Genomic DNA, 72,089 nt, shown 5'->3' on the forward strand with positions numbered 1-72,089 from the left:
TGGGAGGACTGATGCTAAAGCTGAAACTCCAATACCTCGGCCACCTGATGCAAAGCATTGCCTCATTGGAAAAGACCCTGATGCTGATAATGACTGAAGGCGGGAGGAGAAGGGGACAACAGAGGATGAAATGGTTGGATGGCACCACCAACGCGATGGACATGATTTTGAATAAGCTCCGGGAGTTTGTGATGGACAGGGAAGCCTGGAGTACTGCAGTCCATGGGGTGGCAAAGAGTCGGACATGACTGAGCGACTGAACTGACTAACTGAACAAACATACAAAGAAGATTTAGCAGCAACTTGACATGATTTCTTTTAGACCAAAGAAAAGGAGGGAACACGTCCCAGCTCAATGTATGAGGCCAGTATTACCGTGAGACAATACGAGACAAGGTATCAGAAGAAAAGAAAAGATAAAGATAACTACCAACTAAATCCCACATGAAGAAGCAAACATTGTTAACAAAATATTAGCAATAGAAATCAGCAAGAGACAAAAATAATTGTATGCCGTGATCCAATGGGGTATAGAATGAGGGATAGAAGGCTATCTCGAATTTCAATCAATGTCATCCAGACTGTTGACAGACAAAAGAAGGAAAAGCAAACTGTCTTGTCAATTGATTCAGAAACTGCATTTAACAAAAGTAAACAACCATTTATAATATAAACTTCAGAAAACAAAGAAGAGTGGGAACCTCCCTCAACTCAAGAAAGAACACCTGCAAAAACTTACAGCAAACACCATACTCAATGGTGAAAGACTGGATGCTTTTCCCCAGAGATTAGGAAGCAGACCAATATGTCCATTCTCAGCACTGCTATTGACATTGTTTTAGACATTCTAGCCAGTAAATTAAGGGAGTAAAGTAAATAAAAGCTCTAAGGACTTCCCTGGTTGTCCAACCAGTGGATAAGACTCTGTGCTCCCAATGCAGAGGGTCTGGTTTTGATCACTGGTCGGGGAACTAGATTCCACATGCCACAACTAAGACTTCACATGCTGCAAGGAAAAGATGCTACAAGGAAGACTGAAGATCTCAGGTGCCACAACCGAAGTCCAACATCGCCAAATTAATAAATACAAATCAATGTTTTAACAAAAAGTGATAAAAGCTATATGGAGAGAAAAGGATGTTAAAATTGTACACCCATCAGGAGAAGACAGTCTGGCTGTGGTAGGCTGAATAATGCACTCCCTCCTGCCCCAATACTGCCCGCATCCTCTTATCTAGAACATGTTGAGTACTACTTTAAATGTCCAAGGGCAGTCTGCAAATGTGATCTAGTTATAATCTGCACACAGGAGATTAGATTGGATGAACAGGTAAATGAAATATCATTCCAAAGGTCCTTCTAAGAAAAATACAGATGGAGATAGAATCATCTTGAAGCCAGTGATGTCATGGAAGGTAAAGAGATTTTAACATACCTTGGGACTCCCCTGGTGGTCCAGTGGCTAGGACTCCACACTCCCAACATAGGGGACCCTGGTTCAATGCCTGGTCAGGGAACTAGATATCATATGACACAACTAAGAGCTTGAATGCTACGACTAAACATCAAACGTGCTTAAAAAAGAACTGGTCAAAAAAAATAAATATTAAAAAAATTTTTAATGCCACCTTGCAGCTTTCAAAGGTAGAGTAAGGAAACAATGAGTCAAAGGAAGAAAATAACATGTAGAAACAGGAAAGGCAAGGAAAAGTATTCTGACCTGGAGAATCCAGATGCACCACAGGGCTGTGGGTTCTTTTTACAATTCTGGCGTCCAGAACTGCAAGAGAACAAATTTGTTGTTTTAATCCACTCAGTTGGTGGTGATTTGTTACATCAATAGGAAATTTAATGAAATGGAATATGTGAAAGGCAAAAGGATTTACAGGAATTTCTAGTAAACGTATTAGGTGTCAGGATACAAGAAAAACATACAAAACACTACTGCAATTTTACACATTAGCGATATATCTGTAATTTTTGAGTACCTCTTTCCTTTTTTTTTTTTTTTAATATTTGTGTTGGGTATTAGCTGCAGCACAGACTCTCTAGTTGCAGCACTCGGGCTTAGTTACTCTGCATGTGAGATCATAGTTTCCTGACCAGAGATAGAACTTGTGTCCCCTGCATTGCAAGGTGGATTCTTAACCACTGGACCAAAGGAAGTCCTCTCTTTCCATTGTTAATTGACATAACCTCTCATATAGTTGTGATTATGGTAACTTTCTAATAGTTTCTCTTTTCAGTTCAGTTCAGTTGCTCAGTCACATCCGACACTTGGAGACCCCATGAACCGCAGCACTGGCCTCCGTGTCTATCACCAACTCCCGGAGTCCACCTAAACCCATGTCCATTGAGTTGGTGATGCCATCCAACCATCTCATCCTCTGTTGTCCCCTTGTCCTCCTGCCCTCAATCTTTCCCAGCATCAGGGTCTTTTGCAATAAGTCAGTTCTTCGCATCAGGTGGCCAAAGTATAGGAGTTTCAGATTCAGCATCAGGCAGTCCAATGAACACCCAGGACTAATCTCCTTTAGGATGGACTGGTTGGATCTCCTTGCAATCCAAGGGACTCTCAAGAGTCTTCTTCAACACCATAGTTCAAAAGCATCAATTCTTCAGCGCTCAGCTTTCTTTTTTTTTTAGCTTTCTTTACAGTCCAAGTCTCACATGCATACATGACCACTGGAAAAACCATAGCCTTGACTAGACAGACCTTTGTTGACAAAGTAATGTCTGCTTTTTAATATGCTGTCTAGGTTGGTCATAACCTTCCTGCCAAGGAGTAAGCATTTTTTAATTTCATGGCTGCAATCACAAGCTGCAGTGATTTTGGAGCCCAGAAAAATAAAGCCAGCCACTATTTCCAGTTTCCCCATGAAGTGATGGGACCGGATGCCATGATCTTCATTTTCTGAATGTTGAGCTTTAAGCCAACTTTTTCACTCTCCTCTTTCACTTTCATCAAGAGGCTTTTTAGTTCTTCTTCACTTTCTGCCATAAGGGTGGTGTCATCTGCATATCTGAGGTTATTGATATTTCTCCCAGCAATCTTGATTACAGCTTGTGCTTCCTCCAGCCCAGCATTTCTCATGATGTACTCTGCATATAAGGTAAATAAGCAGGGTGACAATATACAGCCTTGACGTACTCCTTTTCCTATTTGGAACCAGTCTGTTGTTCCATGTCCAGATCTCACTGTTGCTTCTTGACCTGCATACAGGTTTCTCAAGAGGCAGGCCAGGTGGTCTGGTATTCCCATCTCTTTTAGAATTTTCCACAGTTTATTGTGATCCACACAGTCAAAGGCTTTGGCATAGTCAATAAAGCAGAAATAGATGTTTTTCTATTTCTGCCTTCACAGGCTAAACACTTTTATCACTTACTGGATCTGAAAATGCCACACATCAGTGTACCACTAACTAAGAATTCAGCTTGTTTTTTGTGGCCTTTAACAAGCCTGACCGAGGGGAGCTACTCTTTGTCCAAGGTCGGGGCACCAGCTGAGAGGAGCTACCCCATGTCCAAGGTCAGGGGCGGTGGCTGAGAGGAGCTACCCCATGTCCAAGATCAAGGGCAGCAGTTGAGAAGAGCTATCCCACGTCCAAGGTCAGGGGTGGCAGCTGAGAGGAGCTACCCCATGTCCGAGGTCAGGGGCAGTGTCCGAACGAGCTACCCCACGTCCAAGGGAAGGAGCAGCGGTTGTGCCTTACTGGAGCAGCTGTGAAGAGATACCCCACGTCCAAGGTAAGAGAAACCCCAGTAAGATGGTAGGCACTAAGGGAGGGTTCAGAGGGCAGACAGACTGAAACCACAATCACAGACAACTAGCCAATGTTATCACACGGACCACAGCCTTGTTTAACTCAATGAAACTAAGCCATGCTCTGTGGGGCCACCCAAGACGGATGGGTCATGGTGGAGAGGTCTGACAGAATGTGGTCCCTGGAGAAGGGTATGGCAAACCACTTCAGTATTCTTGCCTTGTGAACCCCATGAATCGTATGAAAAGGCAAAAAGATAGGACACTGAAAGATGAACTCCCCAGGTTGGTAGGTGCCCAATATTCTACTGGAGATCAGTGGAGAAATAACTCCAGAAAGAATGAAGGGATGGAGCCAAAGAAAGAACAACACCCAGTTGTGGATGGGACTGTGATAGAGGCAAGGTTCAATGCTGTAAAGAGCAATATTGCATAGGAAGCTGGAATGTTAGGTTCATGAATCAAGGCAAATTGGAAGTGGTCAAACAAGAGATGGCAAGAGTGAACATCGACATTCAAGGAATCAGCAAACTAAGATGGACTGTAATGGGTTAATTTAACTCAGATGACCATTATATCTACTACTGTGGGCAGGAATCCCTTAGAAGAAATGGAGTAGCCATCATAGTCAACAAGAGTCCAAAATGCAGTACTTGGATGCTATCTCAAAAACGACAGAATGATCTCTGTTCGTTTCCAAGGCAAACCATTCAATATCATGGTAATCCAAGTCTATGCCCCAAGAGTAATGCTGAAGAAGCTGGAGTTGAACAGGTCTATGAAGACCTACAAGACCTTCTAGAACTAACACCCAAAAAAGATGTCCTTTTCATTTTAGGGGACTGGAATGCAAAAGTAGGAAGTCAAGAAACACCTGGAGTAAGAGGCAAACTTGGCCTTGGAGTACAGAATGAAGCAGGACAAAGGCTAATAGAGTTCTGCCAAGAGTTTCTCTTTTAGTCCTCCATTAAAATCATATGATTTCTAATAGAAAATAAATTATTGTTACTCCAAAGTGTTTCAACTCTTACTCATGTTTATCTTTTAAACCTCAGAAACCACAATCTTGTCCAATTATGTCAGTTCAGTTCAGTAGGTCAGTCGAGTCCAACTCTTTGCGACTCCATGAATTGCAGCACGCCAGGCCTCCCTGTCCATCACCAACTCCCGGAGTTCACTCAAACTCACGTCCATCGAGTCGGTGATGCCATCCAGCCATCTCATCCTCTGACATCCCCTTCTCCTCCTGCCCCCAGTCCCCCCCAGCATCAGAGTCTTTTCCTATGAGTCAATTCTTCGCATTATGTGGCCAAAGTACTGGAGTTTGAGCTTCAGCATCAGTCCTTCCAATGAACACCCAGGACTGATCTCCTTTAGGATGGACTGGTTGGATCTCCTTGCAGTCCGAAGGACTCTCAAGAGTCTTCTTCAACACAATTCAAAAGCATCAATTCTTCAGCACTCAGCTTTCTTTATAACACAACTCTCATATCCATACACGACTACTGGAAAAACCATAGCGCCTTAGCACACACACATGGTGCGTATAAAAGTTACATTTTCACTATTCTACAGACTAAACTATGCAACAGAATTATGTCTTAAAAAAACAGTCTAAATACATGAATGAAATGTTTATTTCTGTCTTTTTCTTCTGGGAGGCAGCCCAGTGGACACAGATATTTATTGGTTTGGCCAAACAGTTTTGTTCAGGTTTTTCTGTTAAGTTCTTCCAACAGATGTTTGTAAATACACTGAGGTCATCCTGACCAGCAGCATTTGACTTTTGTGGGCACAGAGCTGGTGGATGGCCCTACTCTCTCAGAATTACTATATGCAGACAGTCCACCTGCACTTGGTCTGCTGCCTCAGGTGCCACTGCAGGGACCCTCCCCGCAGCTGTTCCCCCAGAAATACAACTGGGACAAGGTGACTTGTCCCACGCTTTGTGCCTACCTGCACCTCGGCAGGAATTATTGTCGCCATGCCAACAAGAATTATCATAGCCATGCCAACAAGAATTATCATAGCCATGCCAACAAAATTATTGTAGCCATGCCAACAACCTGGGCCTCAGTGTAGCAACATGGTGATGAGATCTTTGAGGCGAGACAATGTGGATTCAAGCTCTCATTCAGTCACTTTCTGGGATGGGGTGATTTTTGTTCCATTCAAGTTCCTTCATCTGGGAAATGAGAAAGAACATCAGTACTTATTTTGGAGTTCAAATTCAAAAGGATAGCATGCATAAAGCATTACGACAAGGACTTTGCAATCTGTGATATAAAAGTGAATTTGAGTCCAATTTAACATCAGTTATCAAGGAAAGTATTTTCGGTTGGGAGCCAAGAACACATCTCAGTTTCTCTGCAAGATCTTCGGACTCTGAATGTGAACACAACACTGAGAAACGGCAGGATGACATGCAGGCATTTGGCACTGGAGACTAGTTTCCTGTCGCAAAATACAGTTGGAATCCATAGTCATTCCCTTCACTGTGTGCTTGTGCAACTCTACTCACTTGACCTTCAAGCACCTGATCACAGCCAACTCCCAAATTAAACATTTCATTTCACCATTTTGCCATTTCAGTTTTTTCATGGAAGTGAACCCCACCCCTAAAGAAACACAGCTTCTTCATGTTTATGCTTCACCTACCTTGTACACATCATGGCATTTATGAGTATATTCAGGTCACAAAAGTTTGAAAACAGCCCACTGATTCATATATACCTTGGTGCAAAGACGACAGACAGCTTCTGGGAGCATCTGTTATTTACCAGGTGGGATGCTGACCAACCCATCAATCAATGAATAAAGCCATAGAGATCTTTAACATTTACTTCTGAAGACCAGCGGGCCCTGATTCCAGCTCCACAGAAATGGGGAAAACAGAGACTTTACTCTTAACAGGTGCAGACGAAGCCTCACGCACCCTGAGACGAAGCTGAGATGAAGGGCAAAACACAATGGTTTGCTAGGATCCTGGATGGTGAGACCTGCCTGCTGGTCTTGAAGGATCTCTGAAGGGTGGGGGGTGGGCTGTGGCTCACTGTGGGGACACAGATCCTGAGGGCAGAACTATCAGAGAGCACTCATCTGTGTGAGGTCTCCATCTTGGCCCGACACTGGATCCACTCAGAACCTGTAGGCTATAGCAATGAGGCCGCTAAGGCCAAAGGATGAAAGGGCCAGGATGCAGCCCTAACTATCAGCAGACAGGCTGTCCAAAGGCTTCCTGTACACATGACTTTCGATGTAACTCTACCCACAAAAGGGTCAAGACCCAGTTCTGACCATCACTGTGAAGGCACAAGCCTCCAGACCAGCCTCACCCAGCAGGGTTGTTGGTCAGCTGCTCAACCGTGTCCAACTCTTTGTGACCCCTTGGACTGCAGCAAGGAAGGCTTCCCTGTCTTTCACCATCTCCTGGAGTTTGCTCAAACTCATATCCATTGAATCGGTGATGTCATCCAACCCTCTAGTCCTCTGTTGCCCCCTTTTCCTCCTGTCCTCAATCTTGCCCAGCATCAGGGTCTTTTCCAATGAGTTGGCTCTTCACGTCAGGGGGCAGACACCAAAAGCAAGAAAAGTAGAGTCCCACAGCTTGCAAACCGAGTCCACAAATACCTGTGGGACACCACCCTGTGATCAGATGTCCTCTGGCCCTTGGATCAGGATAAGGGTGCCTGGGATATCTCCTGCAGAGGGCCACTTCTCAAAGGTCAAGAAATGTAACTACGCTACCAGATAGATAAAAATACAAATAGTAATTTACACAAAACGAGGTGACAGAGCAATATGCTTCAGAGGGAGGAACAAGACGAAACCCCAGAAGAACTAAGTAACAGGGAGATAGACAATCTACTTGAAAGAGTTCAGAGTAATTGTAGTAAACATGATCAAAGAACTTGGGAGAAGAATGCACGACCTGAGACCTGAGAAGTATTTAACGAAGACTTAGGAAATATAACAACCAAACAAACAGAATGGAGGAATATAGTAAATGAAATAAAAAAAAAAAAACAAAAACAGAAACTAAAATAAATCAGAACAGGCTAAACGAGGCAGAAAACACATCAGTGAGCCAGAAGAAAGAATACTGAAAATCACCACTACTGAACAGAATAAAAAAGACTAAAAGGAGATTTTAAGAGACCTCTGGGACAATAAGCCACTAATATTTGCCCTGTAGGAGTCCCAGAAGAGGAGAGGAATGATCTTTGGAGGCGAAAACAACTGAAACCACACTAATCTGGGAAAGGAAACAGTCACCCAAGTCTAAGAAACACCAAGAGCCCATATCTAAATAAAAACTTCATCGTAAGGAGAAGCCAAAAATCTGTAACAGATACGTAATCAAAATACACATGAAAATACCCTCAACATTCTGAGACTGTCCACTGTGTCACGCTCCTTGGAGCCCATCCACTTACCAGGTTGAATTCTGCCCAATGCATGAATCATTCAATAAAGCTAATGAGGGACTTCTCCAATGGTTCAGTGGTTAAGAATCCACCTGTCAATGTAGAGCATCAGGTTCCATCCTGGGTCTGAGAAGATCCCACATGCCACAGGACAATTAACAGTGTGTGCTGCATCTACTGAGTCCATGCTTTAGAGTCTGTGAGCTGCAACTACTGAGCCCTCGCATCTAGAGGCTGTGCTCCCCAACAAGAAAAGCCAACACACACAGCAAACCTTGCATGCAGCAACGAAGACCCAGCACAGCCAAAAATAAAAATAAAGCAGATAAGACCTTTAAGTTTATTTGATGCAATTTTTGTACAGTAATGGAATTCAGTCTAAAATGCACTGCTGTGCTATTTGGATTAGTCATATGAATGTTCTGGCATAGAGTGTTGAGAGAGTAACTTTAGTTACAAATTATGACTATGTAACCCCCAAATTTTATGTTGTTTGATTCCATGGTGACAAGAAATTGTTCTAGATTATTTAAACCTGAGAGCCGAATGGTGCCTTCTTAGCTGCTGTTATAAGTACTGCAGTGAGAGAAAACTGTGTTGATGGAATAAACACCATTCATCCAGGGTTGTGACACAAGGGTTTCTATTTTATTCATGGAAACAGGAAACCTTGATACATTCAGAATGTAGTTCTTTGAATACAATAGTAGCAAATGGTAATGATAGCTGTTAAATGTGATTCATTCACATACACATAATATCCTGGTTCAGATCAAACTGATGCTCAAAATAATTGCTCTGTGTCAGGGGACGTTCAACTTTAAGGGATCCAATATGTTGCATTTTCTTCTTTAGTGTGCTGTTTCTCAAGGAGTCTCTATTCCTTACCAGTTCCTGGAAAATAGGAACGAGCAGAGCTGCACGCAGTTCTCAGGACTGAGGTCATGAGAAAGGGCACCTGCTTGGATTCCTTTCAGTGACTCCCTTCAGTGACCTTTTACTTAAAGGTAATTAATCAGTTATGCCCCTCTTCCTCAGTATATGGAATGCTTTCTGGCCCTTTGAAGATTGTTATTTGCTTGGCTTTGCTTTTGCTCAATTTTTTTTTTTTTTTTACTGCCTAAAGCTGCCTTGTATGAAGATACATAAACATGCGTTTCTGCAAATAAAGCACCCTTGTTTCGAGACGTGGGTCCCCTGCTTCCTTCTTCTCGTCCACTCCAGTCCCTGGGTCCCAGTCTACAAAGACTGTGACAAGTGGCGCCTGAACAGGGACCTGGTGAACGTCCTTGGCAAGCGGCTGGAGTCGACTGTTAGGACCTACGGAGGTCGGTAAGTGCGGGGTTATACGACAACAGCTGGAAAGCCCCACCACTTTTCTACTTTACTTCATCATTTATTTAAGGTTCAAGGACTTTCGGTTTTGCGTCAGTGGATAGAGGCTTGTCTCCGAACAGTGGTTAAATATAATCCCTGGTTCCCTGATGAAGGCAATTTCAATTTAGAAATTTGGAGCTGGGTTAAAGAAAATGTTGAACAAGCTGTAAGACGGGGAGAAAATATTCGAATAAATTTCTGGCCCTTGTGGGCCTTCATTTAAGCTGTGATCTTGCTATTTCAAGGCCATTCTAGCCCCCCTGATATTCGTCAACAAGCAGAATGCTCATTATACAAATATAAATTATATGATAAGACTCTACAGAAGGCCCAATTACAGCAACATAAAATGTTTCAAAACTTCCCCACCATCCCTGCTCCGTCTGTCCCAAGTGCTCCTCCCCTATCTCTTGTAATGGGCACAAAACCAAAGGTCCCCTCAATTAGAGGACAAAATTAATCTGATGATGATTATTCTGATGCTCTCTTTGACACTAAAGCCAACAATACTTTTTTTGCTGACAAGAAGCCCCTAACACACACTTATATTTATGAAAACAGACGATCCACTCATTGTCCTTCACGACGAAGCCTTTCTGATTTACTGGCTTTGCAATCACGAGTCTCTGAGGCCTATGTTCTTGCCTTTCTTGTGTTAGGAAATGTTTATGCTGAAGGGCAACTAATACCAGAATACGAATGCATTGATTTTTCTCACATGCAACAGATGAAAAACGCTGTAACTGTGTACGGCCCTCGTTCACCTTTTAGTAAAGAACTTCTAAACGCATGCTTGAAAGTGAAAGTGAAGTCGCTTAGGCATGTCCGACTCTTTGCCGCCCCATATACTGTAGCCTTCCAGGCTCCTCTGTCCATGGGATCTTCTAGGCAATAGTATTGGAGTGGATTGCCATTTTCTTCTCCAGGGGATCTTCCCGACCCAGGGATCAAACTCGGGTCTCCCGCATTGTAGACAGACGCTTTTATACCTTCAATAAAATCATTACTCAGCCATTAAAAATGAAATTCCATCAGTTGCAACAAAATGGATAGTCCTGTAAGTAAAAGGTCACTGAAGGGAGTCACTGAAGGGAATCCAAGCAGGTGCCATTTCCCATGATCTAAGTCCTGAGAACTGCGTGCAACTCTGCTCCTTCCTGTTTTCCAGGAACTGATAAGGAACAGAGTCTCTGAGAAATGGCACACAAAGGAAGAAAATACAACATATTGGATCCCTTAAAGTTGAACGTCCCCTGACAATTCCCCCTTTTTTATTTTTTTCATAATTGGGGGTGATTGTAGATACTTTTGTGAAAAAGGCCCGGACCAATTGAGTTTGTTTAGTCTCAACAATTTTAGTTGAAAGGCATCAGTATACTACAAATATAATCACAAGAATAATTATCAGTGTTATAGCTCCAGATCCATTACTATGTGTAATACTTTGAAACCATCCTCGAGGGTCTAGCCCAGATAATTGATTAGCTAGCTGTTCAGCTAAGGTTTCCAAATTGTTGGAAGAGAGTAGACTCTTAAAGAAGGTTCCAAAGATTTCCTTTTGTAATAATTGTACACTTAAGGAAGCGTTATCACGTATGTTTTACAAGTGAAATTTTATTTGTTCCCAATAGTAGGCACCATAGTTGAACTGAACAGGGGTAATACAAAATTGAGTAGAATTCCAGTCACATTTTAGCATAACTTGTTTTTGTAAATCCATTAATTGATATCTGACCCATTGGATGGCTGTTTTTATTTCCTGTATTTCATCTTGAACTTCCTCATTTACCTGAGCGGTCCACATAGTATGAGTATCTTTGGTCCAGTTTTGAATACAGTTGTGTGTTTGAATTGAGGTTTGTAAAGCAATGCCTGCAACAGCGGCAGTAGTGCAAATGGCTATTAATCCCAAAATGCCAAGAATTAACCATCCAATGAATTATTTAGATCATTAAAGTAATTGAGTATGTAGCTGGTAGGCAAGTCCTGCCATGGGACCCTCTTCCCAGTGTCATTAAAGATCTACTGGCAACCATAGATTACGTCGAGATTGAAGAATCAAAAGGGATTCATTTTTCAAAGAAACAGAGGAAATAAGACAAGTATACAATTTAAAGTCTTATTAAACTGCAAGTTCCCTATAGCTATAAAAAAAGGAAGGGGAACACAAGCTTGTATGAAATATGAATAATTATAACAAAAGGAATAGTTATGTTTTATAACTATTATTAGTTATAAAATTTATAACTATAAAATTTATAAATATAAATATAACTATATAAATATAGTTATAATTATTATAGTTTTCTATTATAATATGTTTTATATTATCATTATATGTTTTATGTTTTATAATAGGCTAGACTATGTATGGAAGGCCTTCCTGATCCTACTGACCATGATGAGTCATGTCCTAGTTTTATATTATTTTCCGCCCTCCCTGTTGCTAATTCACACACACTGTTGAATTTCATAATTCAGGCTGTGTGTGTTTCGAGGAAACACGCACGTGAATGAATCATATCTAATAAGTTGGTCCCTCCATCACACTGATTCGTTCCCAGAGACTATCATGAAACGCATGTAGCAAATGAGTTTGATCAATGTACTACCAAAGACAAGCTCTTAGAGCTCACCACACTATCAGGGTCCAGCCCCGGTAGATCCAGGTATACCCTCAGGAGGAATGGTGTCGGCAAAAGAGGAAAGGTAAAGGGGAGAAAAAGAGGCTTGATCTTCCTTGGTTTACACAGAAAGCCAATAATGTCCATGACACTGGACTTGCTCTGTTCACAGAGACCACAGGCGCCCTCTCAGTGGGGTGAAGACACAGGGCGTCCCCTCCCCTGAAGACGCCAGGCGCCTTCCCGATTCGGTCTTAGATGCCCAGGCAGATAAGTGAAGTCAGAGGGCCCCTGTGCTGCAAAGAGTCGTCCTTAAAAAGAGAGAGAGAAACAGAGAGAGAGAGATAAAGAAAAAAAGAATGATATGGGGATGCCAGGACCCAACACGGGAGATCCCACCCATGACAAGTTCATGTGGAAGAGACCTGACGAACGAGGCAGATCAGGACTCGAGGGACCCCCTGGACCTGCTCGAGCATCTACCCCAAAACCAGAATCTGTCTGTCTTACTATTTTGTGCCTTTCACCAACTCTTCTGACATTAACAGAGGGCTATCCCCGACCACCTTTCTCTGGAAAAATGTCAACTTAGGGCTTCAGTTAATAAGTCTCCTTGGCATGATAGGAGTGTTTCAATTCAAACCCCTCTGATGGCTTTCTAGCTTGACTGACAGGTTTATCCAGACTCTTGCAGATACGCATGTGATTGTTCACAGCCTCCCAACCGTGAAAGACACGGGAAGCCAAAACATTCTAAAAGTCCTAATGGGCACAGAGCTCTTTAAGGGGTGAAAAATTATTAGAATAGTACTGTACTGGGGTCCAGCCCCGGTAGGATCCAGGGATTCCCTCAGGAGGACGGCATCAGTGATAAGGATAGTAAAACAGGAGATAAAGAGGCTTGATCTACCTTGGTTTACACAGAAAGCCAATAAAGTTCCTGACACCGAACTTTCTCTGTTCACGGAGGCCGCAGGCCCCCTCTTGGTGGGGTGAGGATGCAGGACGCCATCTCCCTGGTGAAGATGTGGGGCGCCTTCCTGTTCGGGTCCTAGAAGCCCAATCAAAAAAGTGAACTCAGAGAGTCCCTGTGCCCTAAGGATTCACCATGAAAAAAGAATAGAAAGAGAAAAGGAGAGAAAAGGAAAAAAAGAATGGCATGGGGAGACCAAGCTCTGATGAAGCCGGGTCCCTACCTTTATTTTCAAAAGGAGCTTTAATACCCTAAGTTGTACATAGAGGATAATAGGGGGTGAAGAGTCATGCAAAGTCACCAGTCCTTGACCCTTATCGAGACCAGGCTTTCTTTCTGCAAACTTATCATATACAAAGGCTTTCGGTGATTTTCATCATCTTCTGGTCAGGAGGCCTGTTAACATTTTATGACCCTTTGTTCTGATAAAGGTTAGTTAGCCAGAAAACTTATTTTCTCTAAAAGTGATTTGTATAAAGTTTGGCGCCACTCTCCAAAAGCACTAGATAAAGTTGCATTCCCATAGGGCAAAGGTGCAGTGGGCTGTAGCAAGGAAAGAATTTATTACCTCAAGGGTCTACAGTTGTTAACACCAAGGCCACTACTTATTTTTTCTATATACCAACTATATTAAGATACTCCCAGGGACATAGTGGGCAAGGGATATGGAAACTTGGCAGGAAGCATTGGCTCAACAATGAATATCCTTTACCAGCTCTATTCTAATATTCTTAACTCCTCAAAAGGCTCTATACTATTTGAATATCTTAAGCTCCCCGTGCCTCACGGTTGGGAGGCTGTAAACAATCATATGCATAGCTGTAGTAGTCCAGATAAACCTGTCAGGCAAGTTAGAAGGCCATCTGAGGGTTTTGGATTGAAACACTCCTATTGTGATCAGGAGGCTTATTAACTGGAGCTCTAAGTTGATTTCCTTCAGAGAAAGGTGGTCAGGGATAGCCTCCCATTAATGTCAGAGGAGTTGGTGAAAGTGTAAAATAGTAAAACAGACAGATTCTGGTTTTGGGGTAGATGCTCAAGGAGGTCCAGGGGGTCCTTCAAGTCCTGATTCACCTTGCCCGTCAGGCCTCTCCCACATGACATTGTCATGGGTTGGATCTCCCGTGCTGGTTCCCGGCAGTACTGGTAAAGGGCTTCATTGCTGTGCCAATGCTTGCTGCCAACTGCCCATATCCCTTATCCATTGTGCACCTGGGAGTGCAGTAGTTAACATAGTTGGAATGTAAGAAAAACAAGTAGTAGCCTTGGAATTAACCACATCAGACCTTTGAGCTAATTGGTTCTTTCTTTGTTGTAACTCACTGCACCTTTGGTCTGTGAGAATGTAACTCTGTTTAGCACTTTCTGAGGCTGACATAGATTAGAAATATAAAGAAAAAGCACTTCAAGGGAAAATAAGTATTCTGGTTGAGCAGCCTTTATCAAAAAAGGGTCATAAAATGTCCACAGGTCTCCAAGGCCAGAAGATAATGTACACAACATTGTTTATGGGAAAGGTATGCAGAAAAAATCCTGGTTTCGGTAAAGACAAAACAGATGTAATGTTTGGGCTGACTCTGCATGACTTTGCATCTTTCATTTCCCTCTAGGTACAAGTCAAGGTATAAAAGTTCCTTTTGAAAATTAAGTTATGGTCCTCCCTCACCAAAGCTTGGTCTCCCCCTGTCATTCTTTCTTTCCTTTTCTTTCTTTCTCTCTCTTCTTCTTTCAGGAGGACTCCTTGGGGCACAGGGGCTCTCTGAGTTCATTTTTTTCCTGGGCTTCTAAGACCCGATTGGGAAGGCGCCCTGCGTCTTCACTGGTGAGAAGGCATCCTGCGTTCTCACCCCACTGAGAGGGCATCTGCGGCCTCCGTGAACAGAGCAAGTTCAGTGTCAGGAGCTTTATTGTCTTTCTGTGTAAACCAAGGAAGATCAAGCCTCTTTCTCTCCCCTTTTACTTTCCTTATCGCCGATGCTGTCATCCTGAGGGATTCCCTGGATCCTGCGGGGGCTGGACCCCAGCACGGGGAGACCAAGATTTAGTGAGCAAGGCCCATAACTTTATTTTCAAAAGGAGCTTTTATACCCTCAGTTGTACATAGAGGATAATGGAAGATACAGAATCATGCAGGGTCAGAAGTCCTTTTTTTTTTTTTTTGGCTATTTTATTTTATTTATTTATTTATTTTTTCAAGCACTGAAGATCTTTTTTTTTTTTTTTAAATTTCAGGTATACACGTGAACAGGCTTTCTTTCTGCCAACTTATCGTTTACAAAGGCTTTAGGTGATTTACATCATCTTCTGGCCAGGAGGCCTGTTAACATTTTTCTTCTGATAAAGGTTAACCAGAAAACTTATTTTCTTATCTAAAGGTGATTTTTCTAAGGTTTGGCACTACTCCCCGAAAGCACTAGATAAAGTTGCATTTCTATAGGGCAAAGGTGCAATGGGCTATAACAAGGAAAGAATTTAACTCAAGGGTCTACAGTTGTTAACATCAAGGCTACTACTTATTTTTTCTATATACCAACTATATTAATTAACATACTCCCAGGGACACAGTGGGTAAGGGATATGGAAACTTGGCAGCAAGCATTGGCTCAACAATGAAATCCTTCACCAGTTCTATTCTAATAATTTTTAACTCCCCGAAAAGCTCTATATTGTTACAATGTCTTAAGCTTTCCGTGCCTTTCGTGGTTGGGAGGCTGTAAACAATCACATACGTAGTTGTAAGAGTCCGGATAAACCTGTCAGGCAAGTTAGAAAGCCATCCAAGGGGTTTGGATAGAAACACTCCTATTGTGCCCAGGAGATTTATTAACTAGAGCTCTAAGTTGATTTCTTTCAGAGAAAGGTGGTCGGGGATAGCCCCCCGTTAATGTCAGAGGAGTTGGTGAGAGTCATAACATAGTAAGACAGATTCTGGTTTGGGGGTAGATGCTTGAGCAGGTCCAGGGGGTCCCTTGAGTCCTGATCTGCCTTTGCCTTTCAGGTCTTCTTCGCATGACCTTTGTCATGGGTGGGATCTCCCATGGTGGCTCCCGGCATCTCCCCCTTTTTTATTTCTTAAGACAGCCAGATGCAATTCAGTTGTGAGCTTCTGAGTGCTCAGTCAGAGAGTTTTAACAATACAAGGAAGAATAATTACGAGAAGCAGAATTAGAGCGGCCACAGCAGCATAGCTGAAAATATTAGACAGAATGGTCTTTCCTGAAATAAAATTAGAGAATATATAGAAAAAGTCACTTGCTACTCCTGAGGCAGTAAAATCTAATCGGGACTGTTCCACGGTCTTTATCTGATTATGAAGTTTCTCTAAATCTAAACTAGTGCTGGAGCTATTCCAGACACCTGAAATATGATTTTTAATCTTTTCCCAGTTATAATCTGTCTCGTTTACTTTCAGGGGCGTTACACATATCCACTGGTAGTCGGCATAACAGGACAGTACCAATTTCACTTTTAATGCCTGTAATTCAGTCTCAATATGTATTATTGCTTCTACTAGGGTGTCTACCCTCATTTCTAGTTATCTGACTATAACTTATTGTGTTGCCAATGTTAAAGAAACATTTTTGGACATAGCACCAACATATTGAGCAGCATATACTTGTTGAGTCAATGATATTGCTGCCACAGTAACAGGTAATTGCAGTTATCAAAGCTGATATCCCCAAAATAAGTAAGCCCACGAACCGTCGTGATCGCATTAAATCTCTGATTGTTGTAACACAGCAAGACCTTAGTTATCATACTAATGGGTGGTTACAGTCACAGGCACCATAAGATAGGGTGGACTTTGCACACCATAAAGGAGCAAACATTATATTGAGGGTTGAAACAAGATGAGAGCATACATTGTTCACAAGACACCACATTATGTCCACCTGAATAATTCATTTGTATATTAAGTCTTCTGGAGTCACTAGAGAAGAGAAAAACATAAGGAGAGGGTAGAGAAACTAAAATAGAGTCAGATCAGATCAGATCAGATCAGTTGCTCAGTAGTGTCCGACTCTTTGTGACCCCATGAATCGCAGCATGCCAGGCCTCCCTGTCCATCACCAACTCCCGGAGTTCACTGAGACTCATGTCCATCGAGTCAGTGATGCCATCCAGCCATCTCATCCTCTGTCGTCCCCTTCTACTCTTGCCCCCATCCCTCCCAGCATCAGAGTCTTTTCCAATGAGTCAACTCTTCGCATGAGGTGGCCAAAGTATTGGCGTTTCAGCTTTAGCATCACTCCTTCCAAAGAAATCCCAGGGCTGATCTCCTTTAGAATGGACTGGTTGGATCCCCTTGCAGTCCAAGGGACTCTCAGGAGTCTTCTCCAACAGCACAGTTCAAAAGCATCAATTCTTCGGTGCTCAGCCTTCTTCACAGTCCAACTCTCACATCCATACATGACCACAGGAAAAACCATAGCCTTGACTAGACAGACCTTTGTTGGCAAAGTAAGGTCTCTGCTTTTGAATATGCTATCTAGGTTGGTCGTAACTTTCCTTCCAAGGAGTAAGCGTCTTTTAACTTCATGGCTGCAATCACCATTTGCAGTGATTTTGGAGCCCCCAAAAATAAAGTCTCACACTGTTTCCACTGTTTCCCCATCTATTTCCCAAGAAGTGATGGGACCAGATGCCATGATCTTCGTTTTCTGAATGTTGAGCTTTAAGTCAACTTTTGCACTCTCCACTTTCACTTTCCTCAAGAGGCTTTTTAGTTCCTCTTCACTTTCTGCCATAAGGGTGGTGTCATCTGCATATCTGAGGTTATTGATATTTCTCCCAGCAATCTTGATTCCAGCTTGTGCTTTTTCCAGCCCAGCGTTTCTCATGATGTACTCTGGATATAAGTTAAATAAGCAGAGTGACAATATACAGCCTTGACGTACTCCTTTCCCTATTTGGAACCAGTCGGTTGTTCCATGTCCACTTCTAACTGTTGCTTCCTGACCTACATACAAATTTCTCAAGAGGCAGATCAGGTGGTCTGGTATTCCCATCTCTTTCAGAACTTTCCACAGTTTATTGTGATCCACACAGTCAAAGGCTTTGGCATAGTCAATAAAGCAGAAATAGATGTTTTTCTGGAACTCTCTTGCTTTTCCCATGATCCAGCGGATGTTGGCAATCTGATCTCTGGTTCCTCTGCCTTTTCTAAAACCAGCTTGAACATCAGGAAGTTCACGGTTCACATATTTCTGAAGCCTGGCTTGGAGAATTTTGAGCATTACTTTACTAGCGTGTGAGATGAGTGCAATTGTGCGGTAGTTTGAGCATTCTTTGGCATTGCCTTTCTTTGGGGTTGGAATGAAAACTGACCTTTTCCAGTCCTGTGGCCACTGCTGAGTTTTCCAAATGTGATGGCATATTGAGTGCAGCACTTTCACAGCATCATATTTCAGGATTTGGAATAGCTCAACTGGAATTCTATCACCTCCACTAGCTTTGTTCGTATGTCTGGCTCTAGGTCAGTGATCACACCATCATGATTATCTGGGTTGTGAAGATCTTTTTTGTACAGTTCTTCGGTGTATTCTTGCCATCTCTTCTTAATATCTTCTGCTTCTGTTAGGTCCATACCAATTCTGTCCTTTATCGAGCCCATCTTTGCATGAAATCTTCCTTTAGTATCTCTGATTTTCTTGAAGAGATCTCTAGTCTTTCCCATTCTGTTGCTTTCCTCTTTCTTTGCACTGATCGCTGAAGAAGGCTTTCTTATCTCTTCTTGCTATTCTTTGGAACTCTGCATTCAGATGTTTGTATCTTCCTTTTCTCCTTTGCTTTTCGCTTCTCTTCTTTTCACAGCTATTTGTAAGGCGTCCTCAGACAGCCATTTTGCTTTTTTGCATTATTTTCCATGGGGATGGTCTTGATCCCTGTCCCCTGTACAATGTCAGGAACCTCATTCCATAGTTCATCAGGCACTCTATCTATCAGATCTAGGCCCTTAAATCTATTTCTCACTTCCACTGTATAATCATAAGGGATTTGATTTAGGTCACACCTGAATGGTCTAGTGGTTTTCCCTACTTTCTTCAATTTAAGTCTGAATTTGGCAATAAGGAGTTCATGGTCTGAGCCACAGTCAGCTCCTGGTCTTGTTTTTGCTGACTCTATAGAGCTTCTCCATCTTTGGCTGCAAAGAATATAATCAATCTGATTTCAGTGTTGACTATCTGAAATCATGTATAGAGTCTTCTCTTGTGTTGTTGGAAGAGGGTGTTTGTTATGACCAGTGCATTTTTTTTTGGCAAAACTCTATTAGTCTTTGCCCTGCTTCATTCCGTATTCCAAGGCCAATGTTGCCTGTTACTTCAGGTGTTTCTTGACTTTCTACTTTTGCATTCCAGTCCCCTATAATGAAAAGGACATCTTTTTTGGGTGTTAGTTCTAAAAGGTCTTGTAGGTCTTCATAGAACCATTCAACTTCAGTTTCTTCAGCATTACTGGTTGGGGCATAGACTTGGATTACTGTGATATTGAATGGTTTGCCTTGGAAATAAACAGAGATCATTCTGTCATTTTTGAGATTTCATCCAAGTAGTGCATTTTGGACTCTTTTGTTGACCATGATGGCTACTCCATTTCTTCTGAGGGATTCCTGCCCGCAGTAGTAGATATAATGGTCATCTGAGTTAAATTCACCCATTCCAGTCCATTTCAGTTCGCTGATTCCTAGAATGTCGACATTCACTCTTACCATCTCTTGTTTGACCACTTCCAATTTGCCTTGATTCATGGACCTGACATTGCAGGTTCCTATGCAATATTGCTCTTTACAGCATTGGACCTTGCTTCTATCACCAGTCACATCCACAGCTGGGTATTGTTTTTGCTTTGGCTCCATCCCTTCATTCTGTCTGGAGTTATTTCTCCACTGATCTCCAGTAGCATATTGGGCACCTACTGACCTGGCGAGTTTCTCTTTCAGTATCCTATCATTTTGCCTTTTCATACTGTTCATGGGGTTCTCAAGGCAAGAATACTGAAGTGGTTTTGATTTGCATGTCTCTATAATGAGTGATGTTGAGCATCTTTTCATGTGTTTGTTAGCCATCTGTATGTCTTCTTTGGAGAAATGTCTATTTAGTTCCTTGGCCCATTTTTTGATTGGGTCATTTATTTTTCTGGAGTTGAGCTGTAGGAGTTGTTTGTATATTTTTGAGATTAGTTGTTTGTCAGTTGCTTCATTCGCTATTATTTTCTCCCATTCTGAAGGCTGTCTTTTCACCTTGCTAATAGTTTCCTTTGGTGTGCAGAAGCTTTTAAGGTTAATTAGGTCCCATTTGTTTATTTTTGCTTTTATTTCCAATATTCTGGGAGGTGGGTCATAGAGAATCCTGCTGTGATGTATGTCAGAGAGTGTTTTGCCTATGTTCTCCTCTAGGAGTTTTATAGTTTCTGGTCTTACGTTTAGATCTTTAATCCATTTTGAGTTTATTTTTGTGTATGGTATTAGAAAGTGTTCTAGTTTCATTCTTTTACAAGTGGTTGACCAGATTTCCCAGCACCACTTGTTAAAGAGATTGTCTTTAATCCATTGTATATTCTTGCCTCCTTTGTCAAAGATAAGGTGTCCATATGTGCGTGGATTTATCTCTGGGCTTTCTATTTTGTTCCATTGATCTATATTTCTGTCTTTGGAGCCTATTATATGGAGTGGAGTAAGCCAGAAGGAAAAACACCAATACAGTATACTAACGCATATATATGGAATTTAGAAAGATGGTAACAATAACCGGGTGTACGAGACAGCAAAAGAGACACTGATGTATAGAACAGTCTTATGGACTCTGTGGGAGAGGGAGAGGGTGGAAAGATTTGGGAGAATGGCATTGAAACATGTAAAATATCATGTAAGAAACGAATTGCCAATCCAGGTTCGATGCACGATATTGGATGCTTGGGGCTAGTGCACTGGGATGACCCAGAGGGATGGTATGGGGAGGGAGGAGGGAGGAGGGTTCAGGATGGGGAACACATACATACCTGTGGTGGATTCATTTTGATATTTGGCAAAACTAATACAATTATGTAAAGTTTAAAAATAAAATAAAATAAAAAAAAGAAATTAAATAAAAAAAAATAGGAATAGAAAAAAAAAAAAAAGAAAGAAAGAAAACTGAAGTGGTTTGCCATTACCTTCTCCAGTGGACCACATTCTGTCAGATCTCTCCACCATGACCTGCCCATTTTGGGTTGCCCCATGGGCATGGCTTAGTTTCATTAAGTTAGACAAGGCTGTGGTCCTAGTGTGATTAAATTGACTAGTTTTCTGTGAGTATGGTTTCAGTGTGTCTGCCCTCTGATGCCCTCTTGCAACACCTACCGTCCTACTCGGGTTTCTCTTACCTTGTGGTATCTCTTCAGGGCTGCTCCAGCAAAGCGCAGCCAATGCTCATGCATCCTTTACTCTTAAAATAGAGTAAGTAGAATTACTTTCTGGCCAGGTTAAAGTAATAGGGGCAGTAGCGGCAAGAGCTCTCCAAATTTCTGGTTGCCAGTAAGTTTTGCCCTTAGCCGTATAGGAAAACATAGGAGGAACAAATTGATTATGATGCCATCTACTGGTGGCTAATGGCCAAGGAACTGAATATTCTTTCCAATTGTCCAATCTGCCGGTAAACTCATCATTGGACATTGAGTCCTGACCTGGATTTGGGTTGCTCCAGTCCTGAATTGTATAATTTCTGTTCTGTAATCAATTTTCGAATTATAAGTACAAGATTTCCAAATCGGATACCCTAAGCGACCATCTATGGTGTTCCATATGACATCTGAGGGAACAACATTATCACAATTTGGATATTCTGGTGGAGCTTTGAGGAACAAGGTTTTATGCGGGTCAAGGACCCTGGGCATACGAGTTTGTAATACCCAAACTGACCGATCCCTTTTAAATGCAAATTTTAAGTTTGGGGAATCTGTCAAAATTGCTTTTTTAGAGGCTCCAATACATCCTTCTTTGGTAGGAGTAATAAAGCTTCCTGTATGACCAAAGTGGAAGTTAAAGCTAACAGGAAGATCGTCTGTCAATGCCCTAAAGGTATAATTGAAATTAATAGGGTATTGATCCTTTGTATAGGAAGCATATGATCCTCCCAAAAGGCGAGGCTGGTTTGTGTGGCCCCCTATAGGGTCACTGTTTCAAGTAACTACTTGGAAGGTCGGAGGATCTGGGAAATATGCCCCAAAATTTTCTGGAGCAGGAGAGGAGGCGCTTATCTGGCAAGATAGCAAGGCAAGAATAGCAATAAACACTCTCTCGGGAGGTTGAAGAGTCCTCCGGAGAAGATATGTGCCTAGTGACAGAGCGTCTTAATCTGTCCCCAGGTAGGTATGGAGGTTTGTTGAGTTGCCCGTGTAGGACACCCTGGTGATTTCCCACAACGTAAAGGGGTAGGAGAAACAATAACCTTTATACGGAGTTGTGACATCTGTCTGGTGGGTGGGTCCACTTCCTGTTCATCCAGGATCTCTGATGTCAGTTGTCTCGAGGTCAGCTGGACTTCCTGTATTGGCAGAAGGGGTGGAGATAGAAGAGGTCCCTTCCTTTTTTTGTGGTCGAGGCAATGGGGGGACCGGGTGCCTGGGGGTCTGCAACATGACGAATCAGTCTGTCTGGGATCCAAATCGGAGAATCTGCGTCCTGTGGAAAAATACAAGCATATCCTCGGCCGCTAGTTAATAATGGGTCAGGACCCCTCCATAGTCCGGAGAGGAGGTCCTTCCATTTTACCAACGGCTTTGTGTTTTGTTGCTCCGGACACCAATGACGAAGCATTGCAGCGGCTTGGGACGAGTCAGCATTCAGGTTATTTATTACAAAGAGAGCATGTTGCAGGATCTAATGGGGGGGGGGGGGGGACTATATTTGAATTCTCCTTCCTGTAATTTTTGAATTTGTATTTTAATGTTTGATGTGCTCTTTCTCCTATAGCTTGTCCCTGTGGGTTATAGGGGATGCCTGTGTTATGTTTTATTTGAAACCTTATACAAAACTCTTGGAAAGACTTAGAAGTGTAAGTAGGGGCATTATCAGTTTTTAAAGCTTTTGGTAGGCCTAAATATGAAAAGCAAGTAAAGAGATGTTGTACTACATCCTTATATGCCTCTCCAGTGCAAGCAGTTGCAATGATGACATGAGAAAAAGTATCTACAGTTACATGAACAAAAGACCATTTTCCAAATGAGGAGACATGAGTTACATCCATCTGCCAGAGTATATTAGGTCTGAGACCACGAGGGTTAACTGCCATAGGTAAATTATTTGCAGTAGTGGGACAATGTAAGCAGGAATGAACAATCTCTCGAGCAGATTCTCGAGGAATCTGAAACTGTATCTTAATGCAGTAGCATTTTGATGATGGAGTGAGAGGCTCAGGCTTCTTCAAAAGCAGAGGCCACTGTGACCTTGGTTAGCGAATCATTTAAGGCATTTAAAGGTCCGGGCAGTCCAGAATGAGCTCAATGTGGCCAATAAAATATGCTCGGTTTCGTTTCCAAATTTGCTGCTGTAGTTTCATTAACAAGTTAAATATTGTAGTTTTGTTTTCAGGCAGAACGGCAGTCTGAATTTGCGGAAACAGCCTGACCACATACTGAGAGTCAGAGTAAAGGTTAAATTCCTCCTCTGCACGAATAACGAAAGCCTCTATAACAGCTGTGAGTTCAGCTCTTTGAGCTGAAGTTTTCCTGTGTTTGTAAAACCTTATGCTGATTTCTTGTAAGTATAGAAGCTCTGCCATTAGCTGACCCATCAGTAAAGGCCATTTGAGCGTCTGGGATGGGGAGCTGTTTGCACCTAACAGGGAAGATGACTGGGTGTCTAGATATAAAACTTAACAAAGCATAGGAGGGTAAATGATGCAGAATCTGACCAAAATAGTTTCCTATAGCAATCTGCCAATTTTTATCAAACATTAGTAGAGCATCAAGCTGTTCTTTGTTGTATGGATTATAATTTCTGATGGCTCTTTACCAAATAATTCAATGCTTCGCCTTCTACCTTTTAATATCAACGTAGCTATCAACCCTGGATAAGAAGCCACTACCTTTTTAGCTTGAGCGGGAAGATGGACCCACTCTAGGGGGCCGTTTTGCCATAAAACAGTTGGGGTAGCCAGCAAAGGAATTGCCAGGCAGCTGCCAATTCAATCCTTTTCTCATAACTATCAGATAAAGCCTCTTCTACTTTGTGTAGGGCCTTCTGAACCTCAACAGTTAATTGCCTTTTTGAAGTTGGATCAAGATCCCCACTCAGAATGTTAAAAAGAGGCTTCAGCTCAGCAGTGGTTAATTTTAAATAGGGCCTTATCCAATTAATATCACCTAAAAGTTTTTGATAATCATTCAAAGTAACAAGATGGTCCTTTCTTAAATGTAGTGGGGCATGAGTCACTGTTTCAGACTTTATAACCCTTCCTAAATAAGTTATGGGTGGATTGGTTTGAATTTTCTCCGGGTCAATTTTTAGGCCTCTAGCTGACAGTGCCTGAGTCAAATCTTGGAGGACGGTTTGCAAATGAGCTGTATTGGGATGAGATATTAAAATATGATCCATGTAATGAATCAAATATACGTGTTCATATTTAGCCCTAATATCTTCTAGAGCGGCACTGACAAATTTTTGACATAAGGTAGGGCTATTTTTCATCCCCTGGGGCAACACTTTTCATTGAAACCTTAAATAAGGTTGTTTAAAATTTTCTGATGGCAGACTAAAGGCAAATCGCTTTTTATCTTCAGCACTTAAGGGAATGGTTAAAAAGCAGTTTTGTAAATCAATTACAATTAAATTATATCCCTCTGGAACGGCCACTGGGGAAGGGAGCCCAGGTTGTAAGGCCTCCATGTTTTCCATAGTGGCATTGATAGCTCTCAGATCTTGTAAAAGTCGCCACTTGCCAGATTTTTTTAACGACAAAAATGGGAGTGTTCCAGGGGCTATTGGAGGGTTCAATATGTCCCAATTGTAGTTGTTCAAAGATTAACATCTTAGCTGCCAGTAATTTTTCTTTAGGCAGAGGCCATTTTTGAGATTTCCATGTAATGGGGTCGGCAGCAAAAACAATGGCCTCCATTATATATTTGGATACCCCAATCCAGTACGTTGCTGTCGAGGAGTTGGGCAAATTGGTTCAATTATTCCTGTCTGTTGTTTGCCTAATCCTTTTGATGGATCATAGCCCATATGGAGCATTTGGGAGATCACTTTATCATCGGGGCTGTAAAGTAGCACTCCCATTTGAGACAAAACATCTCTTCCCCACAGGGTAAAAGGAAGTGAGGGAACTATATAAGGTTGAAAAGTTCCATGGGTGTCTTCAATCTGCCAATCTAACATTTTTGCACTCTTACTACTGTGGGGGCTCTCCCTAATCCCACCAACTCGTTTTCAGTAGTATGTGTTGGCCAGGAGCTGGGCCAGTCCTTCCCTGCAATACAAGAAACATCTGCTCCTGTGTCTCACAGTCCCACAATAGACCTGCCACTAACCAAGATAGTTTTCATAGGGCGTTTCTGAGTAATTTCTGTCACCCAGAAAAACATATCACTGGACCCAAATCCTTTCTCTTGCCTCTCACTTTGAGTAGCAGTGTGCCCTATGGCAGTGTGATAAGGCAAAAGTAAAAGTTGAGCTATTCTTTGTCTTTGATGAATCTGTGTAGTTTTAGTCGGGGGTGAAATCATTATCTGAATCTCTCCTGTATAATCTGAATCGATCACTCCAGGGATAATTGCAAGTCCTTGCGTGGCTGAGGAGCTTCTGCCTACTATAATTCCTACCAAGCCTGTCAGTAATGGGCCTTTAACCCCTGTAGGGATTTTTATAGTAGGACTATCTGGTGTTAATATTGTTGAGGTGGTGGAACTGAGGTCCAGTCCTGCGCTGCCTGGGGTTCTTCTGATGAGCTCTGTGATGGGACGAAGGGTTTGAATGGGTGTAGTGTTGTTGCCCCAGTCGTTGTTGGGGCCTGAGGCTGGCCCCTCAACCCGTTTCCCGACTGCTGGTCAGGAACTAGCAAGGTTCTGTTTTTATGGAACTTTGATCTGCAGTCCTTTGCCCAGTGATATCCCTTCTGACAACAAGGGCAAGGAACCTTAGGGAGATTAGGAGTCACAGCCGTGGAGGCAGGATTTGACAGAGAAGAACCAGCTGTTTTTTGGGGGCAAGTGTGCATAAAGTGCCCCTCCGGGCCACAAGAAAAGTAGGCTTTAGACAAGCCAGCATTCCAGCCTTGATTACTGGAATAATTCTTTGATGGGTTATTCTGGCCTGTAAAAAAGGATTGAACTGTCTGTTGATAAGAATCTCCTTTTATGGCTGCAGCTATGGCAACGCCCTGCATCATTGCTGGTCCTACATCTGCACATTGCCTGATGTAATCTATTTCCCCAGATTTTTTTATAGGACGTATATGGCCTGGCAGGTAGAATCAAATGCCAGTTGTTTTACCAATATATTACCTGCCTCATTACTAGAAATTACTCTGTGAACTCCCTCCATAAGTCATGACATAAAGTCCTCATATGGCTCTTCTGGTTTTTGTTTAACGTTTGAAAAGGAAGAGGTTGATTCTTTTCCTTGAGGCAATAATCGCCAGGCCCCAATGATGCAGGCTGTTACCTGTTTTAAAACCCTTTTGTCTAAACCCATCTGATCTCCAAGTGTTCCAAATTCACCAATTCCTACCAACATTTCCTTTACAATATGTCTTGGGCCATATCTGCCATTAGCATCAGCCTGCTTTTGGGCAAGATCTTCATATTCAGTTCTCCAGAGTATATATTGCCCTCCAGATAGACAAGCCTTAGCAATTGTTTTCCAGTCATGAGGTGTCATCCATCTGGCCGTCAAGGCTTCTAACAATGTTAAAGTATTCGGGGCTGTAGCCCCATATAAGGCACAAGCCTGTTTAAGTTCTTTAATTAGTTTCATTGGAAGGGGTTCCCAGGAGGAGACCTCTCCCCCATCCCATTCCTCAAACATTACGGGAAAACAAGCCTCAAGGTGGGGATCAAATTCATCCTCGGGGCCAGAAAGAACCCTCCTCCAGGGAACTCCTAGTGGAGGCCCCTTACCCCCATAGTGGGGGGGAGGCATGGGGGGACGGGAGCCCATGTTTCTCCTCTCCTGTTCCAGAGATCCTTTAACTGTCTGATGTTTAAACCTTACGGATGGTCTGACTGGAGATGTTTCTCTTAAGCTCTTAGGAGCATCCTTAGCTAAAAGGGGCCAATCCTCATCAGAATGGTATTGAGCTGCTGTTTCCTCTAAATCTTCCTCATCTTAAGGGAAAGCTGATCTTTCTTTTCATCCCTATTTTCAGTATGACGATCGGTGTCCATGGCAGCTAACGTGGCCCTTAATTGTCGATAGCTAGGTATAGCCTCTTCATCTTCACTTTCCTCTTTAACATGTACCTTTTCAGATTCGTGAGCTGGATCTAAAGCATCTCTAATCATATTCCACAGAGAAAAGGTGTCAGTAGGGACCTCTTCCGGGCCATGCAAAATGTAATAAGTTTTTAACTGTTTCCCTACTTTTTCCCAGGTGTCTAGGTTAACAGAGCCCTCTCCTGGAAACCAAGGACATTGCTCTTGTACAAATGTAAAAAATGATTGAACATTGGCTTTCTTAACCTTAATTCCTCTTGTATTTAACAGTTGCAAGATTACTCCTATAAAAAGTTGTCATTCTTTTGACTCACTGTTACCCACGTCAGAAATTTCTGTCTTTTTCACTTCTGTCTATGTGAAAAGATTCCACTTCCCACTCCATCCAACCTACCTGTCTTAAGCAGGGGGTCTGCGACACCCTGAGTGGGGTCCTAGCCATCGCGAAAAACGGCACAATGGGGGAGCCTTAACTTCGGGTGCCTGTTCCGGGTGCCACTTACCAGGGTCCAGTCCCAGTAGGATCCAGGGATACCCTCAGGAGGAACGGCGTCGGTGAAAGAGGAAAGGTAAAGGGGAGAAAATGAGGCTTGATCTTCCTTGGTTTACACAGAAAGCCAATAAAGTCCGTGACACTGGACTTGCTCTCTTCATGGAGGCCACAGGCGCCCTCTCGATGGGGTGAGGATGCAGGGCGTCCCCTCCCCTGAAGACGCTAGGCGCCTTCCTGATTGAGTCTTAGAAGCCCGGGCAGTTAAGTGAACTCAGAGGGTCCCTGTGCTCCAAAGAGTCATCCTGAAAGAGAGAGAGAAAAAGAAAAAAAGAATGACACAGGGAGACCAAGCTTCAGTGAGCAAGGCCCGGAACTTTATTTTTAAAAGGAGCTTTTATACCCTCAGTTGTACATAGAGGATAATGGAAGATACAGAGTCATGCAGGATCAGCAGTCCTTGAACCTTATGGAGACCAGGCTTTCTTTCTGCAAACTTTTTGTATACAAAGGCTTTAGGTGATTTACATCATCTTCTGAGCAGGAGGCCTGTTAACATTTTTCTTCTGATAAAGGTTAGTCAACCAGAAAACCTATTTTCTCTAAAGGTGATTTTTCTGAAGTTTGGCACCACTCCCTGAAAGCACTAGATAAAGTTGCATTTCTATAGGGCAAAGGTGCAGTGGGCTATAACAAGGAAAGAATTTATTAACTCAAGGGTCTACAGTTAACATCAAGGCTACTACTTATTTTTTCTATACACAAACTATATTAATTAATATACTCCCAGGGACACAGTGGGTAAGGGATATGGAAACTTGGCAGCAAGCATTGGCTCAACAATGAAATCCTTCACCAGTTCTATTCTAATAATTTTTAACTCCCCAAAAAGCTCTATATTGTTACAATGTCTTAAGCTTTCCGTGCCTTTCGTGGTTGGGAGGCTGTAAACAATCACATACATAGTTGTAAGAGTCCGGATAAACCTGTCAGGCAAGTTAGAAAGCCATCCAAGGGGTTTGGATAGAAACACTCCTATTGTGCCCAGGAGATTTACTAACTAGAGCTCTAAGTTGATTTCTTTCAGAGAAAGGTGGTTGGGGATAGACCCCGTTAATGTCAGAGGAGTTGGTGAGAGTCATAAAATAGTAAGACAGACAGATTCTGGTTTGGGGGTAGATGCTGGAGCAGGTCCAGGAGATCCCTCGAGTCCTGATCCGCCTTTCCTGTCAGGTCTTCTTCGCATGACCTTTGTTATGGGTGGGATCTCCTGTGGTGGCTCCCGGCACTACACAACAGGCCAATCAACTGAGAGACTACTTGCTGGGCAAGGAATAGTGACTTTATCCAGAAAGCAGGAGACCAAAAAGATGGTGGACTACTGTCCCAAAGAATCATCTCTGAGGAGTTAGAATTCAGGTTTATTTTACACAAAAAGATTGCTATAGCTTCTTTTCAAATATGGACTTACTGCAGTTGCTCAGTACCTGAACTAAAGTCATCAGAGAAAACATATAGTGAAAAAGGTAAAGGATTTGCCACAACCACTGAGTCTGGGAAGTATGGCTCCACTATGTTCCTATCTTGTGACTTTTGGGTAAGATCCTTGCCACACACATTACATTGCTGTGTGTTTTCTCCAGGATAAATACTCTGATACTACTGGAGAGATGTTGAGCTGTGAGGATAGGGTTTTTTTTTTTTTTTTTACACTTCTGAAACTGGTGAGGAATCTTTCTAGAATGAATTCATGTTCTAAGGACCTAATAAATACATATATATATGGCTTCTATGCAGTATGAATTTTCTCATGAAGCCTAAGATGTTGGCACACTCATGATATTTGTATGGTTTCTCAGGAGAATGAATTTTCTGACCAACAGTAGGGTGTGAATTTTGAAGACTTCTACCATATGCCACATTCACATACTTTTCTCTCATGTATGGATTTTCTGATGTTTAGTGAGTGCTGATACCTGAGTAAAGGATTTTCCACACTTGAAACATTTGAAAGGTTTCTCTATATGTATTCTGCAATGACTTGTAAGCTGTGAATTCAGACTGAAGAACTTGCCACACTCATCACATCTTAAAGGTCTCTCTCCAGCATGAACTCTCCAGTGAAGTCGAAGATGTGCTTTTTGACCGAAGACTTTTCCACACTCATCACATTTGTAAGGTTTCTCTCCAAAAAAACGCTCTGATGACCAGCAAGGTGTTAACTTCAGCTTAAGACTTTGTCGCATATATCACATTTAAATAATTTCTGTCCTGTATGTATTTTCTGATGTCTCCCGAGGTTTGAGCTGTCAGTAAAGGCCTTGCCACACTCATCACATTTGTAAGGTTTCTCTCCAGTATGAACTGTCTGAGGGACTGACTTTACACGAAAGGCCTTGCCACACTCATCACATTTGTAAGGCTTCTCTCCAGTATGTAATCTCTTATGAGTTAAGAACTGTGAAGGTTGACTAAAATGCTTGCAATACTCATTACATTCGTGAGGTTTGTCTCAAGAATGAACACGCTGATGAACAGCAAGCTGTTCACTTCCCCTGAAGACTTTGTCACATATATCACATTTAAATAAATTCTGTCCTGTACGAATTTTCTGATGTCTCCTGAGTTGTGACTTGTCAGTAAAGGCCTTGCTACAGTCATCACATTTCTAAGGTTTCTCTCCAGTATGAACTGTCTGATGCCTTAAAAGGCTTGACTTCACACGAAAGGCCTTGCCACACTCATCACATTTGTAAGGTTTCTGTCCAGTATGAATTGTCTGATGACATAAAAGGAATGACTTTACACGAAAGACCTTGCCACACGCATCACATTTGTAAGGCTTCTCTCCAGTATGAACTGTCTGATGCCTTAAAAGGGTTGACTTTACACGAAAAGCCTTGCCACACTCATCACATTTGTAAGGTTTCTCTCCAGAATGAACACTCTGATGACCAGCAAGCTGTTTACTTCGCCTGAACACTTTGTCACATATATCACATTTAAATAACTTCTGTCCCGTATGAATTTTCTGATGTCTCCTGAGGTGTGACCTGTCAGTAAAGGCCTTGCCACACTCATCACATTTGTAAGGCTTCTCTCCAGTATGAACTGTCTGATGAATTAAAAGGATTGACTTTACACGAAAGGCCTTGCCACACTCATCACATTTGTAAGGTTTCTCTCCAGAATGAACACTCTGATGACCAGCAAGCTGTTTACTTCGCCTGAACACTTTGTCACATATATCACATTTAAATAACTTCTGTCCCGTATGAATTTTCTGATGTCTCCTGAGGTGTGACCTGTCAGTAAAGGCCTTGCCACACTCATCACATTTGTAAGGCTTCTCTCCAGTATGAACTGTCTGATGAATTAAAAGGATTGACTTTACACGAAAGGCCTTGCCACACTCATCACATTCGTAAGGTTTCTCTCCAGAATGAACACTCTGATGACCAGCAAGCTGTTTACTTCGCCTGAACACTTTGTCACATATATCACATTTAAATAACTTCTGTCCCGTATGAATTTTCTGATGTCTCCTGAGGTGTGACCTGTCAGTAAAGGCCTTGCCACACTCACCACATTTGTAAGGTTTCTCTCCAGTATGAACTCTCTGATGACTTAAAAGGATTGACTTTACAAGAAAGGCCTTACCACACTCATCACATTTGTAAGGTTTCTCTCCAGAATGAACGCTCTGATGACCAGCAAGGTATGCTTTTCGGCTGAAGACTTTGTCACATATATGACATTTAAATAATTTCTGTCCTGTATGAATTTTCTGATGTTTCCTGAAATATGAGCTGTCAGCAAAGGCCTTGCCACACTCATCACATTTGTAAGGTTTCTCTCCAGTATGAACTGTCTGATGACTTAAAAGGAATGACTTTAAACGAAAGGCCTTGCCACACTCATCACATTTGTAAGGTTTCTCTCCAGTATGAATTGTCTGATGCCTTGAAAGGACTGACTTTGCGCAAAAGGCCTTGCCACACTCATCACATTTGTAAGGTTTCTGTCCAGTATGAATTGTCTGATGAGTTAAAAGGGCTGACTTTGCATGAAAGACCTTGCCACAGTCATCACATTTGTGAGGTTTCTGTCCAGTATCAATTGTCTGATGAGTTAAAAGTTTTGACTTTTCACGAAAGGACTTGCCACACTCATATTTGTAAAGTTTCTCTCTAATATGAATTGTCTGATGCCTTAAAAGGCTTGACTTTAAACGAAAGGCCTTGCCACACTCATCACATTTGTAAGGTTTCTCTCCAGTATGAACTGTCTGATGACTTAAAAGGAATGACTTTAAACGAAAGGCCTTGCCACACTCATCACATTTGTAAGGTTTCTCTCCAGTATGAATTGTCTGATGCCTTGAAAGGACTGACTTTGCGCAAAAGGCCTTGCCACACTCATCACATTTGTAAGGTTTCTGTCCAGTATGAATTGTCTGATGAGTTAAAAGGGCTGACTTTGCATGAAAGGCCTTGCCACAGTCATCACATTTGTAAGGTTTCTGTCCAGTATGAATTGTCTGATGAGTTAAAAGTTTTGACTTTTCACGAAAGGACTTGCCACACTCATATTTGTAAGGTTTCTCTCTGATATGAATTGTCTGATGCCTTAAAAGGCTTGACTTTAAACGAAAGGCCTTGCCACACTCATCACATTTGTAAGGTTTTTGTCCAGTATGAATTGTCTGATGACTTAAAAGCATTGACTTTACACGAAAGGCCTTGCCACAATCATCACATCTATAAGGTTTCTCTCCGGTATGAATGGTCTGATGAGTTAAAAGGGCTGACTTTGCATGAAAAGCCTTGCAACAGTCGTCACATTTGTAAGGTTTCTGTCCAGTATGAATTGTCTGATGAGATAAAAGTTTTGACTTTGCACGAAAGACCTTGGCATACTCATCACATTTGTAAGGTTTCTGTCCAGTATGAATTGTCTGATGCCTTAAAAGGCTTGACTTTGCATGAAAGGCCTTGCCACAGTCATCACATTTGTAAGGTTTCTCTCCAGTATGAACTGTCTGATGACTTAAAAGGCTTAATTTTACACGAAAGGCCTTGCCACACTCATCACATTTGTAAGGTTTCTCTCCAGTATGAACTATCTGATGACTTAAAAGGATTGACTTTACACGAAAGGCCTTGCCACACTCATCACATTTGTAAGGTTTTTCCCTGTGTGCTTTGAGGTCTTGCGTTACTACTGAAGGATTCATAAAGTCATTCCCATATATATTAGAAACACTGGTTTGGGCACTAGGAGGAATTCTTTGAAGTGGTGAAAATGAGAAACTGTTGTTGCCAGACCTCTCAGCTTCATTATATTCAGAAATTATCCCGCCAATTTGAAATATCTGCAGTTTATCCTGAAAGTTAAATCCAAGCCTACTTCCAAAGGGCTTGATTCCTGCATTCTTTCCATCATGTGAATCTATTCCATCCGTAACATTTCCATTAAGGCTTACAGGTGTTCCTTTGTAATTTCTTTTGTCATCTCTCCCCTGACACTCAGAGTCACATGTATTTCCCTGACTTTCCCAATGATGAAAATGTTTGATTTCACAGCTTTCAGGTCTTCCCAGCATCAATGTTTGGAATATTTCTCGTTTATCGCTGTTCCCTTTGGGTTGTAAATGCTTGATCACATGTGTAGGAGAGATATCTACAAGATAAAAAGAACCAGAGGTATCCTGCTCAGAATAATTCAAAAACAAATCTTTCATGTTGAATATATATTACACCAAAAGTAATACTTACACCAAGTTGTGAAACACCACAATGATGACCTTAAGTTTTTAGAAACACTAAAGGAATAGAATTCTTAACTTAAGAAAGCATGATAACATAAATTCACCGTTAAGATAGCCTAGTTTTAAAACCATACTCACATTGGACAATCTTAGGCCAACTCTCAAAACCAGAGTATTTTTTTACCAGAACCCCTAAGAACATATCAAACAACAGTTGTCTCAAATTGAAAAGAAAAATATTACACTATCATTGTATTCTGCATACTTACTGTATATAAATACATTCTAAACATTATATTATATATTGTAACAGTAAATAATCGAAAACCAAGCTTACCCAAATAATAATTAACTATTCATAATTGGTTGTTTACAATTGAAAACAAATGAGAAAATGAAGAATATGACTAAAACAATTTTTTGTTCACAGCAGTTTTCTAAATCTGCTATAGAACTACGTACCCAAAAAGAAAAGGCATTTTACAATGTTAACAAGTAGTATGTGTCACCTGTATTGCAGAATACACACTAAAAAGACCATCATCTGTACATGACATATACATTAAGACATAAAATATTCACCAGTTTTCTAACAGTCAATAACCAAAGCAATCCCTACCAATGTCGTTGTTCAGTCGCTCAGCCGTATTTGACTCTTTGCGACCCTGTGGACTGTAGCCCACAGGACTTCTCTGTCCATGGGATTTCCCAGGCAAGAATAATGGAGTGGGTTGCCATTTCCTTCTCCATGGGATCTTCCTGACTCAGGGATCAAACCTGCACCTTTTGCATTAGCAGATGAATTCTTTACCACTGAGTCACCAAGGAAGGCCTCTCTCTAGCCATGCAGTATTCTTAATTACCTGGTTTAATGGCACCAAAATATAATAAATAAAAAGTGAGTGCTTTGTGTATTTACTGACTAAGGTCAGACACAATATTGCTGAAAAATGTTGCAAGTGAAAAGCATACAAGATATAATGTAGTTGAGGATTGACAGAAAAAAAATTCTGTAAAGCAATAATCCTTCAACTAAAAAATTAATAAAATTTTAAAAAGATATAATGTAGATAAAGTCATATCATAAAGAACATGACAATATAGATATTACCTTTTTTAAACAAAAGTAAATTTTTTTTTCAGGCAAACTTCTTTTATTTGTTCAAATTGAGGTAAAAGAGACAAAAAAGTACATAATATTAACAGAAGTGATACAATCTCTTATAACTTTATTTTTCAATTTAGAAGGAATTTAAGTCTGGGTACTATTTTATATTTTTTTTCAGATACCAAGCAATACCGACAGGATTCATAAATACGATTTTCTGACAGGAAAGTCTGCAAACATTTACAAAATACCAACTTTTCTTTCAAGCCTAAGATGGCTAAGATTTAGTAGTTATGATTAGTTTTTTCAGTACAAGTACATATTTAAATCTTGATTTTTGGGGGGCCAACATTTTAAATAGTCATATTTTACTCCACTTTCAGGTTTTAAATCAAAACATACCAAAAACAAAAGAAAATTAGTGAAAATTACCCAACTGGCAGAAAGTCCCATATTTCAATGTTATTTTTAACCTAATAATTATAACCTACTGCCAGTAATTATTTATATGTATCTACTTGTTTTTATTAAATAAGCACTAGTCGGTTATATAAAAGAATTTTTCAAGAATGGTACTTGGCACTGGGTTACTTTAATGCTTCTGGTATAAATAGAAGCACTTAGAAAAAATACCAGCTCTTAAGCAATTTTTGTGTGAAATTTGAATTTCCAAAAGCATTTTTTCAATGTTACTTTTCCACTGATAGATTCTAGGGAGTCTAATCCCAGTTGACATGGTTAATGCTTGGGGCTAGTGCACTGGGACGACCCAGAGGGATGGTATGGGGAGGGAGGAGGGAGGAGGATTCAGGATGGGGAACACATGTATACCTGTGGCGGACTCATTTTGATATTTGGCAAAACTAATACAATTATGTAAAGTTTAAAAATAAAATAAAATTAAAAAAAAAAAAAAACAACAACTCAACATAAAAAAAATGAAAAAAAATAAAATAAAATAAAAAATCCCCAAACCACATAATAATGGGACACTACATCTGCTTTTTACATCATATGGAAACAGTTTCAGGCAGACCAAAAGTAGAAGAAAACCTGCCAAATCAAAGTATTGTAAATAAAGTTCATCTCCCATACCCTAGAGCAGAAAAGCTCAAAAATCAAAAAATGAATATCAAAAGACTACCCCTGTCCTCCACACAAAAACCCAGCCTAACAGTTTGGTTCTGAGCCTACCATTTCCCTAAAATGTTAACACCAGAAGCTTTAAAGTACTTAAAGCTGCAGCAGTAACTGTAGAAAGCACCACACTACAGAGGAAACTCCACAAAGGGCTCAGCAGCTGCCCACCCAGTCCTGACCACCCCCACCCCAGTAATATGTAAAAGCTGTTAAGTTTTTTCTTATGCTAATAAAGGCATACCACCTAGTGTGCTAAAGACTAAAACTAGCAGCATTAGAGCAGTAAAGTGAAAATAGGAAGCCTACAGGAATGATCTAAATGCCTAAACAAAGCAACAGACAGGACCCTTGCCCTCTCCCTGTGTTCGCAGGGACGTGGTAGAATTAAACAGTCAGATTTACCCACATTAACACAAACTTAACACAACTTCCGCAAGACACCAGAATAAAACCTGACCTTTCCAGTCAAGGGGCACAGATTGACAGGCCTCTTCCAGGTCCTGCAGTTGAATGAGTTCAAAGACTGGCAGTAATGGAAAAAAAGAAAGCACATTAGGGCGTGATGGGAACCAGCTTCACAGTTTATTGAACCGTCATCCCGAGTTTCTCCAGCACACGAACACCCTTTTCTTGGTATTCCTGTCGGGTCATCCAGAAGTTGTCTTTGTCCTTCATGATGTCCGCTAGAACTGCACCTCCCAGGAAAACCATGTGCTTCCTGCGGGGCGGGTCTTCAATGCGGATCTTGAATTTAGAAAGTTTTCCCACATCACCCTTCAATACTCGTTCTAAGTAAAGCTGTTTAAGCTCTCGTTCCAACCAGGATGGCAGACCACGGTACACAGTAGACCCTCCAGAAAGCACAATGTGCTTACAGAACTCAGATCTGGTATCAATGTCAGCCACCTGGATTATGTTAAAAAGCAATTCAGCAACACCTACTCCCTCGACATTGATCAAGTGAGGCTGAAACAGAGCTTCCGGTGCTTCAAACCTCTCTCCCCCAACTTTGATAATGCGGCCATCTGGGAGTGTGTAAGATTCAACCAATACTGTGGTTTCTAAGGCCAGTTTCTGCTCTCGTTCAATATTATATCCCACATAACACAATTTTTCTTTAATCATGCGAACTGTTTCAAAATCAGCAGAATGGTTGAAGGCATATTCCCGCAACAGAAGCAACTTGATAAGATATCTGGTAATATACCTCCCAGCAATATCCAGTCTCCTGGTAAGGTGAGGGAGAGAAAAGCCTTCATACACGGGGCAAATGTGAGTCACACCATCTCCAGAGTCCACCACAACTCCAGTTAATAAACCTTGAGCACACAAAGTCAGGACTGCCTGGATGGCTACATACACACCAGAAAACTGGTAAGTTTCAAACATTACCTCTACAATCTTCTCTCTGTTTTTGGCTGGGTTCATAGGAGATTCTGTGAGTAGAATTTTACAATTCCTGGTATCTATGTTAAGTTTCTCTGGTCCAAATATGTAGTCCCATAGGTGTTTCATGTCATCCCAATTTCGTACTATGCCATTTTCCATAGGGTAATTAACTTCTAACATCGAGCGTAATTCACTTGCCTCATCATCAAGCATAAGATCCTTGATTTCAATGTTTCCCACTTTGGTGGTCGATCTGATAATAGGTCTTCCAACCAAAGCTGGGAAGACATGTTCTGGAAAGTTAGAGCCTACATATCCACACTTCACAAACCTGGTGCCGTTATCGCACACCACCACCTTCCTGCCCTGGCTGTCCATCGTCCTCCTGGAAGAGAGCCGGAGCCGCAGCCACTGCCGAACAACCTAGAGCACCCACTGTCCGTCTTGTTCCTCTTCCTCCTCCTCCCTCTTCCTGACCCCGCCTTCGGTCTAACTTTTTCCAAAAGTAAATTTTGAGTATTTACTATAAAACATGCACTACTGTAAGCCAACTGACAGCACTAATTTGCTTTAAAAGGCTTGAGGAAAATTAACACGTTTTTCTCTAATCAGAGCAGGAGACACACCAAATGGCGCACAAAGTGGTAAGAGAAGCAGGATATGAATCTGAACCTACAGACTGAGAAAACTTATTTGTCAACATGATCACCGACTGAATGAAAAGATTAGAAAATATTAAAAAAAAAAATACAAGCAACGTAGAAAGAAAATATCAAGGAAGATACAAGACAGAATTAATCCATTTAACTATTATTCAACCATCCCATCTCGAAATGGGTTGTGAGTCATCATGGATGCACAGAGTGCTTTAGGTCATGTCCTGAGAAACTTGTTCAATAAATGACCAGAGATCTTTACAGTGAGAGTATGTAAAAGGTGGAGGGATGTGGTAGGTGAGAACAGTGTTTCCATCCATATCAAGGTACTATGTGAGGAATGGTCAGGACTAAGAAAGGGCCTGTGTGGAGCATAGGGTACATAGGTTTATGTCAGATATCAGCTTGTGACCGCATGTCTTTGTGAAGGTAACTGACAGCGCAAACTAATATACTGACCTTAAAAGAAAAGAACTGGTTCAGCAAGTTTATGGGCATTATACTATGGGTATGGGACAGAAACAAGAGAGATTTTAAAAAGTGACTGTGATATATGGAGAAAGCAGGATAATATCTGTTATACTATTTACAATGTAATGTATCCAACTGTAAATTTTGTAAGTTACAATGGAATGCTAATATTCAAGAAAAACATACACAATATTCCCGGATATAATGTAAGAATCTTATCGGCAGAAATCAGAAGGAAAATCCAGGAAAAGGCTATCTAAACCTGGGTTCCTCTGCCAAATATGATTAACCTCTCTTTTGGACATTTATTTCATTTCTTCTTCCACACATGTTCATCTCAAGATCGAGGAGTATCAAAGAAAAGGAGGGATTGAAACTGACTCTGGAGGACCTTCCCAGTTACAAAAGCCTTCTGGAGGCATCCAACTCCTTTTTGTAGAAAAAGGCTTCATTCTCCTAGACCTTCCCTGAGTTCAAAAGAGCAGATTCAAACAGTTACTAATACATAAAAGGATCATACCATGTTCAAGTGGGATTTATTGCAGGGATGCACGATTTCTCAATAGCCATAAGTTAATCAGTGTGATACACCACATTAGCAGTTGAAGACTAAAAACCATATGATCATCAATAGATGCAGAAAAGGTTCTGACAAAATTCAAGCGCCATTTATGATAAAAACCCTTCAGAAAGTCAGCACAGATGGACCCTACCTCAACAAAATTAAGACTGTATATGTCAAACACACAGCTAACATCATACTCAACAGGGAAACACTGAAAGCATTCCCCTTAACAACATGAATAAGACAAGAATGTTCACTATTGCCACTTTTGCTGGACATATTTCTGGAAGCCCTAACCACAATAATTAGAAAAGAAAAAGAAATAAAAAGGAATTCAAGTTAAAGAAATAAGAAAGAAGTAAAACTGTCACTATGGTGCTACACACAGAAAATCCCCAAGATGCCACAGATGACTACTAGACCTCATCAATGAACAGAGTAAACTTGCTGGATAAGAAATATATAGAAAACTGCTGCACTTCTATACACTAACAATGATATATCAGAAAGTGAAATTAATGAAACAATCCCTTTTACCATCTCAGAGAAAAGAATAAAACTCTAAGGAATAAACCTACCTAAAAAGTCATAAGAACTGTACTCATAAAACTATAAGATGCTGATGACTGATACCAAAGATGACACAAACAGATGGAAACATATACCATGTTCTTAGATCAAAAGAAGTAACACTGTCAAAATGACCATACTATCCAAGGTAATCGACATATTCAATGCAACCCTTATGAAATTAACAATGACATATTTCATAAAACAAAGAAAACCTTAATTTGTACCAAAATACAAAAGACTCTGATATCTAAAACGATCTTGAGAAGGAAGAACAGAGCTGGAGGAATCATGTTCCCTGAGTTCAGACTATACGACAAACTGACAGTCATCAACGTGAAAGTGAAGTCGCTCAGTTGTGTCTGACTCTTTGCGACCCCATGGACTGTAGCCTACCAGGTTGTTCTGTCCATGGGATTTTCCAGGCAAGAATACTGAAGTGGGTTGCCATTTCCTTCTCCAGGAGATCTTCCTGACCCAGGGATTGAACCTGGGTCTCCTGCATTGTAGGCAGATGCTTTATCCTCTGAGCCAGCAGGGAAGTGGTATGATAATGGCACAAAACAGAAACACAGATCAGTAGAACAGGATAGAAAACCCAGAAATAAACCAATTTACTTGGAGTCAATTATTCTATAACAAAGGAGGAAAGAATACAGAATGAAGAAGTCTCTTTAATAAGTGATGCTGGGATAAATGGATAGTTACATGAAAAAGAATGAAATTACAACATTCTCTAACACCACATACAAAAATAAACTCAAAATGCATTAAACATCTAAATGCAAGACCAGATACTATAAAATTCATAGTGGAAAACAAATGCAAAACACTGACATAAATGTCAGCAAAATTTTTTTGGATCTTAGAGTCATGGTAATAAAAGCAAAATCAAACAAATGAGACCTAATTAAATTCAAAACCTGTCTGCAAAGCAAAGGAAACCAAGCAAAGAACAAAACCACAACTTTTGGACTAGAAGACTATAGATGCAAATGATGCTACCTATAAGGGATTTATTTCCAAAATATACAAACACTTCATACAGCTTAATATCAAAACAAACAAACAACGCAATCAAAAACTGGGCAGAAGATCAAAACAGGTATTTCTCCAAAGGAGACAAACAGATGGCCAACAGTCACCTGAAAAGATGTTTGACATCTCTACTTATGAGAGAAATGCAAATCAAAACCACAAAAATGTATCACCTCACACTGGTGAGAATGACCACCATCAAACAGTCTACAAACAATAAAGGCTTGAGAGGGTATGGAGAAAAGAGAATCCTCCTACACTGTTGGAAGGAACATAAATTGGTACTGCCACTTTGGAGAATGGCATGGAGGTTCCATAAAGAACTAAAAATAGAGCTATCACATGAACCAGCAATTCCAATCCTGGGCATATATCCAGAAAGGATGAAAACTAATTCAAAATGACACATGCACCCCAATGTTGTTAGCAGCGCTATTTATACCCGGCAAAACATGGCAGCAACCTAAATGTTCACTGACAGACAAAGGGATAAAGAATATGTGGTACATATATACAAGGGAATATTGTGAAGTGAAAGTAGCTCAGCCATGTCCAACTCTTTAAGGCCCCATGGCCTGCAGCCTGCCAGACTCCCCTGTCCATGAAATTCTCCAGGAAAGAACACTGGAGTGGGTTGCCACCTCCACCGCATAAAACACAATGAAGTAATGCCTTTTGCAGCAATATAGAGAGACTTAGGGATTATTCTAAGTGAAATCAGACAGAGAAAGACAAATATCATAGGATATTATATGTTGAACTGAAACAAATGATACAAACGAACTTATTCACAAAATAAACTCACCAGCATAAAAAACAAACTTATGGTTACCAAAGGGGATAGTGCAGGATGGTGGTGGGGGCAGGAAAGGGAGAGATAAATTGGAGTCTGAATATATACAAACTAATATATATATATGTAATAGATAAACAACAAGAACCTACGATATAGCTCAGGGAACTATATTAAGTAGCTTGTAAACTGCTGTATACCTGAAACACAACATTGTAAAGTAACTATACCTAGAAAGTGGAGAAGGCAATGGCACCCCACTCCAGTACTCTTGCCTGGAAAATCCCATAGAGGAGCCTGGTGCTGCAGTCTCTGGGGTTGCTGCGAATTGGACACGACTGAGTGTCTTCGCTTTCACTTTTCACTTTCATCATTGGAGAAGGAAATGGCAACCCACTCCAGTGTTCTTGCCTGGAGAATCCCAGGGACTGGGGAGCCTGGTGGGCTGCCGTCTATGGGGTCGCACAGAGTCGGACACAACTAACGTGACTTAGCAGCAGCAGCAGAAAGTGGAGAAGGAATTGGCAATCCACTCCAGTATTCTCGAGTGGAGAAACCCAGGGACAGAGGAGCCTGGTGGGCTGCCGTCTATGGGGTCGCATAGAGTCGGACACAACTGAAACGACTTGGCAGGCATGAATGCATTGGAGAAGGAAATGGAAACCCACTCGTGTTCTTTGCCTCGAGAATCCCAGAGACAGAGAAGCCTGGTGGGCTGCCGTCTGAGGGGTCGTACAGAGTCGGACACGACCGATGCAAACTTAGCAGCAGCAGCAGCAGTCCATTTAACCATTAAAAAGAATGGTTAAAACAAAAACAAAAACACCTCTTGTGGAGATGTTCTAACCATGTTCACAAAGGTGTAAAAACTACTAAATGGGGGAAGCAGTCTATGAAACAAGACATGTTGACAAAACTGAATACCCACCAGCAAAAGAATTTACTTGGAACATTATCTTACACTATAGAAAAAAATGAATTCAAAATGGTTCAAAGACCTAAACCTAAGTTCCAAATGTATAAAACTCCTAGAAGTAAATGTGTAGGAAATGTTTCTGGAAATTGGACCCACAAATGATTTACCAGATAGAACACCAAAAGCACAGGCCACAAAATAAAACTATTATTAATAAATTGAACTATATCCAAATTATAAACGACTGTGCATTAATGTGCAGTGAGTTTGAAAAGACAATCAACAGTAAAGAGAAAATATGTGGAAATCATACATCTGATGGTACATGACTACAAAGAATATATCAAGAATTTTAAGAGGGACTGATCACCAGTTCCACCATAGGGACCATTCCCCAATCAACCATCCAACCCATTGCAAATACAAAACAGAAACACTAAGAGTAACACAGAAATTTGAACTCAATGCTAAAATTAAAAAATACTTACAATGCACAGAACAACAGTGCAGCCAATAGCCTCATAGATAGAGAATGTGAACTTGGACAAACTTGTCCTGGGATAAATTCCCATACGATTTACAGACACTAAAATATATGGTCCTTGATATACATGAACAACACTGTCATGGTGCCCTTGACCGAGTCTCCAAAGGCAGAAAATAACCTGGAAAGATGTATCAGGTTTTCGCAATACTTTCTCTCTCATAATCCTAGAACATGCTGACCACTCTACTGGATAGCTTCAAGTGGTGATTTTGTGCAGAGCAAGAAAATAACATTAGGAATAGTGTCTCCATCACAGTTTTCTGTTACCTAGTAAATCCACCCCACAGAGACTCAGCAGAGGCTGCCAATTAAACATAGGTGGATTATCACAGCAAGGAAACCAGATAAAATTTCAGACCCTCAGGAATATATTTCAAAGAAATTTAAGAGGTAAAATGATACAAAGTAAGGAGAATGTAACATCAGGAATGGTTGACATTCCCAGACTGGGTAGAGCAGCACAAGAGTAAAAATAATACAGCATGAAGGTCAGACATCACAGCATCTTGAGATGGGACCATGTGCTCGACCTACAGATGGCCAGCTAAGAGCCCGTGGGATTCACATATGCTCCCCTTGTAGGATCTGGGATCAAAAAGACGATCTCTCTACCCACTCTCCTTACATTTGCCTAAGTAACAACCACAGAGGATCCAATCCACCAGGTTGTCCCAATCCTAAACAGAAAAAAAAGCCCTTTTGAGATACTCGTTTTTCTTTATACGTTGTATTTTTGACTATTTTTACGTCACTCCCCACTGTCCAGAGCTTTTTCTCATGCTGCAATGTGGAGATAATATTCAGATCCGAAAGAGAAATTCTGGGACTCCCCTGGTGATCCATTGGTTAAGACTCTGCATTTCCAGTGCAGGGGGTGCAGGTCTGATCCCTAGTCAGTGACATGAAACAGACACAGCATCTGAAGAGGGTCAGTTTAACCTTGTGAAGCTGTGTTATGCCCAAGTCACCAGAACTCTCAGATGAAAGACATCAGGGCCTCCCAAGGGGCACACAGGGAAAATGCAGATACCCAAGGGCAGCTCTGGAAGGAAGTCATCCTCACCCACAGACAGCAGGTTCCTGTAGGTCTCCAGCATCACGTCCCTGTACAAGGCCCTCTGAGCAGGGTCCAGGAATTCCCACTCCTCCTGAGTGAATTCGATGGCCACATCCTCAGAGGTCAGTCGTTTCTGAAATCAAACCACAAGTCACCAAAACGGCCATGAAAAGTTCTCATTTTCATGCAAAAGAGAAAGCGTAGTAAGGGGTAAGGATTGACTTGGTTGAAGTATGTGTTCTAACAGATCCATGCAGGGGTATCTGGAGAAATTATGCATCTCTAATTTTAATTTCTTATGCTTTTTCATAAGACCTTATGAGATCCTCCAATTAATATGGATTTTTCATCACTGCTCAAAATCCATGAAATATATACAAATAAAACTCAACACTGTATTGGCTATACAGAAGTGTCAGATATTATGTTCTACCCAGTGAGTGCAATTCATTATCTAGATGAGGTACAGCATGAGTGGTGTCTTCAGAGATGACGAAGTCCATGGCACTTTTAATGGAAAGGTCAAAAGTTTCAGTTATGACACTGATAACAGCAGCAAGGACCAAAAGTGTCTGAAGGCTTCCGGTTGTTCTAAATTACTGTAGTATTACTCTAAACATTAAACAAGTACTTTACAGGCAAGAACCTGTCATCAATATAATAGCTCATTAAAGAACAACCTGTTCCCACCTTACAGAAGAAAAACTGTGTCACAGACAGACACTATGAGAAACTCGACTCAGATCAAGAAGGTAAGAAACGTTACACGAAGCACGTGAAGTCAGAGGCTTGGGCTCAGCAACTGAAGCTTAAGCATCTAACAGTTAAGTAATACAGAGAACATTGAAAGTCCTTTGACAGAGGGCTCCTAAAGAAAACTTGAAAGAAGTCCAAGGTGAGCCTCCTCCTTGCCCCTCTTGTCTGCACAGGGAGAAGCTCTCGGGCCTCGGGCCTTCATCCCCTGAAAATGGACCTCTGCGCCAAATTCGTCTCCACCCACTTCTTGATCAGGAGAACCTCCCTGCTGTTGATTGATCACTGTCCAGAGTGGTGGTGAAGGACGGGAGACACTGACTGATGAGAGCCACAGCAGCTTGGGAGCCCCAGGTCCCCAGACCATCTCACTTATTCCTAGCCACAGCTTCCAAACCAGTGCCATTTCAAGGGACTCTGACACAGCAGCCAAGTTCCCTGGAGCTGGAGCTGCCACAGCAGGGGTGGCTGGCCTCCGGGGCTGGAAGTGGGACTGTGTTCGGGAGCTTCATCACTGTTATGCCAGGAACCCTTCTCTGAAACAGTAGCTCTTCTACGCCATGGGCTTGGCCCTCTCAAAGGCCATGGGGCTCTTTTGCCTGATGGTGGTCTAGTTCATCTTCTTCATGATGTGAAGGAGCTGTTTCCACCTCCCATAGTTCTTTCTCCTGTGTCTGCCCTGTATGTTCCCTTTCCTGTAACTCCCCAGGCAGCCTGGGGAAAGTGGTGGGCTCAGGGTTTGACAGAAGGAAAACAAATAAATATTGTATTACTATGAAAAAAACACAAAGTTCAAGGCGAACAATGTGGAATGGCATGAAAGGTCATTATAGATGTGGATACAGAAACACAACTGTTAGTAATTTACTACTTAAAACACTAATAGGATTGTTTAGAAAATTTCAAGGCCACAGATTATACTGATAACATAATTTAAACTCAAAAAAAAAAAAGGTGATATGTAGTTTTTAAATAATAATGTCTTGTATCTAAACCACAGACTTGCACATGAATGCATACATATCTATAAAAAATTAACTGAAATGAGAGGATGCATCTCTTGACAGATTTTTTTGGACAATTTTATATCATCCATTTATTCACATGTATTTCAGCATCTTTCAGACAATAAAAATGTATCCTTTGTATTGAGCTGAGTTTGTCAACAGCATTCTATACTAGGCTACCAAAAGAAAACAGGTCAAAACATTAAAAAAAAAAATACTTGAACTAAATTCATAATAAAATTACCATATACAAAAATACAAATACAATTTTATCCACTTAAATTTACATAGCAGGGCATTAACAGAAGCCAAAGACTTTCTTTGCTTTTTTTTTCCATTAATAAAACAGTGATTTGAAATTAGAAGATTCGTTAGATTATGACAAAAAAAAAATTATAGCAATAGTAAAGTAAAAAAACTTCTTGGAGAATTAAAAATCATGGCAAAAAAAATATAGTTATTAAGCAAGACTATCTCAAGAAACATCATGATGGAAAGGAAACATTCAATATATTCCTTCTGAAATTACAGTGGCATGAAAAGAGCTGTCCAGGGTGCCTGTCTTTCACCACCATACAATGCGCATGAGCAGGAGTCAACAGAAGAAGTAACAGGAGGAAAAACACTGGGCAAGAGACACAGAGTTTGTCAGAGAGTTGAAACAGGTAGTACTCACAAACCTAAAGACATGGAAAGGTGAACAGTGAAAGGATGGAAAAAGTCCATCCTAAAGAGAGCAGGGGAGACTGTTATATCAGACAAAATAAACTGAAGGAAAAAAAAAAAAAGTGCAATGAAATAAATATTGTATAATGATCAGATCAGATCAGATCAGTCGCTCAGTCGTGTCCGACTCTTTGTGACCCCATGAACCGCAGCACGGCAGGCCTCCCTGTCCATCACCAACTCCCGGAGTTCACTCAGACTCATGTCCATTGAGTCAGTGATGCCATCCAGCCATCTCATCCTCTGTCGTCCCCTTCTCCTCCTGCCCGCAGTCCCTCCCAGCATCAGAGTCTTTTCCAATGAGTCAACTCTTCACATGAGGTGGCCAAAGTACTGCAGTTTCAGCTTTAGCATCATTCCTTCCAAAGAAATCCCAGGGCTGATCTCCTTCAGAATGGACTGGTTGGATCTCCTTGCAGTCCAAGGGACTCTCAAGAGTCTTCTCCAACACCACAGTTCAAAAGCATCAATTCTTCGGCGCTCAGCCTTCTTCACAGTCCAACTCTCACATCCATACATTACCACAGGAAAAACCATAAAATGGTCAATTTACCAAAAAGCTGTACCAAGTAAAATATATATATACATCTTATATTAGATATGTCAGAAAAATGAAGCAAACATTAAGGGAAAGGAGACAGAAATAGTGGCACAGGAATAGTATGAGATTTCAACATCCAAGTTGAACAGGCATGTACAGATCACACAGCCCAACAAAAGCATAAAACACTTGCATCTCAAGGACACATAAAACATTCTCTATGAAACACCACAGGTTAGGCCCAAATCAACAATTTTAAGAGACTGATACCATGGAAAGTATTGAGAGGGTTACAGGCAGGAAGGCCAGGGGTCTCCAAACGGAGGAAGTAGCCTGCAAGTGTCAGACATTTTTATCTCTCTTAAGCGGCAGGAGGAAACAAACTAGCGATATTTTTTCCTTCTCCATACAAATTTAAAATGAGGTTTCTCTTAAAATACTGTGTTGCCATAACAACACTTGGTTTCACCTGAAGTTAACTATTCTCAAACCTTGAGTTAACCAATGCCTTTTTCTTATGGAAATGTTTATCTTAAGCTATGCTAATGTACTATATGCATTTACCCCAAACTCTGTCTTCAAGTCCCTTCAGCCTCTTGGCTCAGAACCTACTTGACAAACCAGTATGTTATATTCTGATATTGCTCCCCTAATCTATGTAAATGAAACTATTTGTATGGTGATCTGCCCTTCTTCAAGATTCAAGTTAATCATTTTATGGCCCAGGATCAACCATTTGGTGCCAAGATTATCCCCAAATGCATCTTATGGGTGAGGGGCCCAGTGCCATTCTGAGTTTTAAGACATTCCTTTCTTTCATTAACAGAGTGCTAGTGACTATAGAACATCCAGCTGAAGACTAGCAGGCGGGTACTCTTTCTGCCCCCTTCTGATGCCTAAGTCAGAAGCTTTCTCTATCTCCTTTATACTTTAATAAAACTTTATTACACAAAAGCTCTGAGCCATCAAACCTCATCTCTGGCCCCCGATTGAATTATTCTCCTCCAGGGGCCAAGAATCCTGGCATCTTTGCGTGATTCAATAACAACCTTTCAGGATCTTCCCTAACAATGAAATAAACACAAGAAAAAAAGAAAATTCCCCAAATGTGGACATTAAACAACTCACTCTTACACCACAAATGGGTCTAAGAAAAAAACCACATGGAAATTTTTAAATACATGGATGAAAACGAAAAGACAACATTAGAAAATTTATAACACACAGAGAAGACTGTACTAAAAGGAAAGTCTGAACCGTTAAATGCTTACAGTAAAAAAAGAGAAAAGATCTTAAATCTGAAATCTATTTTTAGACCTTTAGGAAGCAGAAAACAGAAAACAAACTAAACTCAAGTTTAGCAGAAGGAAACACGTAAATAAGAAAGATTAAACCTGAGATACAACAGAAAGAAGAAAAGTATAAAAATCAACAATCTAAGAGTTGATGTTTTGAAAAAACTGTATAGGAAAACCCCCACCTAGACTAAGGAAAAGAGAAAAAAAGATTCAAATAACTAAAAACAGATATGAAAAAGGAGTGATTACAACTGAGGTCAAAGAAAGTTTCTAAAGATAAGGAAGTACTATGACCAATAATGCCAATAAATGACAGAATATAGGAGATACGGGCAAATTCTCAGAAACACATACTCTTTTACTTATTAAGAAACAGAAAAATTGAGAAGTGTTGAAAGTGAAAGTGTTAGCCACTCAGTCGTGTCTGACTCTTTGTGACCTCATGGACTGTAGCCCACAAGGCTCCTCTGTCCATGGAATTTCTCCAGACAAGAATACTGGACTAGACAGCCATTCCTTTCTCCAGGGAATCTTCCGACCCAGGGATAGAACCTGGGTCTCCCTCACTGCAGGCAGATTCTTTATGATTTGAGTCACCAGGGAAGCCCATTATACCTAGAGAGATTTAATAAATAGTCAGAAACCTCTAAGAAAAATACAGGACCAAATTTTACCAAGCATTTACAAAAGAATTACCACTAATCCTGTAATTCTATGGAGCAAGCATGATTCTAATAGTTTGCTAATTTCCCAAAGACACAAGAAAGGAAAACTAGAAACCAATATCCCTGACGAATACTGATGCAAAATTAAAATACTTGCAAACCCACTTCAACACATATTAAAAAGATCTGGAGAAACAGACATAGAGAACAGACAGAGGCAGGAGGGGAGGAAGGAGAGGGTGAGATGTATGGAGAGAGTAACACGGAAACTTACATTACCATATGTAGAGTAGAGAGCCAATGTGAATTTGCTGAATGACTCAGGGAACTCAAACAGGGGCTCTCTAACAACCTACAGGGGTGGGATAGGGAGGAAGATGGGAGGGAGGGGACAAAGGTATACCTATGGGTGATTCATGTTGGTATTTGGCAGAAAACAACAACTTCTGTAAAGCAATTATCCTTCAATTAAAATAGATAAATAAAAAGATCTGACACCATGACCAAGTGGAGTTTATTCATATAAAGTAAGGAGAAGTCAACATACAAAAATCAATTAATATGACACACTACATTAACAGATTTAAGGGAAAAAAAAATACAGGATCATCTCGATGCAGAAAAAAACCATTCGACAAAAATTTGACAATCTTTCAAGATGGAACACTCAACAAACTACAAACAATACATTATACCAACATCAGTATAATAAATGCCATTATGAAAAGAGCAGAGCAATGGGGAAAGAATGAAAGACCTTTTGCTCTGAGGTCAAGAAGAAGGCAAGGATGCACACCCTGCACTACAGTTCAACAAAACACTGAAACCCTTACAGCAATTAGATGAGAAAAAGAAATCAAAGGTCAGCAATTGAAAAAGAAGTAAATTTATCTTCTTTCCCATGTGACAAAGTTTCATAGGTAAAAGTCATAAAGATTACAAAAGAAACATGCTATATCAAAACAGATTCTTTAATAACCACACAAAGGATCAATCAACCAATTAACTCATTATCAAACCTGCCATGGCAATCTTTGTAGAAGCTAAATAAAACATGGTGAATGTTATAGAACTATTCTAAGAGCAAACAGCAAAACTCCTGAAGAAGGAAGATGGAGGTCTTTCTATTCCAAAACCTATTACAAGGAAATCAAGGTGACGTGGTACTGGTATAAAAACAGACAAATAAACCAACTGAACAGAACACAGTACTCAGAAATAATTCTTTCTGTATATGTAAGGTATATCCACAAGGATGTATCCACAAGATACACAAAACAGCAAGGACAATCTCAATAATCATGATGGTGAGAAAATAGATATCCACCAGCAAAACAATGAAGCTGGAATCTTGCTTGCATTAAAAGTTAAAACATTTCTGTGTCAAAGGATTCAATCCACAGAGTGAAAGGACAACCTCTGAAGAATGGAGGTGATGAAAATTTCCACTTGCCAGAGACTTAGATTCATTTCATAGATTAAATCTGATGATAAACTAAAAAACCCTGTATCACTGATGTCTATTTCTGAACTTTCCATTCTATTAACAATAAGGATTTAAGGAGACTGACCCACATCTTTAGCTTGAACTGCCCTAACAAAGAACAAACTGCCCCTAATTGATCTGATTCCCAGATTTCACCAGCTATTGTGCATATTAATACCTCACTTCCAAGTGCAGTTTCCTTACCCTGGTGGACAGAGAGCAGACAGAGCATCCAGGTAGGCCCTAAGCAATCCCTGCTGCCCAACAGCACTAAGACCCCATCTCCAACCCGTGGGTGAGAAGCCCTGCCCAGGACGGTGCCCAGGGGAGCCTCCTCACAAGGGCCAGGTCACCGGGTCATGGGCAGACGGGATCTAAGTGGAGACGACAGGGCCTGAGGGAAGGCCCCAGATGAGTGTGTGTATACAGGAGTCAGACAGGATACTCCAGAGTCAGACACGATTAGCAAGTCCAGAGCAGGGCATTTCAGGAAGGACAGACTGAATAGGACCTTACCTGAGAAAGTGCCATGCCTGACTCCTTTTCTTTCCTCTTCCTCAACTTCAGGGCTTCCTCAGGCAACACAAGTCTTCAGAGGTCTACCATGAAAGTCGAAAACATGCTGCTTAATGCTTAGAGTCAGCACATCCCCCTTCTGAGCCCCAACGACACACACAGGGCAGAACTCACTGTGTGGAACAGACAGTCCTCTGTGGCCACTGTCTCAGGAGGGACTCAGGACCGTCAACTCCCGCAGAGAGACCAACATGGGACTTTCCCACACTTTCCCTCGGATCGCAATCCCCTCCTGGTGAGGCCTCATGTACACAGCAAGCAGGGGCCACCTCCGCTGACCCCACGATCCCCTTCAGGTCACACAGCAGGCCCTGGTCCAGACCCACTCGGAGCAGAGTGCCCCCTCCTCAGCTCAGATCTCAGCCCTCAGGACTGGGAGGACTCAGAGTCCTGATGCTCAGTGAGGGAACCAGACTGGAATCAACTGGGGCACCTGAAACATTCTCGAGCTGTGGACCACAAGTTACCTGAAGGGGAATCTGTGGTCAGAGGGTACAAAACATGGGTATGCAACATGCCTCATCAACGAAACGTGAAGCCTGGACTGAGCACCATTCAGAGGAGAAAAGCACCTCCCAACCCTCTTTTTCATCCCAGCCTAACTAAGGTGTAACTAACAAAAATGGTACAAACGTACTGTGCACAAAGTGATCATGTGAAAGATTCATACATTGAAGAATTATTACAGTGGAGTAAGTTACACTTCCATCTATGAGTACACTGTATTTCTCCTCACTGGGCGAATTTCAAGTATATAGAAACACTACCGGCAGCATGCAGTGCCTCAGATTCCCAGAACTGAAAATCTCTACTCTTTGCCTAACAGTGTCCCATTTCCCCCTCCACCCAGCTCCTGGTAACAGCCTTATTACTCGATGGCTCTATGAGTTTGACAAGTCTAGTTTCCACATACAGTGTCTGTCCTCCTTTGTCAGCCTTCTTTAACTTGGCATAATGTTCTCTAGGTTCATTCAGTTCAGTTCAGATCCTTGATTTTTATATACAGAGAAAAAATAGTTCATGAATATACAGTATATAATAAATATTCCTATACCATACTTTTGTTACCTATTCTTTTGTCAAGAGACATCTGGGCTGTGTCTATGCCTTGGCTACTGCAAATCCAGTCACACTCATGGGACTGCGGACATATCCCTGAAAAACTGACTGCTTTCCCTTTGGATATCTGTCAGAAATGGGTTTGACAGACTGTAGGCCTGTTCTATATTAATTTGTTAAGGAACTTCCATTTTAGTTTCCAACATAGCAGTACCATTTACATTACCACCAACAGTGCAGTTAAGATTCCGTGTTTTCTGTACTGTGCCTGTGTATGTGCTTATTTTGGGAGGACAGGAGTGGATAACAGAGAACCCAGCACTGGCCTGGCAGCAAGAGAGTTGCAGCTGCATCTTCTAGAGGACCAGCCTCCGGGCTGCAGATCACTGAGGTATCGCTGCCCTCTGATTCTCGGAGCCATCTTCCCCTACGTCACAGGATTTTATGACTCTTCGCAGGTTAGGCCCAGAGATCCCGGCTGAGCAGGACCACCTTATAACAAGCATTCTGTGATCTTAAGCTTAGTACTCCTATTTTCCCAGAGGGACTCAAACAAACTTACAAACTTTCATGGTGTCCAACAGAGTGTCCACAGAGCCCATGATGAGCCTCTAACCCTCTTATGCAAACACAAAGCATTCCAAGCCCTGATAACTCATGCATGAGGCAAAGTACAAAAGAGGACAGCCAAGGATCCACAGACACTAGACACCGTATTTTCATTTACAGTGAGTGATCCGGGTCAAATATGAAATCTCCAAAGACTACGAAAAAGAGGGATAATTCCAATGATGCTCATGGCCCACTGAGACCTCAGCATCTTCCAAGGACACACTCCAGATTCTCTTGGTATCTTCCCAAATGCACGTGAACCTTTCTTCACCAGCAACCCCAAGTACACAACGATACCAAAGTTGATGCAAAAAACGACCTGATACTTTCCCTGTTACTCTATGCTCCCTCCCTGTTAAAGAGCCAACCAAAGCCAGGGCTTGGAGTGGATGCTGGGGGCACCTGCTAGAACCAGCCCCTCAAGCCCAAGGCTCCCATCCTCCTGTACCCACAGGTTCCTGCGGGCTCAGCCCAGGCCACAGTTCTAACAGTGGAAATGGCTTCTCTTATGTGAATTCCACGTCCTTCTTTGCTGCTCACGTGTGGTCACGAGTTGTCAAATCAAACCTGTGCAGGCAAGTGTCAGCCTCAGCACTGCTGTCCCGGGAACACAAGCTAAGGCATTGGAACCTCAAACCATTCCATGCGGGCTCTCCAACAAACCCGCTCCCAGGTTCTCCAGCCTGAACTGAGACATTCTTTTCCAACAGATCCACACCCGCCTTGTCCCTGCAACTACACTCAGGATGGCCGCACGCTCCATTCACTGGGCTCACCTTGATGCCCCCAAGAACTGCCACAAGCCTCCTGCAGACCCCACCAGGCTCCCTCCGCTTTCCCCATTTGCCTACCTCTCCTCTCTGCATGACTGGACTAAGCAAGACTAAAGTGCACCAGGGTTTCTTGGCAAAGGGGATCACAAGAGGAGTGCCCACCAGCTACCACACAAAGGACACTGCACGTGCAGTATGGAAACCAAGAGACTGGCCCTCCTGGGAAAGTCTGCCACCACCTGGGGACACTATGGAGTCCAGGTACAAAGGCATTTGAGATGAGGAAGTCTCAAAGCAAGGGTCTCCAGGTCTCACTCTCTCCTGTTTTCCCCACCCACACCTACTTAGAAAATATTCTAGCCCTTGGGAGGGGGGAGGGCGGGCAGCGTCTTCTTCCTGCCCTGTTAGGTTTTGCATTTCTGCTCAACCTTAGTGCACTGAAATCACAATCGCTGACACTGAGCACATGAACTCCTAGAAGGCAAAGCTGCTGTCCATGATGGTGACTGGTCCCTGGATGGACAGAGCTTAGATCTGGGGGCTGCAGAGGACGAAACACAGCAGACTAAACATGGGGACATCTTAGCCCGCTGCTTGAGGACACCAGTTCTGTAGGACTTTTCAGGTTTTCTTATATTTCTTGGTTCTTCTTTTGAGTAATTACATAGTCTACGTGGGGTAAAGATCAATTACAGCTGAAATGTCCAGAACATGGGAAATATCTTCATCACCTGCCCTGTTCTCCTGGTTTTCCTTAGGGATTATTCAGCCCAACTCATAGTCCTGTCATCTAAAGACATTTCCAGTATCAGGTACTGCAGCCATGTTTGGAAGAAGAGGAACACTGCTGCTGCATCTAAGTCGCTTCAGTCTTGTCCGACTCTGTGTGATCCCTTAGACGGAAGCCCACAGACAGAAGCCCACCAGGCTACTGTCCTCGGGATTCTCCAGGCAAGAACACTGGAGTGGGTTGCCATTTCCCTCTCCAGTGCATGAAAGAGAAAAGTGAAAGTGAAGTCGCTCAGTCGTGTCCGACTCTTAGCGACCCCATGGACTGCAGCCTACCAGGCTCCTCCGTCCATGGGATTTTCCAGGCAAGAGTACTGGAGTGGGGTGCCATTGCCTTCTCCAAGTTTAAAAATACAGAATTGCAAATATATATCCACTGGTATAAAAAACATTAGAAATAGGGTCTGAGCAATGTTTTTCATCATGAATAGAGAGGCTCTGTGGGAAGGTCCCACGTCAATCCAGCCCATCCTTCCTCATTCGCAAAGAAAAGTCAAAAAGGGACCTGAGGGAAACACCTTCATATCACCTCACAGCTCACTTGTTTCACTGATCATAGAAAATGGAGAAAACAGACCATTACACTAACCAGTTAAAATAGGTGTTGTTTTTTCTTATTTTGAAAGGAAAGAATGAAGCATTTTATTTTGTTGGTTTTATCATGTTAAATGTTCTTTTATTTTCCCATTTCTCAAAGAAATGCCTTTAATTTCACAAGATCTAATGTCATACCTCCGCTATTCTCTGGTAAAGAGCTGAGACCAGAAATATCCATTTGTGTGTGCACACATAAACACATACACACAATTCAAGTCTTTGGTAAAATCACAGTTGAAAATATGTCTGTTTTACTACACGATGTCCCATACATAAAACCCTCCAAGATGTATTTCTCTTTGAATTCAGAGAAAGGGAGGCGAGGTGATCTTTGCTTATTAACCTTAATTTTTTCAGTTTCCACGTTTTTAAGTATTATAATTGGAGGATAATTACTTTATAATACTTGGTTTTTGCCATAAAAGGCAATGGCACCCCACTCCAGTACTCTTGCCTGGAAAATCGCATGGATGGAGGAGCCTGGTAGGCTGCAGTCCATGGGGTCCCTGAGGGTTGGACACGACTGAGCGACTTCACTTTCACTTTTCACTTTCATGCATTGGAGAAGGAAATGGCAACCCACTCCGGTGTTCTTGCTTGGAGAATCCCAGGGACGGGGGAGCCTGGGGGGCTGCCGTCTATGGGGTCACACAGAGTCAGACACGACTGAAGTGACTTAGCAGCAACATGAGTTGGACATGTATCTCCCCCATCCTGAACCACCTTCCACCTCTCTCCTAACCCGATCTCTCTGGGTTGTTCCAGAGCACTGCTTTGGGTGCCCTGCTTCGTGCATCGAACTTGCACTGATCATTCTATTTTAAAAATGGTAATATACATGTTTCTTGCTATTCTCTCAAATCATGCCACCCTCGCCTTCTCCCACTGAGTCCAAAAGTCTGTTCTTTACCTCTGTGTCTCCCTTTGTTGCCCTGCATGTAGGATCGTTGGTACCATCTTTCTAAATTCCATATATAAGCAGGAATATACAGTATTCGTCTTTCTCTTCCTGACTTACTTCACTCTGTATAATAGGCTCTAGGTTCATGTACCTCATAAGAACTGATAAACAAGGTGAAATTTTTGCTAAGTATGGCACAAAATAGTCTAAGATGATTTACTACTTACCAAAGAAAATTTCAAATGTACAAGACGAAGGGAAGAAAGAACCCAGGCAAGGAATGAATCGGAAAAAATTTTAAAGAAAAAATTGTGAATTAGTTTTAATCTAAAAATCTGGTGTCAAAGTTAAAAAAATACTGAGAATAATCATAATCAGAAAAGGATGATAAGAATAGAATACTGAAAACTAAAAAAGCTTATTTCTGAAGTTAAAAATGATTATAGAAACTGAATGAATTAAGACCTATTCCAAGCCATAAAAAGCACCATACATATAGAAAGGAGAAAATGTGAATCCATTAAAAAAAAAAAAAGTGTTCCTTTAAAAATGCTACCCAATAATGATACAGTGGACAAGAATCTGCCTGACAATGCAGGGGACATGGGTTCTATCCCTGCTCAGGAAGATCCCACAAGTACAAGCAACTAAGCCTGTGCACAACTACTGAGCCTGTGCTTTAGAACCTGGGAGCCACAACTCTTGAGCCCAGGGCACAGAACCGAAGACAACACAGCCAAAAAAATTAAAAAAAAAAAAAAAGCTATCACAGAGTGACAGAGTCCAGTCATTTTTTGCTCCAGGTGTCTTCTTCCCTGATCTCTATCTTATGATAGGACAAGGGAAGGGGTTCACTCACAACTCAGTGAATCAAGCCACTGCCCCAGGCTCAACAGGGTTTGCAAATAAAAAGTCATCTTCTGCCACAAGTAATAAAAAAAGACACAAGCCTTATAGACAAGAGTTTTGAAATTCTCAGCCTCCTCTGTATAACTAAAAAAATCATCTGTATCCAAACAACTGGCCACACCTGGATGGAGCTTACCCCTCTGTTCACCTATCTCCCTACTCCATCTGAGTCTCCGTGTCTCTTTTTCTCCCCCTCTGCTCTCCTGCTGTTCCTGTCCTATTTCCTGCCTCACACGTGTCCTGTCTCAGGCTGCTGCAATTCGTTCCCCCTCGACATGCTCTCTTTCTCCAACCTTCCTGAGTCTTTCAAAAATCCATACCTATGTCTGCCTCTTTCTTCCCCCATTTCGGCTCCCTCTCTGCGCTCCAGATTACTCCCCTTCTCTCGCTGTGACTCTCCCTTCCTCCCCACTCTCTAGCAGGCCATGTGGCTATGCTTCCTTCTAGCCCTTTCTTCCTCTGCTCCTTAGCTCTTTATCTGCCAGCACCATGATAAAACCGGCCACCTCACATTGAGACTTGAACCCTTGTGGCGGGACCCCAACCGGATGAAAACACAACCCCGGACTCTAACCCAAGAGGCCTGGACTCAAACCCGGCCAAAACCCAGTTAGGGACTCTACACCTCTGACGTCCCTCATCGCCCTTCGCCTCCCCGCTCCCATCACTGATACAGGGCAGTTGTCCCTATGCTGCTTTCCAGTCCCTGGAGATCTGGCTTTCTAATTTATTAATACTTCTCTATTTTACTCACTTGGCTATTTTCAAGGCTTAATCTCTTTGACTTGACTATCCCTTTGCAAGTCCCTCAGCCATTCTCAGTGTTCCCATTGGTTCTCCCTGATGCTTTTCTCCTCAGTTTCAGTTATTTCTCTCAGTCCTTCTGACTCTGCTTCTCCTGATCCTCCTGCCTCCTGAATTTACTGAGTGGGCGACAGAACGCGACGCCCCCGGACCGGAAGACCACCTTTTCCGACCGAGTTGAATTGGGCATGGAACAGCACTGGCGGTCACAAGGCTGGACCAGGTCACCTACCCTACGCGGGGTGAGGGGACGGGCTGACAGCAAAGGGGGGAGGCCTGAAGGGAAGAAGGACCGGCCTGAGGAGACGCGAGGACAGAGGGGCTGGGAGAGAAGGGGCTCAGAGCGGGGCGGGCTCTCCGGAATCCCGGGACCAGGGAGGGGGCGCGGCCTCTCCGGGAGCGGGGGCGACGGGCTCTGCCTCCAGCGGTCGAGAAGGCGACGCGGCGGGCGCGACTCCAACTCCCGAGAGAGGGCTTTACTTGGCGAGGCCAGAGGTAAAAAAGGGTTTTAAGCAGGAAAATGTCGCCAGAGGCGGTGTCTACGCGGACAGAGCGCCGAAACCGACTCAGAAACACTTCAAACCCAAACGAAAAGATAACTGGGCCGCAACGGCAGCGTCTATTCGGGGCCGAGCACCGGGTGCCAGGGTTTTCAGGTCGCTGGCAATTCGCACACCATGAGGACGAGTGAGCGGGGACGGAGGTGGGGATTGGAGGGGTGGCGAGCTCTGCAAACTTACTCTAGAAGGAAGCTTAGGCGCCGCTCGGGGATCTCGGCTCCGCGCTCTCCAACTTCCGGCTCTGTGTGAAAGGGCTTTTGGAATTAGAGCCGCGGCTTCCGACCGGGGGCGGGGCGAGCACCAGCTGTGCAGAGTTCGTGGGAGGGGCGGGCCGCGGAGGGGGGCGGGGCCTGTTACCTTGAGAGCACTAAGTTACCTTCTGTAACAGTGCTCAGGTAAAAGCTTCAAGTTTTGTCGGAAGCCAAGATACTTCCTCTTAAGACTAAAAGGGTTTATTTTCAATAAAAAGCTGTTTTTCACAGTATGGTGTGCTCAGATCCTGCTAGTGAGGCTGAAGCAATTCAGGGATCTCGGAACTTGGGCAGTTCGAATAAACAAGAATGGGACTAGTCTCTGTATTACAAATACAAAACTCTCCCTGGGTAGAAATGGGCTATTCCCTACTGACGCCCTACAAACCAGCAAACTCAGCATAGTGCTGAGTTCAACCAACTGAGGGTCAGCACTTGGGTGTCTGAGATGGAGGACTTAAGGGATGTGATCATTTGGGTCACTAACCACAGCCTTAAAATGAGCAAGACACTTTAAATGATTATAAACTGCGTTATTGTTTATTTTATCCAACGGGTTTTAATTATTTCCCTTTCTAAACCCAACTCTTTAAACAGTGACATAAAGGGGGTTGTATAAGCAACTCTTACAATGACAAATATCATTGTGTAAGGTTAAGCTACAGAGAAAAATTAACTGATACATATACTGTGAAACGATTATCACAGTAAGTTTACCTAGCATCCATAATTTCGTATAGATAACTTAAAAAGAGACAGCAAAATAGGAGAAAAAAGCATTTTTTTTTCTTTTGATGAGAACTGCATTAAAATACTGTATTCTGTATTTTGGAGGAAGTGCTTAGTCACGCAGCTGTGTCAGATTCTTTGCGACCCCATGGACCATAGCCTGCCAGGCGCCTCTGTCCGTGGGACTCTCCAGGCAAGAATACTTGAGTGGGTTGCCAGGCCCTCCTCCAGGGGATCTTCCCAACCCAGGGATCGAACCCATGTCTTGTGCATTGCAGGCGAATTCTTTACTGTCTGAGCCACCAGGGAAGCCTAACTGTTAAGTATCTTTCCCAAAAACTTGTTTAGGAAATTACACTAAATAATACCCATAATGTAATTTCAAGTTGATTATATATTCAGTGTGAACATAATTAGAATCTTTCACTTGCTATTTGCAAGTTCTAATATATTTTAGGTCTTTATTTTCTAAAGCTATGACAAATCTCTACAGCATATTAAAAAGGAGAGACATTACTTTGTCCACAAAGGTCTGTATAGTAAAGGTATGGGCCAGTAGTCATGTATGGATATGAGAGCTGGACCATAAAGAAGGCTGAGTGGTAAAGATTTGATGCATTTGAACCGTGGTGTTGGAGAAGACTCTTGAGAGTCCGTTGGACTGCAAGGAGATCAAACCAATCAATGCTAAAGGAGATCAATCCTGAATATTCACTGAAAGGGTTGATGTTGAAGCTGAAGCTCCAATACACTGAGAAATCAGACAAGGTCTCTGTGAGGAAGAAACACGTAGGATTGGTAAGGTGGGAAATGGAAGAGTGTTGCAAGCAGAGAGAACAGCCTGAGTGCCAGCTCTGAGGCAGGAAGATATTTACTGAACAGAAAGTCAGCCAGTGTGAGTGGCACACAGCGAATGTACATGGGGTTATGCCAGGCAGAGGCTAATTTATGCAAAATCTATGGATTTAGGACTTGATTCCAAAAGCTACAGGAAGTCACTGAAGAATCAGCAAGAGGAAAGTTAGATGCTTAGATCTGTTTTTCAGAGCTCAATCTGCTGTGGGCAGAAGTTGTTGTTTACCTGCTTACTCATGCCAGACTCTTTGCAACCCCCCTGACGGCAGCCCCGCCAGCTGCTCTATCCATGGAATTCTTCAGGCAAGAATATTGGAGTGGGTTCCCATTCTCTTCTTTCATTTTACTTCTTCATTCAGTAACTGTCAACATTCTATTTCTTTTTCAAAGCGTATTTATTTTGCTTATGTTGGGTCTTCGTTGCTGTGAGTGGGCTTTCTCTAGTTACAGCTGCAGTGCAGGGGCTTCTCATTGCAGTGGCTTCTCTTATTTAGGAGCACACACTCTAGAGTGTGGGGGCTCCTGGGCTCTAGAGCACAGGCTCAGTAGTTGTGGCCCATGGGCTTAGTTGCTCTGAAGCATCTTCCCGGGCCTGGGATGGAACCCGTGCACCCTACATTGGCAGGCACATTGTTAGTCACTGTACTACCAGGAATGCCTCAACATTATCTTACTCTAGTTTCAAAAAAATAAAAAGTAATACAAGCACAAAAAAACATACAGAAGATTTCTTCCAATCTTTATAAAATACCTGTATTTAAAAATATGTGAAAAAAAAATATGTGGCCCTCCCTATGGGTAAGTGGTAAAGGATCCACTGGGCAATGCAAGAGATGTGGGTTGTTGCCCTGTCTGAGTTCCCACATGCTGGGGGGCAACTAAGCCCGTGAGTCTCAATTCCTGAGCCAGAGATCTAGAGCCCAGGAAGTGAAACTACTGAAACCAGTGGGCTCTAGAGCCTGGGCTGCAAGACAAGAGAAGCCACCACAATGAGAAGTGTGTGCACTGTACCAGAGAGTGGCCACCACTCGTCAGAACTAGGGAAAAGACACTGAAGCAATAAAGATACAGTATACAAAATAAATATATTTTAAAAATCATAATGTGATTTTTATCATTAATTTTAGGTGTATACTTATTAACAAAATCCAAAATTTATCATTTTATTCCATTAGGAAAATACTGAATCAAGATTAATAAAGTTGGAGAATTCCCTCATGGTCCAGTGGTTAAGATCCCTCACTTCCACTGCAGGGTTTCAGGTTCGATCCCTACTCAGCAAACTAAGACCCTGGAGAATGCATCATGTGGTCAAAAGAGAAAGAAAAAAAACTTGGTAAGCCTGATTTCACAGTTTAAATTAGATGGTGTAATGGAACACTCCCTAGCCCTGACATCTCTTTCTGAACGTTCCATTCCATTCCCAAATACTTAAGTTTTTAGGAGGTGCTCATTTAGTTTTAAATGTACTATAAAAAGTGAGAACTGATTTGCACTCATTGGCCTCTTTTGCAGATTTAACGTGTACTGTACATATTAATACCTGAGGTCCACATACAGCTTCTTTACCCTGGTTGACAGAGCGCAGACAGCACATCAAGATGGGCCCTAAACAGTCCCTGCTGCCCAAAAGCACCGAGACCCCGTCTCGAACCCGTGCGTGAGAAGCCCTGTCCAGGGTGGTGCTCAGGGGAGCCTCCTCACAAGCTCCGCGTCACCGGGTCATGGGGAGACGGGATCTAAGTGGAGACGACAGGCCCTGAAGGAAGGCCCCGGGTGAGTGTGCGTGTACAGGAGTCAGACAGGACACTCGAGAGTCAGACATGATTAGCGATCCTGAGAAGGGCATTTCAGGAAGGCAGTGTGAGAATCCACTGAGACTATGATCCTACCTGAGAAAGAGCCATGCCTGACTCCTATTCTTTCTTCTTCTGGGCCTCTTCGTCCATGAGTCTCCACAGTTCTACCATGAAAGTTGAAAACATGCTGCTTAATGCTTAGAGTCAACACCACCCTTTCCTGAGCCCCAACCACACACACAGGGAAGCCCTCACCCTGTGGAACAGACAGTCCTCTGTGGCCACTGTCTAAGGAGGGATTCAGGACAGTCAAGTACCGCAGAGTGACCAACAGGGGCCTTTCCCACACTTTCCTTGGCCACACTCCCCTCCTGCTGAGGCCTCATGCACACAGCAGCAGGGGGCACCTCTGCTGACCCCAGGATCCCATTCAGGTCACACAGCAGGCCCTGGTCCAGCCCCAGTCGCAGCAGAGCGCCCTCCCCTCCCCCAGGGCCTGATCTCAGTCTCAAAAGTAGAGGCTAAGAGCTGTCGTGCACAATGCAGGATCCAGATCAGAATCATCTGTGGCTCTGTGCACATTCCTGGGGCAAGGCCCCACACGAGATCCTCAGGAGCATGTCTGATGGGGGAGAACCGACTAACCAAAGGAGTATGTGTATACACACCATACACCCTGTGAGCATGTGACACATGTGTACACTGTGAAACATTTTTCACAATCCATGAACCAACACATACATCACCTCCAAATTCCCATGTTCTGTGTGTGGTGACAACACTGACGAGGTACTCTCCTGACAAATTCCCGGCAGGCAGTAACAGAACAGGATTAACTACGGTCAGCATGGTGCACATACCTCCCCAGGACACACTCATTTCACAACTCAAAGTCTGTACCTTTTGTCCAACATCTCCCCATCTTCCCCACCTCCCAGCCCCAGATGACCACCATCCTACCCTCTGGGACTAGTGAGTTTCATTTGTTTTTACATTCCATATAATGGAAGGATATATAATACCAGTCTTTCCCTGTCTGTCTTAATTCACTAACTATAATATTCTCTACATTTATCCAAGTTGTCCCAAGTGAGACAAATCTCCAGAATTGTTTACAAGAAAGTCACTATTGAATGAACAAATCTTTATCCCAAGCTACAAAAATAATTAAATGTAAAGAAAGCAGAAAGCCAGGAGTAAAACCATCACAAAGAACACGTTTGAAGTTCCTTGAAAGGGCATCAGGTAGTAAGAGTCAGTCAGTTCTTTCCCCATTTCTTCTCTCACATAACCTCTACTCCTCACCAGGAATAGGGAAGGGGGTGACCCACACCTGAGAGAATCTGCTGCAGCCCACACCTCAACAGGCTCTACACATGTATGCTCTTTTAATACAAATAATTACAAAATACACATGCGTCACAGACAGAAATTTTGCAATTGTCATTCTTATCTATACAATTTAAAGAAGCAAGATTTGCGTTAGATTTTAAAGCCAAAAATCAATGTATAATGACTTAATGATTTTTACCCAACTGATTCAGCACTCTTCTGGATCTAGCCCCCACCATCACCTGCACACTAGCTGTTTCCACTCCATTTGGCTGATCTGTTTCCCTACTTCTTTCTATGTCTCCCTTTCTCTGCTCTCCTGCTGTGCCCGTCCTCCTCACTACTTCTTCCCCGCCTCCCATTCCGCCTCTCCTTGCCAACTGTTTGCCTTTGAAAGGTTGTTGTTCAATCACGCGAATACACTAGGATTCTTGGCCCCCAGAGGAGAAGAATTCAATCCGGAGCCAGAGATGAGGCTTGATCGCTCAGAGCTTTTGTGTAATAAAGTTTTATTAAAGTATAAAGGAGATAGAGAAAGCTTCTGACATAGGCATCAGAAGGGGGCAGAAAGAGAAACCCCTTGCTAGTCTTTAGCTGGATGTTATATAGTCACTAGCAGTCTGTTAATGAAAGAAAGAAATGTCTTAAAATTCAGAATGGCACCAGGCCCCTCACCCATAAGATGCATTTTGGGATAATCTTGGCACCAAATGGTTTATCCTGGGCCATAAAATGATTAACTTGAATCTTGAAGAAGGGCAGACCACCATACAAATAGTTTCATTTACATAGATTAGGAGAACAATATCCATACTGGTTTGTCAAGTAGGTTCTGGGCCAAGAGGCGGAACCGACTTGGAGACAGAGTTTGGGGTAAAGGCATAGTACATTAGCATAGCTTAAGACAAACATTTCCATAAGAAAAAGGCATTGGTTATCTCTAGGCTCGAGAATAGCTAACTTCAGGTGAAACCGGGTGTCATTATGGCAACACAGTATTTTAAGAGAAACCTCCCTTTAAATTTGTATAGAGAAGGAAAAAATATTGCTAGTTTATTTCCTCCTGCCGCTTAAGAGAGATAAAAATGTCTGACACTTGCAGGCTATTTCCTCTATTTGGAGACCCCTGGCCTTCCTGCCTGTTACCCTCTCATTCCCCCCTTTTCTTTTAGGAGAATTATGTTGCCTAGGGAAAAGGGATGTCGTTCTCTTTCCATAACTACTTCCGAGCTGACAAGGGGCGTTGTCCCTAAATTGGTGAGGCAACATATTCTCCTAATCCTCATATTGAGGATATCTGATCCAGGGGCCCCAAATAGTAGCTGGAGGAAGCTACAGTAGTAGCGGGAGTTTGAGCAACCATTTGTAACTTAAAAGCTTTCATGCGGCTAGAAACAAATCCAGTTATACAATTACAGATGCAGGGAGCAAACAGCAAGAACAAAACAACCAGAATTATTGTAATTAAGATAGTTGTCCACCATGGGGAACTAGTTAACGTTTTCCAAAGTGAAGCAATTGAGGCTTCAGGAGTGTCCATGGCCCTAATCATCTTGTTCATGTGGTTAGTAAAATGAGTAACATTCGTGTTCATATCAGGTATATATGTACAGCATTGGGTATGAATAATGGCACACGTTCCTCCTTGTGCAGCTGTCAGAATATCTAGAGCCAATCTGTTTTGTAAAACCACCTTTCTAATTTGTGCTTGTTCAGCATTAAGAGCTGAAATAGCCTTTTGAGAATCTTGTAATGCCTGTTGAGTAAAATTAGTCAAAGCATCCACTCGTAACATAACATCTGTAGTTCCCAAAGAGGGAACAAACGCTGCAGCCAAATAATCATACCAATAAAATACAGACCTTGCCCACCGAGTTCTAAGGTGGGGTAAATTAGCAGGCTTTTCTGGAAGCTCTGAAAATATAAAGCCGTGAGTAAAGGCTAGACCCAGGGTGCATCTCCCTATCCAACCAGGGGGGAGCCATGCCCATAGGTAAGAGCCACATATCCAGTAAGTCCCGTTTGGAGCAAGCCAGCGCGACTGAGATATCCAGTCCCAATTCGTGCCTGGCCAGACAAAGGGAGAACCTGAACTGGGATTGGAAAACACGGGAATGATTACATTGCATGTTTCCTGAGACAAATATCCCATTTGTTTCCAATCATTGTAATTAAGTTGTTGGCTAACTTTTGGGGACGACTCTGTTTGTTCCCAGCATATAGAGGCAGTAGATATTAAACGTCCTTTTTCAGGAGTTAGCCATGTAACCTCATCCCATATTTGATAAACGTCAGGTAAAAAGCCATTAGATCTAGACCTATTTACCTTATATGTAGCAAAATAGTCATTGAACCGAGACAATGTATAATCAAAATTAAAAGTCACATTATGTCCATAGTTAGAGTACAAAGTGTTGCACCAGTCCATTTTAGGGTTGGTAGATGTCATCAGATGACAAAGAGGCATCGCATGTGATTGTTGTCGAAGGTATTCACAGACTTGGAGAAAGTCTTTTCCTTGAAGTGGGGATGTCCACCACGGGAAGCCTTCCACTGACGAAGAGGGGAGCGCTCCGCAGACCCAGCAGTTAGACCGATTGTAGAATGCAGCATAGGAGTGAGCCCAGGACAGGAAGACATTGTCTTGAGGATCCAACGGCAGACTCAGGATATTTGGAGTCAGCAGAAGTAAGCTCACATAGGTTATCAGGCCCATCTAAAAGGTACAAAGTCAGAGCATAGAAAGTAAAGACATAAAATGAAGTCACTTAATTTTGGTCAGGGTGCCACCTCTTAACTCGAGTATGATGTACCCACGAATCAATTCCTGGCACTTTGACAGCTGTGGGAGAAGAAAGAATAACCTGGTAAGGACCTTCCCAGAGAGGTTCGAGGGATGGCCCCCCAGATCCCACTGTTTTTATGAGGACCTCAGTTCCTGGCTCAAATAGAGGCCTGCTTGACTCGGAGGCTGGGTCAGGAGTCTTCTCCCGGAGTTCTGTTAATGTCTGTTGAAAAGCTCAGAGCTGAGTTACATAATTAGTTAATTCCAAGGCTTCAGGGTCTATAACAATGTCTGTGCGTAAGAAAGGCCTTCCATAAATACATTCAAAGGGGGACAGTCCCTCTTTTTTGGGAGTAGTTCGAGCCCTCATTAAAGCTATGGGTAGGACTTTAATCCATTTGTCCTGCGTCTCTTGAGTTAATTTGCGCAGATGCCTTTTGATAATGTCATTAGCTTTTTCAACCTTTCCTGAGGATTGGGGTCTCCAGGAACAGTGTAAGCGATATTCTATTCCTAGAGCTTTAGATACCCCCTGAGTTACAGCAGCTTTAAAGGCGGAGCCATTGTCACTCTGAAGGCTCCGTGGCAGCCCAAACCTGGGGATAATTTCATGAATTAAAATCTTTATAACCTCCTTAGCCTGTTCACTACGACAGGGAAAAGCCTCAATCCATCCAGTAAAGGTATCTACCCAAACTTGTAAGCAAGAATATCCATTAGCTTTTGGCATATGAGTAAAATCAATTTCCCAATCCTCTCCAGGATACTTCCCACTTCGTTGTAATCCAGATTTTGCTAGCTTTTCAGTCTTTGGGTTATTTTTTTGACAAATCTCACACCTTTTGATAATATTCTTTAAAGTTTTTATTACATTTTTACCTTCAAACAAACGAGAAACCATTTGGTAAGTACTCTCAGCACCCAAATGAAAACTCTGATGTAAACCCTTAAGAATTTTCCACTGAGCATTTTCAGGAATTATTAATCGTCCATCTTCGACTGTAACCATCCTTTATCAGTAATCTTTGCTCCTCGTTTCTCATATCTTTCTAATTCTTCTTCAGTATATTGTGGTCTTTCCTGTTCCACAGGACCTGTCCAGATCAAAGGCGTCTGTAGTGAAGGGGTTTCGTGAAGTGCCGCTTTTCTGGCTTGACAGTCAGCCAGATGATTACCTTCGGCTATTTTACTCCCATCCCTGCTGTGCCCTTTGCAGTGCATAACAGCTACTTCTTTAGGACAATATATAGCAGTTAAAAGTCTCTCGATCTCTCTGAAATGTTTAATAGGTTCTCCTGTTGCTGTTTTAAAGTGTCTCTCTTTCCATATTGCAGCATGAGCATGTAAAGTCAAATAAGCGTACTTAGAATCTGTATAGATATTTACCCGCTGCCCTTTGCTTAACTCTAGAGCTCGGGTCAGGGCCACAAGCTCCGCTAACTGAGCACTAGTTTCCTGGGGGAGAGATTTTGCTTCTAAAACCTGTTCAGCAGTCACCACAGCGTAACCTGCTTTACGCTTTCCATCCTGAACAAAAGAACTGCCGTCTGTAAATATTTCCATGTCAGGATTGTCTAATGGGATATCTTTTAGATCCTCCCGAGCTGCATAGTTTAAAGTTAGGAATTGAGAACAATCGTGATCAGGTATTTCATTTTCCTTCTCAGGAAGGAAAGTGGCAGGATTTAAATTTCCACAAACTTTAAGCTTAGTTACTGGTCCTTCTAACAACAATGACTGATACTTAAGAAGCCTACTGTCTGTCATCCAAATATTAACCTTAGAATTTAAGATTCCACTCACATCATGAGAAGTCAGTACAGTAAGGTTTCGTCCATTAATTATTTTTAAAGCTTCAGGTGCTAATAAAGCCGCTGCCCCAATTACTCTTAGGCAGTGGGGCCACCCACGTGAAACTACATCTAATTCTCTGCTTAGATAAGCAATAGGTTGTTGGTGAGGCCCTCGGGGTTGTGTCAAAACTCCCAATGCCACACCTTTTCTTTCAGTGACAAACAAATTAAATTCTGACCCTGTGGGCAAGCTCAGAGCTGGAGCTTGCAGGAGAGCAGTCTGAAGAACCTTAAAAGCCTTTTGAGTTTCTGGAGACCAAACCAGTTTGTTGGTTTGGGCCTGCTGAGTTTCAGCTATAAGTTTATATAAAGGCCGGGCAAGTTCCCCATAACCCGGAATCCAAATGCAACAGTAACCTGTGATTCCCCAAAATCCTCTCAATTGTCTTAAAGTCATAGGTAGGGGGTGATTTAGTATAGGTTTAATTCTCTCAGGGCCTAGTCCCTTCTGATATGATTAGGCCCAGATATCTAACCGATTGTTGACAAAGCTGAGCCTTTTCTCTTGATGCCTTGTAACCACAGCCTGCCATAAAGTTTAAGAAATCTTCTGAGGCTCGCGAACAAGCTTCCTCTGTCTCAGCACAGAGCAAAATATCATCTACATATTGTAACACCACTGCTTCAGAGCTATTAAAGTTTTGTAAATCCCATGACAAACTTTGTCCGAATAAGTGAGGACTGTCACGAAATCCCTGGGGCAAAACTGTCCAAGTTAACTGAGAAGCTGGCTGCGTAGGGTCTTCAAAGGCAAATAGGAATTGACTTTCTTCCGCCAAAGGCACTGAATAGAAGGCATCCTTTAAATCAATTACTGAGAAATATTTGGCCCGTTCAGGAATTTCAGACAATAGAGTATAAGGATTAGGCACCACGGGGTGTAAAGGAACTACAGCTTCATTTATTATTCGTAAATCTTGAACTAGTCTCCATTTACCGTTTGATTTCTTTATACCCAAAATAGGAGTGTTGCAAGGACTGTTACAGGGAATTAATAGTCCCTGTTCTTTTAAATTTTAGATGATGGGTTTTAACCCTTCTTTAACTTCAGGTTTCAGTGGATACTGCTTCTTATGTGGAAATACGTGTGGGTCTTTGAGCTTAAAAACTACAGGAATAGCATTTTGTGCTTGACCCACAGATTTTCCATCAGCCCATACTCTAGGATTTACATTTTGTTCAACTAAAGGGAGAGAAAGGGAGGGCTCCATATTCATGAAAACAGAGGCATGGACCTTGCTCAGTATATCCCTCCCCAAAAGGGGTGAGGGAGATTCTGGCACAATCAGAAACTCGTGTGAAAACAGCACAGAATCCCAGTTGCAAGATAAAGAATAACTGAAATAATACCTTTTGGCTCGTCCAGACAGTCCCATTATGGAAGCGGATCGGGAAGAAAGTGGGCCAGGGGCTTCAGTAAGCACAGAATAAGTTGCCCCAGTATCTAAAAGGAAATCGACGGATTGGCCCCCCACAACTATTAATACCCGGGGTTCCTCAGGTGTAATTAGGACGGGAGCTTGTGTGCGGACCCCCGGGCACCTTCAGTCCTGATTGTCTTGAGAGTCCGACCCTGGAGACCTAGGCTTCTGAGGGCAGTCTCTCTTCCAGTGTGGTCCTTTGCAGACCGGACATGGAGCCGGGGGCGGCTTACATGCCTGAGGGCAATCCCGCTTGAGGTGCCCCTCCTTTCCACAGCAGTAGCAAGCCCATCCCTTTTCACCTGGGCCCCTCTGGGCATTTTTCTCAGGCTGTTTAAGAACGTTTTTCATAGCCAGGGCGAAGGCTTCCGCCTTTTCCTTTGTCTTTTTTTGCCTTTCTTTTCCTCGTATTCCCTACCATAATAGACTGTCTGAGTCAGTTGTAACAGAGTATCTAAAGACTGATTTGGTCCATACGCCTGTTTTAATAGCTTACGGCGGATATCTGGAGCCGACTGAGTGAGAAATCTATCCTTTAAGATCACTTTCCCCTCTTCACTTTCGGGATCAATCTCAGTGAATCTGCGAAGGCCTTCTCTCAGTCTATCTAGGAATTTACCAGGAGCTTCTTTCTCCTCCTGTTCTATATCTGCCAATTTGTCATAGTTTAAAGGCTTAGAACGCGCCTGCCTAAGTCCCTCAAGAATACATCTAACAAAATGACTCTGATCCCATCTTCCTTTAGCTGTGTTGTAGTCCCAGTCTGGTTCTATAGTTGGGACCGCCTGATTCCCAGTGGGGAGGGCCGCTGTCTCATTCTCCCTCATCCCTACTGATTCATTACCAAGCCATTCATCTCCATAAGCAACCGCTTTCCCCAAAACTCGAGTCTTTGACTCAGGAGTCAGCGTTTGTCCCAAGATATACATCACATCCTTCCAAGTGAGGTCATAAAGCAGAGTAACACCTTTAAAAGCTCTAATATATTTTTCTGGGTCCTCTAAATAGTCTCCCAGATCCTCCTTGATTCTTTGTATTTCTTGATAAGAAAAAGGCTTATTAACTCTCATGGACTGATTATTTCTCCCGGTGGGTGTTTCATAAAGAGGCAACAGCTTGTGTGGCTGTTCCTCAGTCTCTCTGGCTGCTCTGTGCATATGATCCCAGGGATAGATTGGAGAAACCTGTTTTTCCTCTTCTCTTTGTCTCCTGTCCTCCATCTCATCGCTTACTTCGATGGTCTGAGTTTCTACTGAAACCAGAGTAGTCTGAGGTCGTACTGAGACAGGAGTTGTTTGGACCTCCATGTGGGCAGTTTGAATCCCAGTTTGGAGTCCCAGGTACGGGGGCAAAGTAAGAGGATAGCGGGGAGCTGAAGGTTTCACACCCAAATCTATACCCTTAGGACATAAGTCTGGCATATTTCGCAGAGAGAAAAAGGGCAACACATATGCTACTTCTACCCATTTCCCTTGTTCCTTACAGAACCGGTCTAATTGTAGAACGGTATTATACTTAAGAGACCCTCCAACTGGCCACCGTTCGCCGTCCTCCAATGGATACCGTGGCCATGCAGTATCACATAGGAAGACCAGGTGTGTCTTCTTTAAGCCCTGGGGATCAAATCTATCCCAGTTTTTCAGGATACAGTTCAAAGGAGTGAGGCTGGAATTGTTAGCTCCCATCTGTAAGAGAGAAAAAAAAGCGACCAGCGCCATTTTTTCTACCGGAGGCGTCCCTCCCTGCTCTAGATGGGGGGTGTAGACAGACGTTACACCAAAAGCTTTTCCTTCCTGGTCGGACTTAGTCTGTCCCTTACCGACGCAGGCGCTGTACTCATCCGTCCCGGTTCTACCACCGAGATGGGGTGGGGATGTACCAGGGGTAGACTTGATAGCATCCCTACTTGACGTCCAGCTCTTCACCCTTAACCTTGCTTGCCTCTGATGTCACCCGGGGTGAATCAGAGTAACCTTCCGGAATGCCTCCTAAGCTAAGACCATTGTGGGAAACATTCGTCACCTGAGTGCCTGTGCACGACCCTGAGTATTTCCTGACCACAATAAGACCGATGCGAACATAAAACTGAGATGTTCTTTCCAAGCATCACCACACCAGTATAACAGCCTCCTCTGATCCACTAAAAGCCGGCATTACCAAAGAAAAAAAAACCCATCGCAGTCCCAATCTGAGTAACCTTTAACCTCAGAGATGTTCTGGGAGCTAGAGCTCCATCTAGCTTCCGAACTTTCGATTCCTAGCGAGGCTAGACACTTTCTTGACTACCAATCCAAGTTTGGGACCTAAGCCACAGTACACAGTAACAGTATAGATCACAAGTCCCTTGAAAGTCTATGATCCGATAGATTAGGTTAGTACTTCTAATTCCCAAGGAGTTATGAAAATGGTCAAAGAGACCGAAAACTTTGACCGAGAAAGGAGAGTTCGGTCCACGCGCTTTGCCCATTTCTGTTCGGTTCCCGAAGGAGACATTGGGTGCCTCTTGGCACTGGCAGGTCGGTATAACGCCCCGACAGGTTTCTGCCATAAGCCATATGAGATCACTGTGGAACCGCAGAGCAGGGCTCCTTACTTGTTTCACGCAGGGCATGCCATTCATTCACACAAGCACATGGTTGAGTTAGTAAAGCACAGCAGAAAACGTGTTCGCTAAGAGAACAAAGAACTAAAGCTCCAAGCATCCTTACCTTGTCCTGAAGGATCCTGGACGAGCCCCCAAGATGAAAGGTTGTTGTTGAATCAAGCGAATACACCAGGATTCTTGGCTCCCAGAGGAGAAGAATTCAATCCGGAGCCAGAGACGAGGCTTGATCGCTCAGAGCTTTTGTGTAATAAAGTTTTATTAAAGTATAAAGGAGATAGAGAAAGCTTCTGACATAGGCATCAGAAGGGGGCAGAAAGAGT

The 72,089-nt window shown here is 42.3% G+C and overlaps 1 protein-coding gene and 2 pseudogenes across 1 annotated transcript; 1 reads left to right on the forward strand and 2 right to left on the reverse strand.

Annotated features, from left to right (window-relative positions):
* Positions 1 to 28,418: 28,418 nt before the first annotated feature.
* Positions 28,419 to 58,380, reverse strand: LOC100848077 (zinc finger protein 665-like). Its single transcript, XM_024979301.2, has 4 exons — positions 58,320 to 58,380; positions 51,076 to 51,158; positions 44,090 to 44,216; positions 28,419 to 33,745 (listed from the first exon to the last, which is right to left on the reverse strand). The coding sequence occupies exons 2-4, from the start codon at positions 51,088 to 51,090 to the stop codon at positions 30,732 to 30,734; spliced, it is 3,156 nt and encodes a 1,051-aa protein (XP_024835069.1). The 5' UTR covers positions 51,091 to 51,158; positions 58,320 to 58,380; the 3' UTR covers positions 28,419 to 30,731.
* LOC788019 (actin-related protein 2 pseudogene) lies at positions 35,033 to 37,916 on the reverse strand (annotated as a pseudogene).
* LOC132342897 (ATP synthase F(0) complex subunit C2, mitochondrial-like) lies at positions 45,051 to 45,450 on the forward strand (annotated as a pseudogene).
* Positions 58,381 to 72,089: the final 13,709 nt, after the last annotated feature.

Source organism: Bos taurus, chromosome 18 (genome assembly GCF_002263795.3).
Source record: "Bos taurus isolate L1 Dominette 01449 registration number 42190680 breed Hereford chromosome 18, ARS-UCD2.0, whole genome shotgun sequence".
NCBI classification, from domain to species: Eukaryota; Metazoa; Chordata; class Mammalia; order Artiodactyla; family Bovidae; genus Bos; species Bos taurus.

Coding starts and splice junctions, on each gene's coding strand:
- LOC100848077 (XM_024979301.2), bottom strand. Junction 33,746..44,089: donor CAGGAACCTGCTGTCTGTGG/GTGAGGATGACT, acceptor TTTATCTTGTAG/ATATCTCTCCTACACATGTG.